The following is a 72,089-nucleotide window of genomic DNA, read 5'->3' on the forward strand; positions in this document are numbered from 1 at the left end:
ATTAGGGTTAATTAGGTTAGAATTGTTCCTGGTCGTTTAAACAACACTTGGCCGTTTGAACCCTGACCCGTTTGAACCCTGTCCGTTTGAACAAGTCTGGTCGTTTGAACACCATTCAAACGGAAGGGTGGTTGTCTATAAATAGTCGTTCAGTTCAAACGGTCAGCAGTAACGTATGTGTGTGTTTGTGAGTCGAGGTGCTGTCGGATTTGTATCAGAATCATTGTAAAGACTCGCAATCAGTAATAGAAAGAGAAATTGGAAGGAACAAGCTGTTTTGACTTAGTTTACTTTGTTTCCGCCTTTGTAAACTGAGATGAACTACTTTTGCTGACGTTTAAGGACATCAGAACGGTCCTACAGAATTGAATCATCTTTTTGAAGCACACAACTTCAGCATGGTTTTCGCGAAGAAAGTCCATGCCTATTATGACGTCAAAACTTCCGAGTTGCATCGGAATAAGGTCAATTGGGAAGATGTGATTGTTGAGTTCGAGAGTACAATCACGGAGTACTGAATTAACGGCAATAGTTCTACCTGTAGCAACTTCGACTTCGAATGACAAGGACAGATAAGAGCGCTTACGACTAAGGAGCTTCTCGAATTTAAATGACACAAAGCAGTTATCGGCTCCAGTATCAAACAAACATGATGCATAAATACCATTCACAAGGAAAGTACCATTAACCACGTTGTTATCCGCCTGAGCCTGGCGGGCATTGATGTTGAAGGTTCAGGCATGCGCTGCTTGCTGCTGTTGCTGAGGCTGCTGTTGTTGCTGTTGCTGCTGGGGCTCTTGCTTAACCACCCTGTTCGGGCATCTGTTGGCAAAGTGGTTAGGGTCACCATATGCAAAGCAAACTCGAGCATTAGCTGCTGGTGCTAGAGTTGCTGGTTGGCCTTGAGGAGCAGGGAGTAGAGCTTGGTTGGCAGTGGCTTGAACTGGGGCTTGACGAGGGCCATAGCGACAGTTCGCAGTGAAATGACCGTACAGATTGCAGTGAGCGCAAAAACGACAAGCTAGACCCACTGGATGATGATACGAACATGTCGGGCAGAGTGGGTGAGGGCCTGTGTATATGCGCTTCGCTGGCGGTGCATTGATCACTGGAGCTGAGCGCTGGTGCTGCTGCTGCTGTTGAGCTGGTACAGATTGTAGGGGAGCAGCAGTGGTTGCGGCAGCATAGCTCTTGTTGCTGGAGCTATTGTTGTTGTTCTTCTTCTTCCTTCTTGAAGACTTGGAGGATTGAGCAGATGAGTCGGTGGGTGTTGCAGTGGCTTGATGCAGTGACTTGGTTGGCTTATCCCAGAAACCATACTTGACTCGCTTATCGTTGATCTCAGCGGCGAGTAGGTAGGTTTCCTCGATTGTTGCTGGCTTGGCGGCGTGAACAAAGTCGGCTACACAGTCGGGCAGGGCTCGTATGTACTTCTTGATGGCTTGATCTGAGGTCTTGACTTGATCAGGACAGATAATGCTAAGTTGCTTTGTCACAACCCGATTTCCACGTGTCACCGGTGGGCCCGGTGGAGGGTATGGTGACGTAGTTGGCATCATCATAGACAAACAACACAATATAATAATGCACAGCGGAAGCAGAAATAGATTCATTTCAACTTTAAATAAAATGTAATATTAAATATCACGAGTAGTTGAAACGGATCCACAGGCGGATCAAATAAAATAAGATAATTGTTCAACAGTTTTATTGTCGTCCGAGCTTGCGAGACTATTGTGGACGCTCTAGGAGACAGCCAGCCTAGTACGTGTAGTACCTGCACTTAACCTTTTGGGAAAATACGTCAGTTTACACTGGTAAATACAAATTAACTGACTCATTTTGAAAATGATTGAAAATTGATTTAAATGCACATGGCATAAAATATTTTTATAACTTGGGATAATTATGCTATATAAACTTGTGAACGAATTACATGTTACTCGTGCGTTCAGTAGCCCGATTCACAGACCGGGTTAAAGATTAATAGACACACCACAATATAGAGTTATACACTGACGGGTGTACGCCTACACCCCGTGCTCTGGTCGTGGCCATCTCGTAAGATAATGCCAAGGATATCCGGGACATGGTCATTAACCCCCCAAAGGCTTTAAGTAAAACAAGACTGTTTAAACGAGCCGATCAAATTATTCAATTGAACACCCAGGGGTGCAAGATTTGTACGCTCGATCAAGCGGTATTCTATATACCGTACCCCAAGCCCGTATAGGGAAAATAAGTTAAAAGTATTTACCTTAGTAAGTATGAATCACAATTGGCAAGTGAAGGTAGCTTTTACTGGGCCTCCTATTCTGGAACAAAGGTTTATAACAACCTATTAGATTCCTAACGGGTCTTTTATTTAAGCCTAAGCTTGACCGGTTAGTTTTAAGGACGATACGGTTCAAGCGCACGATTAAGCGAAGACCGGATAGAATGTGATTTAGACCCGACAAGTTTGAATACTTGTATAATATGGGTATACTAAATACATTCTGGATTTTGAGACAAAAATGATAACGTTTGACCCGTTTCGGTCAATTTATGCAAACTAGTTACATAAACCGAACTGAGCGCTAAAAGAGCGTTACGGGTAGCCAAAAGAGTCATATGCAAGTTCCCTGAGATAATATGCTTTAAATATGATATAATATCAGCAAGTTATGTTCCATTATGCCCCGAATGAATTTAAACTCAATTTATGCCTTATAACGGCATTTTGGTCATTTAAAAGATTATAAAAGAGTTAAATTGGAAATCTGAGTTACAGGTCTGTTTTATACAGTAAATATACTTAATTTGATATGTTATAACAGTAGGGTATGACCCATATACAAAACTTATCATTTAAAATCAAACTATGCACCGTAGGGGTATTTTAGTAATTTCACAAGGGCTAAAAATGTCAAAACTGGAAATCTGAGTTCAACAACTTATACTTACTGTTATTTTATAAAAATATGCTAAATACATCAGTAGGTATTAACCGAATATGTTTAACATGGGTATAGCGCATACTATGCGTTAAAAACGCTTAAAAGGCGATTTTAGAGCCGTTTCCGGGTTTTTAAAAGAAAGCTGAGATTTTTATATTTCCAGAATGCTCAAAATAATTTATTTAACAAATAAAATCAGTAGAAAAAGGTTTGGGGTCAAAAGGATTTATAAAACTCATTTTATGGCTTAAAAGGTCAAAACCGGCATTAACCGAATCAACTTAGCGACCTATGATACGATCAGCCAAAAATTAAATAAAAATCTTCAAAAATCCCAAAATATTATATAACATCAGTGGGTAAAAAGTTTTATATCAAAAATGTGACAACTCGAACTTTAGACTTGCTTTGATGTAACGTTACGTGCTTATGAGAACTGAATTATATGATTTTAAATGAATATTGTTTACGTGTGTTATGTGTGTATGTACGTTATGCGTTGCACGAGCCCAAACTACACAAACCGGCCACACAAAGCCCTTTGGGCCACACCTTGTACGCGGACCATTAGACAACCGAGTGGGCTCGGCCCACTCCCCACTCGCAACACAAAACCGAGTTTAGGGGTTTTGTTTTACCACTTTTACAAATCACAAACACACACACACAAACCCTAGAAGCTTTGCTCTCTCTTTCTCGGCTTGCTTGGAACCCGACGGCGAACAACACTTCTCGGCTCACCTTCTCTTTGTTCCAATCCAATCGGTTAGTGTTTGATAATTAAGTTGCTTGTTAAATGATTGACGGATTGGTTGCATGTTGATGTTTGCTTAGCCGAGGATTCTTGTTAACGTATTGATTGGGATGATAATTGATTTAGTTTTGTTAATCGACTCATGTATGCTAAACATGATCACACTAATTGATGGTTTGGATATAAGCACCGAGTAGATAAGTAATCGGCTGTTAGGCATTGTTTGATCGGGTATAGTTGGTAATCGGGATCCATGTTAGAATGTATGTATTGTTATGAATGTTACTATTGTTCATATGCATGATTACTGATTTAATTGCCGGTTTGATGTTCTTGAATTGTTATGAATATGCATGAAATCTGAATTAACTGTTGATAAATTTCTGTGATTGATCTGATTTCGAAACTGCCTTAGATGTTTGCTAGAATCACGGATAAGTCAATGCAGGAATTATGGAAATCAGTTACATACTCGGTTACGACACATGGTTGCGAGTCGGGACCATAGTTGCGAGTCAGGTTGCGACTCGTAACCAAGCCAGCACAAGTCGAGACCACGGTTGCGAGTCCCGTTGCGACTCGTAACCAGACCATGATGAACCGAGATCACCGTTGCGACTCGCAACCAGCTGTTGCGACTCGTAATCTCCGGTTGCGACTCGAGATCTCCGTTGTGACTCGAGACCATCGTTTACACGCACACTGTTGGGCCTTCACTGCCACGGGCCCAATCTATTGAGCCCAACGATTTGAATTGTGGACTGTTTGCTATTGGACTGCTTATATTATTTGGGCTGAGACCTTTATGAGGGACTTGTATAATTCTGGGCCGGGTGTAGTCTGGGATTAGACATTCAATCACAAGTGATGTTTATGACATGTTGACTGTTTACGTGCATTACATGCTACTATGATTACTTGAACCGAACCTGACTTGTGTGGTAACCCTATTAGGACGTGGTTGACCACTATTAGTTCAAGAACCCTTTTTCCTTTGTGTATCTGCCGAGCAAACCAAGGTGAGTTCACACAGCCAAGGCATGGGATTCCCGGGTTGGGAATTGGGTTGGATATGTTATTGTAAAAGGAGTTACTCGTACTTACGCATATATCAGACTATAGACCATCGTCCTCAGGTTAGTCAGGACACGTTACGTAAAACCTACGTAACCCAGTATATTTTGCCATATGTCTCCCGGGTCGGGAGGACACGTTACGTAAAACCTACGTAACCCAATACCATCTACTGGCTTCCAGGTCGGAAGGCCACGCTGCGTAAAGCCTACGTAGCCCCCACCCGTACCACTGTCCTCGGGGAAGGGCACGTCACGTAAAGCCTACGTGACCCTGTACGTTTTCCTGTTCTCGGTAAAGAAGAACACATGGTCGGAAGTTAGTCTAGTAAGTACCGTTAATGAGAAGCCCTCATTAGCCAGGATAAACATGGGAAGCCCCCACCTTTAGTACACACTAGTATGGGAAGCCCCCACTAGCTATACTTATGCATTACGCTATGAACTTACTTTCTGTGAACTCGCTCAACTAGTTTGTTGATTATTTGCTGCATGCCTTGCAGGACCATAGGTACCATATGGAGCTTGCACAGGGAGGAGCAGGTCGTTGTGGGATGCGGATCATGAACTATTTATGAACTTATTACTCGTATAACTATTTTGAGATTACATACTATGCTTCCGCTATTAAAACGATGTTTGGTTTTGGAACATCAATCATGTCATGATGATTTACATTATTTACTTTTATATTAAATGCTATGTTTGATATGATTGATGGCTTGATCCTGGTCAGTCACGCTCCCAAGCGGTGGTATTCCGCGGGTGGATTTTGGGGGTGTGACAGATTGGTATCAGAGCCATTGGTTATAGAGAACTTGGTTTTAATATGGGAAAACGTTTTTATTAAAACCGGACTATAACCAGAACAGTGCTCTCAACGATCCACAACGACGCTTCGCTCCACGTGCAAGACTCGACATACTAGGTAATAAGATTTATGTTTATTGCCTGTTTGCTAGAACTGCTTAGAACTTTGCTCGCATTACGCTTAGATACACATGCTTTGATTACATGAGAACACCTATATGCCTACACTTTTCTGTCATCGCCATACTCGCGAACCATTCTTACGTATGCTACTTGTTACTATGAAGATCATGTCTGGAAGAATCAACATGACACAAGCCCAGCTAGAGGCTCTCGTTCAAGCTCAAGTTGCTGCGGCAGTTGCAGCAGCTCAAGCAGGTAGTATATCCTGCAGTATAGGCACACACTAGGATCTTTAGATCCTACACTAACTCTCGTATTTAACTCTCGTCCTATTCGTACACAATAGGTCAACACGCGCAGCAGCCTGTCTGCACTTTCAAGAACTTCATGGACTGTCGTCCAAACTCTTTCAGTGGCACAGAGGGGGCAGTGGGACTCCTCCATTGGTTTGAAAAGTTAGAATCGGTATTCGAAATGTGCGAGTGCCCTGAGGCTCGCAAGGTCAAGTTTGCCACCGGTACTTTGGAAGGGATAGCATTGACTTGGTGGAACGCCCAAGTCCAGATCTTAGGGTTGGCAGCTGCTAACGCCACCCCATGGAACGATTTCAAGGAACTCATCAAGCGTGAGTATTGCACGCGGGAAGATATTCACAAGCTGGAAGACGAGCTGTATAACTTGAAAATGGTTGGATCGGAAATCGAGGCGTATACTAAACGGTCTAATGAGCTGGGCGTTCTGTGTCCAACTATGGTGGACCCTCCATACAAGCGCATTGAGTTGTATCTCAAGGGATTGGCGCCAGAAATTCAGAGCCACGTGACGTCGGCTAACCTCGAAAACATCCAGGAAATCCAACGCCTCGCTCACCGTATCACTGATCAGGCAGTGGATCAGAATAAACTGCCCAAGCGTGTTAATGCTACTGCTAACGTCACCACCTCAGTTACTCCTGCTACGTCTGGTGACAGTAAAAGAAAATGGGATGGAGATTCTAGTAAAGGTTCAGCGACTGTTCAGCCACAAGCTCAGCAGCAGAAGGTCGATCACTACCAGAGTCCTAGTCAGCAATCCACTGGTAGTCACAGACAGAGGAGATATCAGGGTAGTCAACCTAGGTGCCACAACTGCAACAGGCATCACCACGGCCCGTGTAACAAGGGTCGCTGTCAACGGTGCCTCAAAATGGGTCACGAGGCCAAAGACTGCAGGAGCCCTCGTCCTGCGAATCAGAATCAGCAGCCTCAGCAACCAGCTCCACAGAACCAGCAGCAGCAGCAGCAGCCACAGCGTGGAAACCGGGGATGTTTCCAGTGTGGGGCTGAAGGTCACTTCAAACGCGATTGCCCTCAGTTGAACCAGAACCGCAACAACAACAACAACAACCAGGGCAATGGGCATAACAACGGGGGAAACAACAACAACGGCAATGAAGCTCGTGGTCGTGCATTCGTACTAGGTCGAGGCGACGCAGTGAACGATCCCAACGTTGTTATGGGTAAGTTTCTCCTCGACAATATTTACGTTACCGTTTTATTTGATTCGGGTGCGGATACAAGCTATATGTCTGTGAAAATGTGTCAACTGCTAAAACGTGCACCAACACTTTTACCCACCAAACATGTAGTAGAGTTAGCTAACGGTAAAAGTCTAGAAGCCACGCACGTAGTTCAGGGTTGTAATCTTATCTTAGCTGGCTAAGCCTTCTCTATTGATCTCATTCCCATAGTTTTGGGTAGTTTCGACGTAGTGGTTGGGATGGATTGGTTGTCCCAACAGCAGGCAGAAATCTTATGCAGCGAAAAGGTTATTCGCATTCCTCGTTCTGGTCAGGAACCTCTAGAAGTTCAAGGCGACAAGAGTGGTGCTGTGGTTGGCATCATCTCTTTCTTGAAGGCTCAGAAATGCTTACGTAAGGGTCACACAGCCATTTTGGCTCTTGTTTCAGATGCTTCAACAAAGGAAAGGAAATTGGAGGATATTCCAATTGTACGCGATTACCCTCAGGTGTTTCCTGAAGACTTACCTGGCTTACCGCCTCATCGTCAGGTTGAATTTCAGATCGAGCTCGCTCCAGGAGCAGCACCCATAGCTCGCGCACCATACCGTCTAGCTCCATCAGAATTGGAGGAATTGTCAAAGCAGCTGCAAGAACTCTTGGAAAAGGGTTTTATTCGTCCAAGCTCTTCGCCTTGGGGAGCTCCAGTGCTTTTCGTGAAGAAGAAAGACGGTACGTTCAGGATGTGTATAGACTACAGGGAACTCAACAAGGTGACGGTGAAGAACCGTTATCCTCTTCCACGCATAGACGACTTATTCGACCAGTTGCAAGGGTCGTGCTACTATTCGAAGATAGACTTAAGGTCTGGGTATCATCAGCTGAGAGTCCGGGATGAGGACGTCTCCAAGACAGTCTTCAGAACTCGTTACGGTCACTACGAGTTTCTTGTCATGCCATTCGGGTTAACGAACGCGCCTGCTGTATTTATGGACCTTATGAACAGGGTATGCAAACCCTATCTCGACAAGTTCGTCATAGTTTTCATCGACGACATTCTGATTTACTCCAAGAGTCAGGAGGAACACGAGCAACATCTTCGCCTTATTTTGGAACTCCTTCGGAAGGAACAATTGTACGCCAAGCTTTCTAAATGCGACTTCTGGCTTCGTGAAGTCCACTTCTTAGGCCATGTAGTGAACAAGGATGGGATCCACGTCGATCCATCCAAGGTAGATTCGATCAGAAACTGGCCTGCACCGCGTACGCCAACGGAAATACGTCAATTCTTGGGTCTGGCAGGTTACTACAGACGGTTTATCAAGGATTTCTCGAAGATTGCTCAGCCGCTTACGCTACTGACACAGAAGGGTGTTACCTATCGCTGGGGAGAGCCCCAGGAGACTGCTTTTCAGCACCTAAAGGATAGACTTTGCAGCGCACCTATCCTCTCTTTGCCAGAGGGCACAGATGACTTCGTGGTTTATTGTGATGCATCCATTCGGGGACTGGGATGTGTGTTAATGCAGCGTGACAAGGTTATTGCTTACGCCTCTCGTCAACTCAAGGTTCATGAACGCAACTACACGACGCACGATTTAGAGCTGGGAGCTGTTGTTTTCGCGCTTAAGATATGGCGACACTACCTGTACGGTACCAGGTGCACGATTTACACCGATCACAGGAGTCTCGAGCATATTCTTAAGCAGAAGGATTTGAATATGCGTCAACGACGATGGGTCGAGTTACTTAACGACTACGAATGCGCTATCAAGTATCATCCAGGCAAAGCCAATGTGGTGGCTGATGCCCTTAGTCGAAAGGACACTTTACCACGGCGCGTGCGAGCGCTACAGCTTACGATTCAGTCTAGCCTTCCTGCTCAGATACGAGCTGCTCAGACAGAAGCACTGAAGCCCGAAAACGTTAAGGCTGAAGCCTTACGCGGCTCACGACAACAAATGGAACAGAAGGCAGACGGCGCCTACTATGTAACGGGCCGGATTTGGGTCCCTCTTTATGGCGGTTTACGCGAACTTGTAATGGATGAAGCTCACAAGTCTCGTTACTCGGTACATCCAGGGTCGGATAAAATGTACCACGATATCAGCACTACTTATTGGTGGCCTAGTATGAAGGCCCACATCGCTATGTACGTTGGAAAGTGCTTGACCTGTGCGAGAGTCAAGGTTGAATATCAGAAACCAGCTGGCCTACTTCAGCAGCCCAAGATACCTCAGTGGAAATGGGAAGAAATTTCCATGGATTTCGTTACAGGCCTACCTAGATCCCAGCGTGGGAACGATACAATATGGGTCATAGTAGATCGACTCACCAAGTCTGCACACTTCCTGCCGATTAAGGAAACGGATAAGTTCTCCACACTCGCAGACGTCTATCTTAAGGAAGTTGTTTCAAGGCACGGGGTGCCCACATCTATCATATCGGATCGCGATGCACGATTCACATCAGAGCTTTGGCAAGCAATGCACAAATCTTTCGGCTCACGGTTAGACATGAGCACAGCTTATCACCCTCAGACGGATGGGCAGTCTGAGCGAACGATTCAAACGCTTGAAGACATGCTTCGGGCATGTGTCATCGATTTCGGCAACGGCTGGGAAAAGCATCTCCCTTTGGTGGAGTTCTCGTATAATAACAGTTACCATACAAGCATTCAAGCCGCTCCATTCGAGGCATTGTACGGGCGTAAATGCCGGTCACCCCTCTGCTGGGCAGAGGTGGGGGATAGTCAGATTACGGGTCCAGAGATTGTAGTGGACGCCACAGAAAAGATAGCACAGATACGACAACGCATGGCGGCAGCACGAAACCGTCAGAAAGCCTACGCGGACAAGCGTAGAAAGCCATTGGAATTTGAGGTCGGGGACCGGGTTTTATTAAAAGTCTCACCCTGGAAGGGTGTGGTTCGTTTTGGCAAACGGGGCAAACTGAATCCGCGATACGTCGGACCATTCGAAATTATAGAAAAGATTGGCAAGGTAGCCTACAAGTTGAAATTACCAGCTGAACTCGGGGCAGTTCACAATGTCTTTCACGTATCGAACCTAAAGAAGTGCCTATCAGATGAAAATCTCATCATTCCTTTTAAGGAACTCACTATCGACGAGCGGTTGCAGTTCGTCGAGGAACCAGTTGAAATCACGGACCGGGATGTGAAGGTCCTCAAACACAAGAGAATCCCTCTTGTCCGAGTTCGTTGGAACTCCAAACGTGGCCCAGAGTACACCTGGGAACGCGAAGACAGGATGACAGAAAAGTACCCCCAGTTATTCGGGAACAAGGCAACCACTACTGAGGCTGAAGCTACTACTTCGGAATTTCGGGACGAAATTCCAGATCAACGGGGGGAGGATGTGACACCCCAGGAAAATCAGTGAACAGTACAGTTTACCTAGCTTCCTCAGTGAGTGCATACCAAATTTCGGGACGAAATTTCCAATTAGTTGGGGATAATGTGACAACTCGAACTTTAGACTTGCTTTGATGTAACGTTACGTGCTTATGAGAACTGAATTATATGATTTTAAATGAATATTGTTTACGTGTGTTATGTGTGTATGTACGTTATGCGTTGCACGAGCCCAAACTACACAAACCGGCCACACAAAGCCCTTTGGGCCACACCTTGTACGCGGACCATTAGACAACCGAGTGGGCTCGGCCCACTCCCCACTCGCAACACAAAACCGAGTTTAGGGGTTTTGTTTTACCACTTTTACAAATCACAAACACACACACACAAACCCTAGAAGCTTTGCTCTCTCTTTCTCGGCTTGCTTGGAACCCGACGGCGAACAACACTTCTCGGCTCACCTTCTCTTTGTTCCAATCCAATCGGTTAGTGTTTGATAATTAAGTTGCTTGTTAAATGATTGACGGATTGGTTGCATGTTGATGTTTGCTTAGCCGAGGATTCTTGTTAACGTATTGATTGGGATGATAATTGATTTAGTTTTGTTAATCGACTCATGTATGCTAAACATGATCACACTAATTGATGGTTTGGATATAAGCACCGAGTAGATAAGTAATCGGCTGTTAGGCATTGTTTGATCGGGTATAGTTGGTAATCGGGATCCATGTTAGAATGTATGTATTGTTATGAATGTTACTATTGTTCATATGCATGATTACTGATTTAATTGCCGGTTTGATGTTCTTGAATTGTTATGAATATGCATGAAATCTGAATTAACTGTTGATAAATTTCTGTGATTGATCTGATTTCGAAACTGCCTTAGATGTTTGCTAGAATCACGGATAAGTCAATGCAGGAATTATGGAAATCAGTTACATACTCGGTTACGACACATGGTTGCGAGTCGGGACCATAGTTGCGAGTCAGGTTGCGACTCGTAACCAAGCCAGCACAAGTCGAGACCACGGTTGCGAGTCCCGTTGCGACTCGTAACCAGACCATGATGAACCGAGATCACCGTTGCGACTCGCAACCAGCTGTTGCGACTCGTAATCTCCGGTTGCGACTCGAGATCTCCGTTGCGACTCGAGACCATCGTTTACACGCACACTGTTGGGCCTTCACTGCCACGGGCCCAATCTATTGAGCCCAACGATTTGAATTGTGGACTGTTTGCTATTGGACTGCTTATATTATTTGGGCTGAGACCTTTATGAGGGACTTGTATAATTCTGGGCCGGGTGTAGTCTGGGATTAGACATTCAATCACAAGTGATGTTTATGACATGTTGACTGTTTACGTGCATTACATGCTACTATGATTACTTGAACCGAACCTGACTTGTGTGGTAACCCTATTAGGACGTGGTTGACCACTATTAGTTCAAGAACCCTTTTTCCTTTGTGTATCTGCCGAGCAAACCAAGGTGAGTTCACACAGCCAAGGCATGGGATTCCCGGGTTGGGAATTGGGTTGGATATGTTATTGTAAAAGGAGTTACTCGTACTTACGCATATATCAGACTATAGACCATCGTCCTCAGGTTAGTCAGGACACGTTACGTAAAGCCTACGTAACCCAGTATATTTTGCCATATGTCTCCCGGGTCGGGAGGACACGTTACGTAAAACCTACGTAACCCAATACCATCTACTGGCTTCCAGGTCGGAAGGCCACGCTGCGTAAAGCCTACGTAGCCCCCACCCGTACCACTGTCCTCGGGGAAGGGCACGTCACGTAAAGCCTACGTGACCCTGTACGTTTTCCTGTTCTCGGTAAAGAAGAACACATGGTCGGAAGTTAGTCTAGTAAGTACCGTTAATGAGAAGCCCTCATTAGCCAGGATAAACATGGGAAGCCCCCACCTTTAGTACACACTAGTATGGGAAGCCCCCACTAGCTATACTTATGCATTACGCTATGAACTTACTTTCTGTGAACTCGCTCAACTAGTTTGTTGATTATTTGCTGCATGCCTTGCAGGACCATAGGTACCATATGGAGCTTGCACAGGGAGGAGCAGGTCGTTGTGGGATGCGGATCATGAACTATTTATGAACTTATTACTCGTATAACTATTTTGAGATTACATACTATGCTTCCGCTATTAAAACGATGTTTGGTTTTGGAACATCAATCATGTCATGATGATTTACATTATTTACTTTTATATTAAATGCTATGTTTGATATGATTGATGGCTTGATCCTGGTCAGTCACGCTCCCAAGCGGTGGTATTCCGCGGGTGGATTTTGGGGGTGTGACAAAAAAGTGGCCTTAAATAGGTTATACGCTAGATGCGCCGTTTATTTAACATAAAGCTATAGTTTTACGATATCGGCCATAACTCAAAATCTGGACCTCCAACTGATCTCAAATTTTCGGTGCAAGTTTATAAATCAGAAATAAAGGTTTCTACTCTTTCACTTTTCCAAAAATCACGTTTTATATTGAAAAGGGCAAAATAGTCAACTTTAAGCATAAATCGGAAACATGCATATGAATCGGTTAAGCATAGACTCAAGTTGTAAAAATTCCAGAGAGTTAAACATAAATATAAATGGTTCAAAATAAGCACTAATGCAGATCTCAAACATGCATGCACGGATCCGAATCAATAGTCAAAGAAAAAGTCGTTTTATAAGACTTTCGGTTCCGATCCGAGTTTATACTAAAGATTGTCGAGTTGATTATGATAAAACATATTCTTACATTCATTATAAAGTTATTTTTGATGATCAAACTGATTGCATGTCATCTACATTACCATTTATGCTATAATTTGCAAAAACACTTCCTGTTGACTTTTTAAGGAAAACTTTGACTCGACAATTAGCATGCTTAGAGTGGGAATCAGAGAATACCCTTTTGAGGGTTTGTTTCCCACATAAATACCAACTTATAGGTACTTTCACTTTGAGAAATGACTGAGCCAAATTCGTTTAATCGAAAAGTCAAACTATATTTACTACGGATTGACTTTTGGCTAATAATCTATGCTAGAACGAATTAGAGGAAGTTATGGATGCTTACAAGAGTCCTAATGAACCTTAGATAGCACTTGGAAGTAGCCTTGTCGATCAGAATGCCCCTGGAGTTGTCTTGTGAGTTTTTGGAAGTTGCTAGTGTTCTTGTTTCTAACACAAGTGCCCCCAAATGAGGAATTGATCTGAATATATGGGTGTTTCAGATGTTGTAAGAAGTCTCCAGGTGTCCTCTCATGCATGGCATTCGATTGGTGCAAATGGGAGGTGCTGAAAGCTGTCAAGCACTCACAAAACAGACCCAAAAACAGAATTCGCGAATTTCTGCATCTGGGCATGTTATACGGACCGTTTGGTCCTGTATACGGTCCGCAAGGACCTGCTCAGCATATGAAGTCTTTCATTAATTGACAGATTTGGCCCCTGTTCTTCGCACGCGAGGTTTTTGCCGTTTATCTTGACTCGTAAACCTTCAAACTTGATTTTTAGGAACCTTGGGACATTTACCAACATGGTAATGTCCTCGGTTAACTTTGCGCTCACCCGAAAAGTCATGAAATTCGACGTTGACGCTTTTAACCCCTCAAGTACGGTTTTGGCCATAACTTTCTCATACGATAACGAAACTTCATGAAATTTTTACCACATATTCTAGTGAGTATATCCTAGCATTACAAAGCTTCGGGGCTGCTAAAAGATCATTTAGAGGTATAAATTCAACATGTTGACACTTTTAGTCCCTATAGTTTGTAATTCCTCACTTTTGTGTATTTCCCGCTTCGTATGATCCATGATCTATCCGTTTAGGGTTATAAACACCATGTAGGGTTATTATAGAGTCTATTTATCCATTGTTGACACTTTGGACCCTTACGTTCCATAGTTTTCACTGTTTGTCAACTTTAGTCCCTCTAAAGTATGTTTTCGCATATGCAAAGCTTATGACACGTGTCAATACATTATTGGACGCAAATTTTCGAGGTGTTACATGCTTGAAGCGAGCAGTGAGAGCAGCGTTGTCTCCATCCTTCTGCTTGATTCCCCAGAACTCGTCCTCCAGCTTTTGGCGTTCATGAGGAGGGCAGAATTCTTCGATCATAATCGCTTTCAACTCCTTCCATGATAGCCCGTAAGCTGCATCATTTCCGTGCTTGTTTCGTTCGGCCGTCCACCAGTCTAGAGCACGGGACTGGAAGACGCCTGTAGCATTGAGAGTGCGGAGATGCTTGGGACATCCGCTCTGGCGCAGAGTGACTTCGACTGAGTCGAACCAGTGAAACATGGCTGTCGGACCATCTTCGCCAGTAAACTCTTTTGGTCCGCATGCTTTGAACTGCTTGAAGCTGAAAGCAGCCTTGCTTGAATCCTTAGGGATTTCGGCTCGGGATTCTTCAGACGACTTGCTAGCGTTTTCATACACCTCACTCACAGCTTTCACCACCGTTTTGGAGATGATGGCAGCGAGACGTCTGTCCCTCTTTTCCTGGCGGGTGAGTGGGGCTCGAGGTCGGGATCCAGACGACGACATGGTCTGCATTAGACATCGTCACGAGTCTCAACACAACGAGATTGAATCTCACCTCACACGTCTAGACTACTAAAGCTTAGAATCACGTCGAATCACATATCACATAGTCACATAATCACATAACCACAGATACACATAAGCACCGAAGCACATAGAACACGTAGGTCACAGAAGCACATAATCACAGAAATAGAGAAGCACATAAGCACATAAGTACTTAGAGCGCAAAACACAGAAACACGTAAATACCTAGGCACTTAATTACTGAGGTAGTCAGAAAACAGAAACCTATCCTTCAAAGTTCGCGTGTCGTACGAAATATTGCATCGAATAACATCGTATGGTATAGCATAACATAGTATAATACCGTCTAGAATTGCGATATCTGGGGATCGATTAGGGATAGAATAACAGTATGAGTTGTGTGTGTCGATTAAGATGATAGCAGAATCGAATATCATCCCGAAATAAAACAGGGAAAGCAAATATAAGCACAAAACAGAGAAAGCACACATAAACACTTAAAATCAACGAGTGTACCTAATGACTCGTCAAATTCGAAACACATAAAATCGAGAGATAGATTGCCTGCGGCTACTAGGCATCGACTACCCAAGGCAACTCGACTATTCATAGTAGACTTGTCATCACTTTCGACTCTAGAGGTCGTGTTTCTGCCTCGATTCTTGGGCATCCCACACGCGTTCCCTAGGCCATACTTGTGAGTTCAGGTCGTTGGAGTCCATCGAAGCCTTGGTGAGACGAATAAAATACAGAACAAACTGCTAAGGTTAGGGTTTCACCCCTTGGCTTAGCAATTTCTTCCTTGTTCTTAGTAAAATCGAGAAGAATTTTCATCAAAATGGGGGTTTCACACCTGTTTTAGTATAATTCTCCTCGTTTATTGGTAAAAATGTCGAGATGAAGGAGTAGAATCCTCATAAGTCAGGAAATTTAGTCGGGAGTTTGCGGTTTTCACACCTATTCCTGACTGAATCGCCTGACGTTAGTTGAAAAATTGAGTGCGGTGATAGTAAAGGATTGCAGAATAAGCACATAAACTTGGTCTGATGGTTCCTAACTATAGTCTAGGTCTCTAAGACAGCGACCCGGACTAGGTCGTGTCTGCCTAATTCCCTATAGTTATGGATCTGATACCAATCTGTCACACCCCAACCGATGGCGGAATCATCGGGGCGCGGCACTGAGCGAAACAGATTGTCCAGAAGTTTCCACAACAACTATTATATGAATTCAGTTTACATGACACGTCCCATACCATGTCCCAGATAAATAACAAGTTATCATAGAAAGCAACTAGGCAAATAAATTCCGTTCCGACAACTCAGATTTAATTATTACAAACCAAATGAATAAAAGTATTGCTTGAAGTCACTAAGACCTTTTCGGACAAGATCTACAGACAGCTAATGCCATAGACCCTGGATCGGATAACTCCAACGGCTCCATGGCAATTGTTTATTTGCTTCTAGAGACCCCTAGGTAGACCACTACCTATAGCTATTCATTGGCCTCTAGAGCTTTATCCTAGCCACGCTTTCCTAGTAGATAAGCATCCTAATTACCTGTCACATACGTTAAAATAAAGTCAATACATAAAATGTAAAGGTGAGCACACAAGTTTGATAGTAGCATATAGAGTTCGAATAGTTTATGCATAACCAGGCACGTACACAGAGGAAAACGATGCATGTTAATTATCGACATGGGACCATCGGTACCAACGACTGCGGGTTGACCGTCCGAGACGGTTTGCAATACATGATTACCACCGTAATCCATGCAAGTATTTGTCCTTAACAACCCCCGTGTGAACGGGTGCTGAGTCCAAACTATAGTACTATGTTGCTAAGGCAGGTAGATAACACTCCATGTGTAAACATAATAAACATCATTCATTTAGTCAAATAGCACATGCATTCGGTTAGCGTTCAAATAGTTTGTGTTTGATTGTGATTTGATAGGTAACGTATGCAACACCCAAAACTGCTAATTACAACATTTACTCCACATTCGATTCACTTTTTAAAACACATTCGATTACTTCGATTCTTGCTGATTACAACACTTACTCCACATAATACAACTAAAACATAAAATCGACTATCTACAGTCAAAGAAAGTCAAAGTTGACTTGGACTTTGACTTTGACATTCGAAAACACGGGGTGTTACACTAAACATGGAACATCAAGATTTTTATAATGTAGGACCGGTTTTGACGCCGTTCGATTGCGTAACGAACGTTCGACGTGCGGAATCCGTGAACGTGCGTGACCGAACACACAATAACGTACTAGAAACGTGATTTTATTGATGAAGATGACGTGTACAAGCAAAAATCACATTGGAGAGATTTTCTCTCTCTAGACTTTATCTCTCTAAACTTGAATCAACAAAATCACCAAATGGAGCAAAAGTCTTCTAACGTATGTCATAACTCTCCTATTTATAGCCCTTAGAATTAATGAGATTTCTCATTAATTACCAAAATGCCACCTTACTAAAACTCTCTAATTGTTACAATATAAGCTAGATTTCTACAGTTTCAGCTACGGTTTGAATTGACGGAGGCGATAGACATTTTGTGCACCAACAATCTCCCCCTTGGATATTGCCGCAGTCAATCCGTAGTGAAACTCGTAGCGACTTGTCTTTCTCTCTCTCTTGAGTCTTCTTTAAGATTTAACATCTTCAGCAAACACAGACTCTCTCTTGCTCGAACAGAATCCCGGTGGATCTGTCTTCAGCTTCCGTTGCACTCTTTCTTCAAGCTCCCCCTTTCGTCAAGCTTTTTGGGATCGACGCCTGGCTTTCCGTAGCAATAAAATCAGAAGCCTGCACATCTCAAACTCTCTATTACAAACCAATAAAGTTGTGATTCAACTTAATGAATCAACTAAACATTTGAGACTCATTTACATTTAAAATTGATCAAAAATTTGAAACATTCCAAATTCTGATTCAAATTAATGTATCATCTTTAACATTTCAAATCATTTAACCAACCTGTCTGTTCATCATGTTTAGCCTTTGAGATTTTGAATGTCAGCTTTTCAACATCAGTTGTCGAAAATCTTTTTGGATTTTTCAAAATAGGAAACATAAATGCAAAGACAGAAATTAAATGCAGAAGTGAAATATGTACAAACATATTTTTGTGAGTTTGGGCAAGAGGATCATATCAGTTTTTGAGACATATCACCAACACCGTTAAGCTTTTAAACATATCAAGTTTTAAACAATTTACCTAGATTGTCAGTATATTGGTCCACTTTAAATTTTCACACAAATTTCAATTGATTCGAGATACGATATTAATGTTTTAGAAACTTGAACTTAAATGTGTATCACTCCACTTGAATATACTCCCGTATCCAGATCCCAATGTTCAGTCTTACAGGTGAGTATACCACAGATGATATCTGTTAAGGGGTAAATTGCGAGGGCCGTGAGAACTCAGGTCGATACTTCCGTATACGCAGAGAGATGACGGCTTCGACTTTTGGTGGGTCCCCTTTAGAGGATCTTTTGTTACAACAGCAGTGACTATCAATTTTATTGTTTTATCAACATGATGAGGGCTGAGCTTATATTTCAAAGCATTTTGCAGAAAGTATTATTCGGGGACTAGGTCAGTATTTCCATACAGCAGAAGTCCCGGAATAATACCCCAGATATCACTGAGTATAAAGACCTAGTATCTCAGAAAGAGGGATCTTTCAAACAAGATTTCGGGGGTTACCCATATATCCAAGAATAGTTACCCACGAATTAAGCAAGTTTGAATTTAGGTTTATATCTCATTTCAATTTACTAAATGTGCAAAAATCTACCGACACATCCGTAGTAAGATTGTTTATCACTTTTAAACATTACATATCTTTAGCATGTTGTGATAGACCACTGATGTACTATCATTTCCTCTTTTATGCAACAAAAACTCGATTTTAAATTTTCAATGTTTTTGACATTTCAAATTTTCTAATTTTTTAAAAATTTTTCTCCCCCTAAAATCAAAATATGTTTCAATTTTGATTTTCTGGGAAAATTTGAAACAAACTGTACAAGGAAAGTGACAAACTGATATCAAATCGCTTCAATTCGCCATCCACTTGACTTAAACAATCGGAACTCCCCCTGACAACAAACTATTTTCCCATTATGATTTCAAAACACTTAAGTTTGTTTTAATCAAAATGGTTTTTCGGAAAATTAGTTTTGTGTGATGTTTCATAAACTCGGGGTTTCATCACCTTGTTCTCTTCATACATATGACAGCTTTTACAATTTTAGTTTTAACTCTCAAACACCATTTGTAGAAAAGCAAGTACAACTTAATGTCCCAGATTTACCACATGTAAGGCGAAAAATCACCAGAGTGAAATTTCTCAAGAAATGTGCGATTCATGTTCCACGCTTACCAACCTGGGAACTCCGGCAAGTCAGGTTTTTCATTTGAATAGTTTCACCCAAGCCTGACTGTCCTTGGGTGATTTTGAATTCTTGTTCAACAATGGTGGAAAGTTTGCATCATCCATTGTTAAACCTGAATTCTCAGATTTTACCTCAACAACTGGCTCTTCTGACTTTACCGTACCAGAATCATTGCCTGAATGTGGCTTGTCTGACTTTATTGAGTCAGATTCATCGCCGACATGTGGCTCCTTTGTTTCCGAAGAAACAGATTCATTGCCACAAAATGTTACCTTCTTCTTGTCCTTTTTTGTCCTCAGATTTGTATCTGATGAATTCGTCTTGCTTGACTTTGCAGTCGAGGGAGTTGATTCATCAGAACTCTTATTCGATCTGTCCGGTGAACCCGGGGACAAAATCTTTTCGAGATACTCTCTCGCCTTCTTCCTCTTCTTTCGCAGTCTGTCTTTCTGCCCTTGAGAAAGCTTCACTTTCGTTTCTTGAACTTTAGGTTTTTGAACCTTCTGTTCCTTGGGCTTGACATTGACTGGTTTCTTTGCCAACTTCTGAGAATTAACCCTCAATCTTTCATTTGATTTCCTTGGGCAATCTCTGGCAATGTGGCATTTGATTTGACAGTTATAGCATCTTCTTGATTCAAACCTTTGTCTCTGGCAGTTAACAGCAATGTGTCCTTGATAGCCGCATCGGTAACACATTCTGTTATCGTACCAATCACCATTTTCACACCAAACGCTCAGATCAAAGCACTGTTTGGCTTGGTGATACTCTTTCCTCCTCTTGATTGTTGGATTTGACTTTTGAGCACTGTGGTCCGACCTGCACCACTTATTACCAACAATTTTTGAGTTTTCCTTTTTTACTTTTTGTAATTTTTGATTGCGATTGGATGATTGATCTGATGAGCTGTTAATTTCTTTTTGTACAATTTTCTCAGTTTTAATTTTTTGTTTCTGTTCCATTTTCTTCTTCAAAGGTTTTTGCTTAGAGCATTCTCCCTTTTCAGTCGATTGCAAAACAGTTTTCTGAAATTTTTCTTTTAATTTCAAAAACAATTTTTGTTTTTCAATTTTTTCTTTTTCATCATCAGATTTCTCATCACAATCTTCAACTTTGACATTGTCAAAGTTTGTGACATTGTCACTTATTGGAACTGAATTGATTGGTTTTGGACAGAGAAAATTCAAACTGTCTGATGCAGTCACAAAACCTTTCAATTTCTTCTCAAGTTCATCAATCTTGTTTCTTGAATTCTCAGCTTCATGTTCAAGCTGAGATATTCTTTCATGATGAGACTTGATTGCCTTTTCATTCTCATTTTTCATGTTTTCAAGAACAGATTTTTCATTTTCCAAAACTTTTGTCTGTTCTTGAAATTTCGTTTCATTTGCTTTCAGGTTCTTGTTCTCAAGCTTTATCCAGAAATCTTCATTTTCTGAAGATTTCTTTTTTGCTTTCATCCTTTTCTTCTAACTCTTTGATTTTCTTTCGAGCACATTCACCTTCTTTTTCAAGTTTAATAATTTTCTGAACATGGGAATTTATCATTTTTTGCTTTTCAATGTTGTTTTTGCTAAACACATCTCTCCCATCTTCAAGAATTTTTATTTGACTTTGAAATTCTTTCTCAGTTTTTAATTTCTCAATTTCAAACCTTTTGATTTTATCTTCAAACATCTTTGCATTTTCTTTCAATTTCTGGTTTTCCAATGTCAAACTGTTCAAGTCACTTAACAGTCTGTCATTTTCAGATTTCAGCTTCGCACAATTTCCCTGCAAAACAAGAATATGTTTATCATCAGTTTGCTTTTCATCTTTCAAAACTAAAATTTTTCCAATATGTTCTTCTCCCACTTGAACACCTATATTCTTGCTCATTTTTAATAACGATTTTCCATTTGAATTTTTCTTCTTCTCAGCATTTCTCTCCATCTGTTCTTCAAGCTTTTCAATGAGTTGACAAATTGTCAATCGAGAAAATTCTCCGGAGTGCTTTAACTTCAAAAGATATTCTCCCCATTCTTCTTGAGGTAAAGCTTTGACAAATTTATTGACCCATCATCTTGATTTTTCTGAATACCCTTCTCAGACATTGAGCGAACAAGATGGCTATACCTCTCAATGATACTCTTTGTATTTTCTCCTAGACAACATGAAAACGAGTCAAACTCTTTCTTTAATACATTTATTCTATTTAGTGTTTCACTATTCATATTAAAGAAATTTATATCCATGATTTGGAAACCCGTTTTTCAAGACAGTCCCGTTAAGAGAAATATTAATTCCAAGCTAGATCACTTTTCAAACATAACACTTTTCAATTGGGCTGATCAATATGTTCAACTAATGGGTCGATGATAATGAAACTTGGGCCTATGATTCAATGTCCAAATATCCAAATATGGTTAGGCCACCCCACTAAACCATTATAAGATTGCCGTTTAAAAATGGACAGACAATATGAATTACCTTTTGATTGATTGGGCCGTAAATCAATTTTATCACATGCCAATACTTGAATTTAGTGGTCAACACCATTTATGCTTGTTTTAATTTTTGATTGGGCCTCAAAATTATAATTGAACCTTGTGATTGGGCCGACAAACAATAAAGAGTTGTTGATTAATAATTGAGCTGTGATATAAGGTGACTGATTTGGCCTTTAAAACACAACAACTATGATTATGATTGGGCCGACTTGTTCTCAAAGGAATGAAAACACAAACACATACAAGCTTATTAATCTCGTGGCTAGCAAACAAATAACATGCAACTTTAATTAATCCTCTTTTGCAAAAGCCGACAACAACTATTACACTCAAACCTGATTTGACCGCCCAAAACACATGATGATGACAAATCTTTAATATTCAATCACATGCACTTTTACTTCGATTTTAATGAACTGTCAAGCAATTATTAGTTCAATGCACATGGGCCGCAAAAATCCACTAAATCAAAAAAACTTGATTGGGCCGATAACTGTTCTTATGGATCAATGAAATGGATAGTCAACAGTTAAATGTTTACAAAATTTTGTGTACTGAACCAAAGTGAGTGGCCAGCCGACAACTTCAAGCTTGCATTAATTCTGATTGGGCCGCTGTTTCTTTTATAATAAAAAGATTAATGAGGCTGACAACTTCACGTGACCGACAACTTTAATTATACATCAATTCAAACTGTTACAAACTCAAACGATCATGCAATTTTCAAACGGTAGTCATGTTTCAAACGGGAAGGTCATATATTTTCAAACGAAAGCACTTGTTTTCAAACGGAATGTATCACTTTCAAACGGACATCGTGTTTCAAACGGTACCCTCAAACATTCACACCCTCAAACGATCAGTTCAAACGGTAGTGTCAGTTTCAAACGGACAGTCGCTGATTCAAACGGAATCGGACCTAAAAACTCGAATTTCTCCTAATCGGCTAGGAGTTTGAATCTGAAATTTGGTAGGGTTGTAAATCAGGTGCTTTCGCACAACATATCAAAAAATCAGACGACTTAGACCGTAGAAACCCGTTCAATTTGACGAAAAACGGTGAAAAACATGATAAATGCGAAAAAAATGAAGAATTTGATGAAATTCGGATCTGAAAACGCTGAATTCTGGTACGAATCAATGTGTTTGATTGTGCAATCGAGCTCCTAGCTCTGATACCACTTGTAGGACCGGTTTTGACGCCGTTCGATTGCGTAACGAACGTTCGACTTGCGGAATCCGTGAACGTGCGTGACCGAACACACAATAACGTACTAGAAACGTGATTTTATTGATGAAGATGACGTGTACAAGCAAAAATCACGTTGGAGAGATTTTCTCTCTCTAGACTTTCTCTCTCTAAACTTGAATCACCAAAATCACCAAATGGAGCAAAAGTCTTCTAACTTATGTCATAACTCTCCTATTTATAGCCCTTGGAATTAATGAGATTTCTCATTAATTACCAAAATGCCACCTTACTAAAACTATCTAATTGTTACAATATAAGCTAGATTTCTACAGTTTCAGCTATGGTTTGAATTGACGGAGGCGATAGACATTTAGTGCACCAACATATAACTTGTTTGCGGGGTGTGGTATGGCTACGCAAAGTCCGGCGAGTATCATGCAGAACGTTAACATGGAGAATGAATTGGGGACTATGCAAAAGCCACCAAAGCTCATGAGTTTAGATGAATATGTGGGTTGGTCCGGTCGTTTCAAAAACTGGGTGCAAGCCAATCACTTCGAGTGTTGGATGAAAATAGAGGCTAAGTATCAACCACCAGTTAATGGAATGTGTCACACCCCGACCGCGTGTAACATGCAACCGCGGCGGAAAACGTCAGGGAGTGTTGTGGACAGAATTAATTGTTATACAACCATGGAAATTAAAGTTACATTTTATTTATTAAACAAGGGTAGTACATTGTCTTAAACAGGAAAACAAAGAGTTTATAACATAGTTAACTAAGTCTATCTTCAGTTTTAGTCTCTAAGGCACAGGTCCGCCCTAGTATCGTGATCAACATCCTATGGAATAGCTCCTGAAAACACATGTGAAAGTAGGTACGTCAGCATAAAAATGCCTGTGAGATACATAGGTTTTGTGAAAATGGGATTCATGACTTGAGTTTAAAGAAATGTTTAATAACAGTCAGTCATGAACCTTGTAATTTGTCTTGCATTGTAAATCATTTGAAAAACGATAACATCAGGTGATATGTATAGATAAGTGCAAGGTTAAACGAGTAACCAAGTAAAATGAGTTGAATATAATAAGTTGTTTTTTAAGACAATGTTTTATGAAAAGTATGTTATTTTTATAAAATGTTATATGTCTAAACTGAAATGATTTAGATAACGCTAAGATATGTAATATTATACAAACATTTATATATAGGAAGTACCAGCTGCGTATCCACCATGTTTGCATCATATTACATACTCCACGTTACTCAAACCATTTACCCAAACCAATCCACCATGCAAATTGTTCATGTATAAACCAAATGTCAAGTGTTATTGTGAAAACCATGTTAAATGTTTATGTGCAATGAAAACCACCAAATGTGTATGTCAATGTCAACGTGTTTATGTTCAATGTAAATCATGTAATGTGTATCCCAAAATGTATCATGTATGGTAAGCGAAATGTATCAACTTAAACCATATGTAAAATGCACAAAACAAGTCATTGAAGTAAAACGTGGTTTAAATCAACGTTATGTTCTGTGGAAAAATGCATGCTCTATTGATATTAACATTTATGCGGTATTGTAAACTATGCATACATCCAAGCCTTGAGACTATGGCGATAAACCCTCAGACAAATTAAAGGTTTATCTAAGTTATGTATATCGAATTCGGTCATTCCTTCCAATCCTATCAAACCCAGGATTTCAGAAACGGGAGTTGTCAATTCCTATGGTACCACTACCTACTAACGAACGGCATGATCAATGTTAATGAATGTATTGTCCCATGTTAAACAAACCAAATGTCATAACAAAATGAAGGCATGTGATGTAAACAATTGTACTAAGTATGCTAAGTAAACATACAAAGCAGAAGTGCTCATGTAAATCAATGTGCCCATATGCTGAGTAAACATATGCAGCAGAAATGTTCATGTAAATCAATGTGTCCATATGCTGAGTAAACATATGCAACAAAAATGTTCATGTAAATCAATGTGTCCATATGCCGAGTAAACATATGCAACAAAAATGTTCATGTAAATCAATGTGTCCATATGCTGAGTAAACATATGCAACAGAAATGTAATGCAAATCAATGTACTAAGTACGCACACAATGGGCATACATAGCATAAAATGTAATGAAATCATGTACTATAATGTACTAATGAGCATAGCAGATATACGATGTGAAAACATGGAAAGCATGAAAGTAACAGATAGGCACATGTGTTTCACCCCAAAACAGTTGGAAAACAGTAAAAGAGGGGTTCTATGTACTCACCTGAGATTGCTTTGGAGTTCTTGTATAATAACCAGATAATGCTAAAGATCACGGGATATCAAACGGCACCTAATAGGTAGCTATGTTAATATACCGGACCAAATCGGAAGGATCGGATAGTATGCGGGTACGTAAACCAAACGAGTATGGAGACTCGTGTAATATGGTTTAACAAAGCCTACATACTAAAATGAAACCTAACCTAAGTGCTTGCGACCCATCACGACCCGTTTAGGTAGCTTATGCTACCTTACGCGTCGTTCGCGTAGAACGCGTCTGGAACGCCTAACATCGTGACCGCAAGGTATAACCTCGGAAGGTTATAGTTATGGTCACCTAATGTGTTTGGTCGGATCCTAATGATCGACCAAATGGGTCGGGTTCGAAAGTATAAGCGATGGTTTAGATCGCTTACCTTACGACCCTATATACGCACTATACTAAAAGTGACGAGCTAAGCAAGTTAGAACATGCTTAACTAAGTTTAGAAAACAGGTTTGGCATCAAAACAAACGGCTTTGATGCTCACGAGTAGTTTGGTTACAAAATACGCAAGAATGCGCATTTTGGCCGAAACTACGACTCGTCACTGAGCCTAGATAACGTGGTAATCAGTAGGTATAGTCACTACGGACTATAACCATCGTGATCACGCTCACGTTATGAAGTTCTAATGAACTTCGCATCGACCATAAACTGGTCAATGCAGAAAGTCAAACAATGTTCGACTTTCGGACTCGAAAAGCGAATAAAAGAACGAAAGAATACTTACGGAGGGTCCCCGAATGCTAATCTAGACCAAAATGGCTCAGGTATGAAACAATGGTTCCAACTTAGAGCCTTAAGATCAGATTGTGTGGGTTTTGAGCAAAATGGGGGGGGGTATTTATAGGAAAACTGGAACCGTTAGGATCGTTTCTTGGATTTCGTGCCACGATCTTGTCCGTCCACTTGTCACAATGTTGTGGTAAGTCAGAGGTTGCCCCTCATTTGCTGGAAGAGGCAAGGGCCATTTGGTCTTTCGAAACTTGAAGAGCCAATCAGCATTTAATGTGGGTTCTGCTGTACTAGGGACTCCTTACGGACCGTATGGCTTATGGCTTACGGTCCGTAAGCCCCTAGTTTGGCAGAATTGCAGTTTTGGTCCCTGCAGCACCAAAACTTGGTATTTGATGCGTTTTTGGCACGTTTAAGCCCCGTTAACCTCATTTCAAAGCTCTAAAATGATGTTAAAGTATAGGGAACTTAAAATGTGCTCAAAAATATGTCGGATGTCGGTTCGTTTGGCCGTACGGTCGCGATGTTCGGTTAATTACGACGGAATGCGCATAAGCGCGAAAGACGATCCAAATTGCGCGACGAATGGATTTTTCTCATGCCAAACACTAAGGCATAATACTAGGATGCTTACATAAATTTTTGGATGTCCGGATGTATTCAGAACGTAAGTTATGCGCGAAAGTGCAAACTTGTGCACTTTTTGACACTTTTAGCCCCTGAATGATCCAAAAGTTTGTTTTAGCATACCAAACCCCTCAAAGCCTATTTCTAAGCTATGTAAAGGATATTTATGGTATGTTTAACTTATGGACATGTTCCGGAATGTTCGTTATAGTTTAAATTGGCATACTTTCGCAGTTTGTCAAGTTTAGTCCCTGTAAGCGAATTAACTTGTTTTTGCTATACCAAAGCCTTCAAAACATATTTCTAAGTTATGTAAAGGTTATTTAAGGTATGTTGAGTATATGTTGATGTTCCGGAGTATTTGTTGCGTTAAACTGGGTACGTTTAAGCACCAGTTAGCGTATAATCCTCCAGAAAACGATGTAGAGTTTGAAATTAAACAAAAGTCAAAATACGAAAAGTGTAAAACACAACCAAACAAACATTGGGATCAAATAACATTGTTTTATTGATAATTGAACTGTTCACAATGATTACAGGCACAAATGTTACAGAATGGGATTGGAAAAGGGCATCGGGAGTTTGACAGAATCTGAACAGATCGACTTCAAGGCTGAAAAGAAGATGGTGAGCATTCTGCAACAGGCCATCAAAGAAGATATTCTCGTTCTATTGCAACGTGAAGACAATGCTCAGTCAATGTGGCAAGCGTTACAGCTGAAATTACAAGGCAGTGTTTCAATGATTAAGAGCAAGAAAGCCTTAATCAAAAAGGAATTTGATATCTTCACTGGGATTAAAGGCGAGACAACAAAGTAGTTAATCGAACGATACTGTCATCTTGTGGTCGAAATGAAACGTTTGGAAATTAAAAAGACAAATGAAGAATGGATTGATAAGTTGTGTGATGCTCTTCCATATGATGAGTGGGGCACGTATCTAATGATGCTGAAGAACAATTCTGATTTTGTGAATCTCAACCTCAGCTCATTCATCGAGAAGATTGAAGCCCACGAGTTGGAATTGCTGAAAATCAAGAAAATGAACTCAGCAAGTGTGCAGCAGGACGTATCGTTGTATTACAAAGGCAACCCTACAGTCTCAACCAATCAAGGTCCAAAAATACATACAGGGTTCAGTGCTGATAACACTTCAAGTGTTTCTTCAAACACTCCGCAATCCGGGAATTTTTCACCATTCGCGAACTTTGAACCAAATGTCAAAGCTCAGGAACAACCTTCACCTCAAAGCTCAATAGGATCAAATCATCAGGCATATGTTTCTGGAGTTCAGTGCAACATTGCGGTAAACATAAAGAATGGGAACGAGATAACTGAAACAGCCGCAAAACAGCACATAGCACTGCTCGCTTCCATTCTTGAGGCTTATGAGGGATTAGTCACAGGGAGGATTGGTAATCCTGACATGACAAAGGAGGATTACGACCAAATCGATCCCGAAGAGCTTGATTTAATTGACATCAAGTGGTGTATGGCAAGTTTGGTGCGTAGGGCTCAGCGTTTCATGGAAATTATAGGCCGGAACAGTCTATTAGGCCCAGATCAAAAGTTAGGGTTTGATAAGTCGAAAGTTACATGCTTTAAATGTAAAGAGCGCGGTCACATCAAACGAGAATGTCCTAATTGTGAAGTCAACAATCATCAAAACCCGTTCACCAACGACTACTACAGGCAAGCGACATATCACCGACCAAATCAACAGCAAACTGTTCAGAGGCCACAGATAGAGAATAAACCAGAAAAGGCACTGATTGTGAATCAAGACGACGAGAAGGTTGTTGCAGGTTTCAGCTGGGATAAGTATATTCCCGGTAGCGATGGTCAAGCAATGATGGCTGAAGTTGTTGAGATTTCTGAGAGTATGTCTGAACCGGAAACAGTTACTGAAGATGTTTCTGAGGTTGTTGAAGAGGTTTCTGCTGATAATGCAGTCGATTTGGAAGAAATAGCTACTGGAGTATATTACTACCAGTCTGAGCAAGAGGTTTTGGGAAGCTTAATGAAATCTGTATTGCCTCCTAACATTTCTGAATCTTTTGCAGGTTACTTTGAAGAACCAAGGACCGGATCCTGCCCAAGGTTAGAAGAGAAGAAAGAAGTCGTTGAAGAGTTGATAGATGTGTCGAAAGAGATGGCTGGAGAAGTTTTGAAAGACATAGCTGACAAAGCACTGATGGGAAAACTCAAAGAGGTAGACTAAGAATCCGAGGAGTCGAAGTCTGTCATTTGTGTGTCTGTCAAACGAGAGGAATCTGGAGTTCAGGAGAGCAAATCTGTCAAACTGTCTGAGTCGAAGTCAAACAATGTCGGTAAAACTGTGTGTGTAGAGCAGGTTGTTGAAAAGGTTGTTTCAATCCCTGAAACACCGTGCAAACAATGTTTAGAACCATGCACGGAGTGTCTTGAAAAAGACACTAAGTATCAGGAGTTGAAACACCACGCTGATATGATTAAGTTCGACCTTCGTCAAGTGAAAGAGGCGTACGATACTCTTAAAAGGTCAATCAAGATGATACAAAAAGAAAGTGTCGAAAATGACAAAGCTACAAAATTGGCTAAAGCAACATTATTTGATAAAAAAAGAAGTCAATTTTCATTTAGACACAATCGCTTCGCTTAAAAAGGAACTTGAATTGGTTAAAATTGAAAACGATCGGATTGATAAGAAGTTAATGAGTTATGTGGCTTCGTCGTACGTTCTTGAACAAATTGTTCCCCAACAGCCACATGCTTCACCTCTCTTTAAGAGCGTTCCACCCCCAATGTGGAGTCATTACACACAGAAATATCCAGATGGGGTGGAAGCAGCTTTAAATCTCAAATTGAGAACGATAGAAGATGAGTTGCCTGAGACCATAGATGTCACATTTTCACCATCCGATACCGACAACGAATCTCAGGTTATCAAAAATGTTGTCGATCAGGTACTGGATGAGGAGAGTGAGAAATCTGAAAAGGCTCAATCTGAGAAGGCAGCCAGTGATTCTGAAGATGAAGGAAATTTCTTAGATCGATATGTACAGAAATCGGAAAAGAGTACCAATGACGATCTAATTATGGTGGTATACACCATGATTGGAACTGACAAACTTTATTCCGACTTCGAGTACCCGCTTCAGAATGTCAAGATCGAAAATGTTGAAAAAGTGTTTAAACTGGTTGAATTGAACATTAACGAAGTTAATAACAATGAATTCTTTTCGAAACCCAAAAAATCGTTTGTTACTTCATGTCCCACAAGTTCGGAAAAGAAAGAAGGGGTTGGTAAAGGTCAAAACAAGAAAAACACCTTTAAAAACAAAGGAATCGAGTTTGAAAAGAAATCGGCTAAGAAGGAGTTTAAGCCGAAAGAGAAGATCAATGAAGTTTTTGTCGCTGGTCCTAGGTTGACGATGAGAAAGATTATATTTTCAGTCAAAAAGCTGTGGACGATTTCAATGCAGCAAAGAAGTTGAAAGAAGAGTCAGTCAAATCTACTTTTGTCGAATATGACAAAAGGGTGTGTTACCGCTGCAATGAGATCGGCCACATGGCGAAACAGTGTCAGAAAGTCATTGAAAAACCTGTTGATGTCAAACCAATTCAAAAACAAACTATTTCAAAACCAAGTGTTCAAAAACAAGTTGTTTCAAAACCAATGGTTCAAAAGTCAAACATTCAAAAACCTCGACCTAAATCTCCGACTGACACAAAGGGCAAAAAGCCGATGGTTTCTCCGATCCGTATTTTGAAACGTGGTGAATCGTTGAAGTCGGAGGATAAGCCGAAATCGACTTTCGAGATTGGCGAATCCTCTAAGACTAGCAAGACTTCAAAGTTTTACCCTAAAACAAAAACTTTTAAAAATCAACTCTTTCTTTTTCTTTTCATTTTCATACTTGTGTGTTTTGAGCTTATTGATAAATTCATTTGAATAAAAATTTGAGAACCTAGAATCCTTTTTCAATTCAATCAAAAATTCATCCCACTCTGAAGGTAATGCGTCTGCAAATTTTGATATTTTTTCAGCATTTGACATTCTTATCTCGTACCTGTTTAAATTGACAAGTAAGCTTTCATACCGTTTTTCCAACTCAAGTAAAATGTGATAAACGGTCTCACTAAAGATGTGATGATAGGCTCAGCTAGACTAGTAGATTTGCGATAACGATACAAACTTAAATGAAAAAGCCTAGTTCTAGTGGGAAACATGGTTGAAAGCATAGTACTTAGTTTTGTCCTTCGTGATTGTGTACCTACTCAGTAATCGCTGAATGCCAAAAAAGCATAAAAACTGGTTAAGTTTGTGAACTTTCACAACTTTGCTGAGAAGTCGCTGTGTTTGTGCATTTCATTTTGCAAAGATTTAAACTTGTTTGATTTCTTTATTTTGTTTAAGCATTGGACATCCTCTGCGTATACGTGAGTATCGACCTGGATGTTATTGCCTAAACGTTCTGATTTATTTTCTTTGGTGTTTCGTTTAAGCTTTGGACCTCCTCTGCGTATACGGAAGTATCGACCTGGTGGTTAAAGCCTAAACAACTTCAACTTGTTTTTTATTTCTTATTTTGTTTAAACATTGGACTTTCTCTGCGTATACGGAAGTATCGACCTGATTGTTAATGTTTAAACATTCTGCTTTGTTTTCGCACATATCACAGTTGATGAAAGTTTAAAGGCATTACTTGAGTTAGTGTATTGCATGATGAGGGGATATGCTGAGATTGTGGGGTCCATAAGAACTTAGTGCATAATTAATATACCTTAACGTATCGGTAAACATTTTGAAAGTTTTTAGTTTGAGTTTAAGAGGACAAATATATCGTCAATCAACGTGAATCGTTTAGAACTTAATATGTTTAAAGCTTAACGGTGCTAGTGATTTGTCTCAAAAACTGATATGATCCTCTTACACAAACTCACAAAAATATGTCTGTATATAGTATATTTCCTAAAATCCAAAAAGATTTTAGTGTGTTTTAGCATAAAATTTTGAAAAATTCAAAAAGATTTTCGACAACTGATGTTGAAAAGCTGATATTCAAAATCTCAAAGGCTAAACAAGATGAACAATTGTTTTGGTTAAGATGATGTAAAGTTGGAAGATAATCCTTAAATGTTTAGATGATTCATTAATTTGAATCACAATATTGTGTGTTATATGTTTGAGAATTTTGAGTGAATTCTTTTAAAGTCAAAATTATTTTGTCTTATGAGAGGTTGAGATGTGTAGGTTTCTGATTCTGTTGCTACGGAAAGCCAGGCGTCGATCCCAAAAGCACGGAAGCTTGACGAAAGGGGGGGCCTGAAGAAAGAGAATACCAAGAGGGAGAGCAACTGAAGCTAAAGACAGATCCACGAGGATTCTGTTCGAAAAAGAGAAAGACAAGACGCTACGAGATTGACTGCGGCAATATCCAAGGGGGAGATTGTTAGTGCATTAATGTCTATCGCCTTCGTCAGTCTGAGCCGTAGCGAGAAACCGAAGAAATCAAGCTTTTATTGGAATATTTAGATAGTAAAGGCAAGGTGGCAATTGTGTAATTAATGAGAAATCTCATTAAAAGCCTTGGCCTATAAATAGAGGAGTTAGTAGTAAAGTTAAAGACTTTTGGATCATTTGGAGATTTAGAGATCTAATCCTAGAGAGAGAAAGTCTAGAGAGAGAAAGTCTCTCCACGTGATTCTTGTTACTTGTACACGTCATATTCATCAATAGAATCACGGTTCTAGTACGTTATTGTATGTGTTCGGTCACGCACGTTCACGGATTCCGCACGTCGAACGTTCGTTACGCAATCGAACGGTGTCAAAACCGGTCCTACACTCGGGTCAAAGTATTGACCCATTTTAATACCTTGCCTTAATAATTTGCTGATTCATAGCCACGTAAATTCCATAAGCCGTTTTACCCTGTGAGCATTAGACTCGACAAGCACTTGTTAGTCGTTATTCGTCAAATGGTGTTAACATTACCATTTGACCTGTTTAGTCTAAACGACCAAACATTTTGCACTTATATTTGAATGGTATTTATTTACCACTTCATTATTTAACCCATTTCGCCCCTTTTTGCCATTAAACATGGTTTTTATCCTTTTATTCGTCCCGACCCGTATCATTTCGTGTCGGAACCCATATTTCGGATATAACCTTGGTCGTGTTTATAATCTATAAAGTAAATACGTATCCTAAAAAAAAGTGTAAGCTTTACTTACCTCGCGTCCGCGCAAACATTCTTTGCATCCATGATCCGTTTGACCCGTTCCTTTCCAAGCTCCCACCTAGCATGTTTAGAGTCAACTATATCATAACATCCATAAGATGGTTAGATTGGTCATTCTATATAATGGCCATCACCCTATGGACCCTTTTTTTTACACACTTATCAATCAAAGCATGCCATATATTCAACAACTAGTTTCACACCATAATTATTTTCATTCACTAACCGTTTGACTCGTTAGTGAAATTACTTATATAACAAGTTAGTAAGTGATTTTAAACACTTTAAGCATATCACATAAAGTGCTATTTGTTCCCAACAATCAATACTTAAAGCCTAAAGCAAGTATATGCAATCCTATGCCTTTTTCTTGGTTAATTAGAACATTATTTATGTGCAACGATTTTATATTTAGCTGCTGTAATTGACCATTTTGACCCGTTTAAATCTGAATTAGATCAACATGTTCAAAGATGGATCCTAGAACACTCTAATACCTTCGCAAGCATATAAGGTACACCTTCTAGCGAATTTTCTATGATTTTATATGATTTTTATAAAATCAGCTCAGCAACTATATTTTCATTTTTCAACAGCTTTCAAGTTCTGAACAGCAGGTTTAATTCGCCTTTTTGGCCTATTTAACAACCACATTTGTTTCTTATGATTGAAAACAGTAAAAATTTACTTCATAAGCTTTCCGAAAAGGTATAGAACACCCAAATCGGATAAACGGTTGATTTTATATGATTTTTTTAAAGATTGGTCAAAATCCATGTAAAAAGCTTCGGAAATCATGTTTAGGGTCCTTTCAAATTCGACCCAAATCATCAAATGCAACCCATTTCCATGGCTAAAACCCTTATTAAACTCTTGGTAATGGTTAGAAACCTATAACACAGTGATTGTAGGCTAAGAGATGTCAAAAGCATCATCTATTTCAAGAAGTCATCATATGAATCCTAATTTTACCATCTTCTCAGCTTCATCTTTGTCAATTTAAGAACTAGAACTAAAATTAACATATATTCAAGTCCTATTTGGTGATTCTCATACACCATCATGTTTAATTTCATACATATCAAAGATTTGTCATAACCCCCACTACTCATGAAATCATCAAATCAAGCTCTACATACGAACTAGTAGACAACACGGTTTCACTTAGTCATTTTAACGGGCACCTTGTGGGCATGATTTTTCTACCTCTTCTATTTAGTTCATGGCTAATCTTTTTAACCAAGTTTCAATCATTAAATCAAACCCTTATGTCTAGCACTCATGAACAATATCAAATCTTGCATCATAACATCAATTTTTTCACAATCTAGCATACAAATTCTTGTGTTCATCACTTTGTTCTAACAAACCCACTACACACATATATGGGTGATTATCAATTTCATAGTTTTTATCACTATATCATCAAACTTTTAACTAGGGTTTGTTCCTAGACATGGTTTCAACATAACAACACTCATACATTCAACATTCAAGCATGAATTTCAATTATAAGTGTTTATCGAAATTTCAAGATAACACCAAATGATGAAATTGAACTTACCTTGTGATCTCCTAAGCTTGGTGATCACGAATTTAGTTAAAGCCCCAAAATCTTGGCTTGATTTCCCTTGATTTTGATCCAATTTGTGAGTTTAGGGTTCACTTGGAAGAACCCCTTTTTGCTCCTGTGAAGATGTCGACCAAACACACCTTTTTGTGTGTGTTTTTTTTTTTTATAAATCTATTTTCAAGATATCCAATTTGGTCCCTCATGTTTGGTTAGTTATTAAGTAGACCACAACCTAACCATTTCTAACACTATTCTCACTTATTAACTAGGTTAAATATTCCTAGTTAATTTAGTGGGTTCGGGGAAATTTACGACTGAGTTTATTTTAGGTCCCGTTAACTCGGGCATTTTATAAACTCTATTTATCCATAGGCCTTTATTTAGCTTTTTGTTAAATATTAGGTTTATTTATTTAAAAATCCTAATTACTCACCGGGTAAATTTTTACCACTAACGGTACTTTACCCGTCTTTTAGTATTAACGGGGTTTGATTACCAAACCCGTTTTCGGGGTGTTACAAGTCTACCCCCCTTAAAGAGGTTTCGTCCTCGAAACCTTTTCTTACATAACTTATCGAGTTTAACTCCATGCATTTGCTCTCGATAATCAATTGAGCATTGCTCATATGTTAACCAATTGTTAGTATTACAAGAAAAGTATGATCATATCTTTTTGGTTACTAATCATCTACGTATCTCATACGACATAATGCGACTTGAAATAACGTAATCTCGTCATTTCTACCAGTTTAATCAACTTAGCAATATCCATCACTCGGCTCTAATGTGATTCTACTTCACATTACACTTCTTGACCGTGATCATGTCATGTTCCGCCAAGTTTTATATCAACTCTCTATTTTCAACATTATCACTTTTCGAATATATAGTCTTGCACCTATCAGTGTCAAAACCTATATCTTTCCTGTTTACTATTTATACGTCTATCATAATTCATTTTTGTAGAAACGTTATTTCTTACCAAAACCGAAGTTTTAATTTAGCGTCTTCTCTTTAGCCTTTGTCAATTATCCAAACCTGGATATTGACAATCCAAAATTTATTCTTTTTCAGTCTTTGTTTTATGCGAGGATTCTCCATTTATTCCCTCGCTTTGTCTAATTAACCCGTAGGTTTTATCACTTAGTCTATGGGCTATTTTATTAAACTTTCACCTCTTTAAGGCGAGGTCCTTATAATATATTTCTTTCTAGTCATGACTCGTGGGTCGTTTTAGTCTCGTAGACCTTTCCATTGTTTATAACCCCAAAGGTTAGGTTGATCCCGTAGATCATTTCTTACTCATTTCATCCTTAAAATACATGTTTGGTGTCAAGGCATTCTGTTTTTTGTAAAAAAATTATTTAGTTTCGCCTTGATATTCTCTTTGACCTTGACCGTAGTCTAAGGCTACATTCGTTTCTTTTCGGACACATTTTCCGACTTTATGAATTCTCACGTTATTTATGCGTCGGTTTATCTTATGCTCACCATTATCCAGTTTACACACATTCGTATTTGATTATGTCCCATTACCGGGCTCATTATTCTTGCTTTTAACGTTACTATTATCCCGCTTGTGTTTACTCATGCCGTCCGGCATGATATTATATTCAACCCGTTCAACTTTAAAATAGTTGAACATAATTTATTCACAATTTCTATTTACATTATCTTGTCGTCTTTTAGTTATGACTCAAAACCCGAGTCTTTTAACTTTCCATCCGAATTCCCGTCTCTCGGTCTACGCATGTGTTTAATTCTTACCCATCAACCGGGTGTTTTACCGGAGTCATTATTATTGCAACCCTCCCGGTATGCATTAAGACCTTGCTTCATTTTTATATTCTGACTTTGTCCTCGAGTTTGATGTTTTACAAAAATGACCCGTTTAGAGACATATTCGCATTTTCCGGGTTCGAGTGTAAGTACACTCCCTCCCAATGCATATCTTGATCATTTTACATGTTTATATTCTTCGGGTTCGAGTGTAAGCACACCCCCTCCCAATACATGTCTACATCATTTTACATGTTTGCATTTTCCGGGTTCGAGTGTAAGTACACTCCCTCCCAATGCATATCTTGATCATTTTACATGTTTATATTCTTCGGGTTCGAGTGTAAGTACACCCCCTCCCAATACATGTCTACATCATTTTACATGTTTGCATTTTCCGGGTTCGAGTGTAAGTACACCCCCTCCCGATACATATCTTGATCATTTTACATGTTTATATTCTTCGGGTTCGAGTGTAAGTACACCCCCTCCCAATACATGTCTACATCATTTTACATGTTTGCATTTTCCGGGTTCGAGTGTAAGTACACCCCCTCCCGATACATATCCTAATCATTTTACGTGTTTATTTGTCCCTTCACTCGGGCTCATTATCCTAATATAATACGCTTCCGTCACCCGGCTGTGCGTTTACATTATTATCACATATTTTGCTCATTTGATTCTTTTGGGTACCTTTTAAGTTAGTCCTATTCACCCCGCCCTTACTACATCAGATGTAAGCATGTCCATCATAAAAAGTTCATGGTACCCCGTGTTCACTACTTACTTGGCCAGAGTAAGCGATCAACACCTGGTATACATGACCCTTTTATAATTTTCACTTTACACCCCATGTAAGTAATACCTCTACTTATTTTTTTTTTTGGAAACAATATCCTGGATAGGTATTCTATTCAGGTTTTTCCAAGTTTCATATCTACATATGCAACTTTCAATATCTATGTATTTGTTGCATATTACCATTCATACTATAACTTAAAACGTGCACCTGATAATGCTTGGTTTAAAAGGCTTTCCTTGCTGTTAACTTATTCGCGTTCGTTACGTGATTTAGGTCCTTAGTGAGCATGCTTTACTTGTCATACTTTGGACCGTTCCACCGTCATATCCGCAATTGGTTAAACTCTTGCTATCTTCAGATGTGAGTGTCCTTCAATTAAAACATTTACAAGAATTAGTAACATCAACTTCAATAATCGCCCGTATTATAATACAAGGCTTTTCTACTACACGCATCAACGCGTGTAATTTCGTTGACTATATCTACTCTATATCGATTTTATTGGCGTAACGTGTATTACACGATAACCATATGTGTTGTTCTCAACACTTTAATGCGCTAAACCATTAACATACATGCACTTACCGGATTTGCGATCAAGCCTCGAACCGAACACCAATCTTTGTCAAGAGCATAAGGTTTAAGTCCAAGCATGGATTTCCCCGCCATACTTGAATCTCTTAAACCAAGGCTCTGATACCAACTTGTAACAACCATAAATTTATTTAGCGATTTACGTAAATAATCACAAATTACTGAGTATTTATATTTAAATATTCATGCTAAAATACGGGTTTATTAAAACTTTTCTGAATTTGTAAGCAAACAACATAGTGTAATTTAATTCATCGTTTTAGAATAACGACGAAACAACATTGCGGAAGCTTCGTTTAACATGTGTTCGGTTCTTGCTTGACGCTTGATCTTCATCCGGGACTCTCGACATTCACCTGTGATCAAAACCAACTTAAAAGTCAGTATTGATAGTTTAAATGACGGTACAAAACAAGATTATGATAATGGAAGGAAAATCCCAACGTTAATCTCTTGATCCAAAGACAAGGATTCCAAACTGGCCTCCACCGTAACTTACGGTGGGCACCGTAAGTTACGGTGTCCCCTGTATTAAAGTTCCCCCACCGTAACTCAGTGGGTAACTACTGTAAAGATTTCAGCCCCACCATAACTTACGGTGGTAACCGTAAGTTACCGTGGCCCCTGTATCAATGTAACACTCGTTGCAAATCTTAATATTTCTTCATGGAAAATACATACATTTTATACAACAAAACATATTTTCTTGGTTTTTACGAAGTTAAGTTAATAAGCGACAAACGTACTAACTAGTTTAAAACATAATAATTAACAATGTTTCAAAAACAACATCAACATCTAGCTTGAATATATAATCGCGGAAGCATTCAAAATATGTGTTCGGTTCTTGCACCACATTGCTTGATCAACATCCATGACCATGAGTCGTACCTAAGGTCAAAACCATTCAAAATATTAGTTTTGACAACATTAGAAAGTATAAAATTAAGTTCCAACATGAAAATATAAAAAAAAAATAATTTTCCTGATTTGGTTCCGCCGCGTGTCACGATGGAAATCGTTGCACCGTTCGCGTGTCGCGACGGTTCCCACGTGTCGTGGGGGCTTAAAAGGATTCCTCCGTGTGGCGCGGGGGAACCCATTTTCCAGCAGGTGCAGGTTTAGAACCTGTATTTTTGCCCAGCTCCGGAAATTCACTGTTTACCAGTTTTAAAAGGTCATAACTTATCACTCGGTGGTCCGTTTTTACTAATTCTTTTTCCTATGAGTCTGTAATAAAATTTCGGACCTAACCATGTAAATTTTACATCACAGAAACCGAGATGTCAATGGCTTGTCCTTGATTTCCTTGTTTCGTTTATCCAACCCATTTCCCAAGATTTTGCATTATACCACCCCCAAAGCTTAGGACTATTTCCATGCTTCTACAATTATCAAGTATGAGCATTTGCTTCCCTCTCGAGGGTCGCTTGTGCTATAGTCATCATGCTTATTTTCACGACTTTAACCATGCTTTCCGGAATCATTCAACAAGTGAATGTTCCGAGTTTTCATCCCTCGATAAGGGCTCATGCTTTTGACCCGTTTTACTTGTCTAATTCACCTTGTCACTTTTGTGACATAGTGAGTTTTTCCTTGTTTACAAATTTTCGATATAACAACATGAACTTAACATAAACGAATTTTAGCGAAACTACAAATTACGTACCTTCAAAGCGCACCCTTTAAGCGTGTATCACCCCCGGCTTGTCCACTTGATGACCCGGATTCTTTACCTAAAGAGTTCCGTTCATATAAAATTTAGAACTCTTTTATACTCAATAACGGACAATATATTTCTGAAATCAAATCTGCGTTTTGTCCGATTACTAACACTTTGACCTTTACTTAGGCGTTTCTACAAACACCTAGTGATCAGATTTCTACATAAAACATTACTAGGTTCTCGGCATGTTATTTACATCTAAATTCACTTCAATTTAGCAAATTTTACACACTTAAACATTCAAATTACTGAATTTCATCATACAATTCAGCTTTTCACTAGATTAGAAATCATAATCCTAGTGCTTGTCTAGTCTTTACAATATCATAAATCACCTACAATGGTGATTATAAATTCTTCAAGTATCATGCAATGATTTTCACAAATAATCATCTAGGGTCTAACCCTAGACATCATATTACTTCAAATTCATTCATGCATCACATATTTAGGCTAAATTTCAGTTTCTCCTATTTAACCTAAGATTCAATATGGAACAAAATACCAAAATTTTACATACCTTTATGATCCTTACTACAAGGGGATCACTAATTTGTGTTCAAAACTTGATTTAGGGCAGATTTGAAGCTCCAATTTAGAGATTTGATGTGAAACTAGGGTTTGAAGACAATCCCTTGGTCGCCCCCTGCCCTTTGTTCGACCAGACCCCCAATTTTGGGGTGTTTGGTTTGTTTTTGTTACTATTAGTAACTTTTGTTTCCATTTTGAAAAGTTTAGACCCTCAACTTTGATTTATCTTTAAGTTTAAGTGTTTTAACCCTATTAAGAGTTATTTCAAGACTTGTAATTAACTAGGTTAAAATTCCTAGTTGGTTGACTCTTGTTTATTTATACTTTTAAATTTTTAATATAAGATTTATATTTTCGGGGTGTTACAAGTCCACCCCCCTTAAGAGGGGTTTCGTCCCCGAAACCGAATCACGTACCAAATAAAGTAGGGTAAAGCCGTTGCATCTCCTCTTCGGATTCCCATGTGGTATCCGCCCCCTTCTTGTGTTCCCATTTGACCCTCACTTGATTGATCTCTTTGTTCCTTAAGGTTTTCACCTTGCGATCTAAAATCGCAATAGGTCTTACCACATAGTTTAATCTGTCATTCACCTCGATATCATCGTAGTGGACATAAGTCGTCTCATCAGCTAGACATTTCCGAAGATGTGACATATGAAAAGTGCTATGAATTCCGCTTAATTCTTCCGGTAGCTCAAGACGGTAAGCTACCTTTCCTACTCGTTCAACAATCGTAAATGGCCCGATAAATCTTGGGCTCAACTTCCCTTTCTTTCTAAACCGGATAACCCCCTTCCATGGGGACACTTTGAGCATGACTTTGTCGCCAACCTGGAATTCAATCGGTCTCCTCCTCTTATCTGCATACGATTTTTGTCTATCTTGTGCCGCTTTCAAGTGTGCCCGCACCACATCAATCTTTTCATTAGTGGCTCGAATTATATATTGGTGAGCGAGTTCACGGGGACCCACTTCACCCCAACATACCGGGGTCCGGCATTTCCTACCATAGAGCATTTCAAATGGTGCCATTCCAATACTAGCATGGTAGCTGTTATTATACGAAAACTCGACTAATGGTAGATAGGCATCCCAACTACCCCCAAAGTCGATTATACATGCCCGAAGCATGTCTTCCAACGTTTGTATTGTTCTTTCACTTTGTCCATCTGTCTGTGGATGGTACGCAGTGCTGATGAATAATTTGGTCCCCATCTGTTCTTGGAAATCTCGCCAGAATTTTGAAGTGAACCGGGCATCTCTATCAGACACGATGGATACCGGTACTCCATGGCGTGCTACGATCTCATTGGTGTATACTTCAGACATCTTTTCGGACGCAAACGTTTCACGTATTGGAATAAAATGAGCACTCTTAGTTAATCGGTCAACAAATACCCATATAGTATCAAATCCGCGGCTCGTCCTTGGTAGTTTGGTTAATAGGTCCGTCGTAATGTGTTCCCATTTCCAAACCGGGATTTCTAATGGTTGAAGTTTGCCGTATGGTTTTTGGTGCTCCGCCTTGACTTGTAGACATGTCAAGCATTTCTCCACGTATTTAGCAACATCTCTTTTCATTCCGGGCCAACAATAGTTTTGTTTTAGGTTGTTATACATCTTAGGGGCTGTTTGGTAGCCTCTTAATAACCATTCAGATGCTACCTCTTAATGTTTTAAAACCTCTAAATGAATAAGAGGTAACCTCAAATCTGAATGGTTAAGAGGTAACCTCTGAATGGTAAATCATCACATGTCACATTCTTCTACCTTCTCATTGGTAAAATTCTTAATGGTTACATTAAGAGGTAGCCTCTTAATGATCATTCAGTGGCTACCAAACAGCCCCTTAGTCGCTCCCGGATGAATGGAATAACGGGACTTGTGAGCTTCATCAAGCAGAAGCTTTTTAACTCCACATGTGTTAGGGACCCAAATTCTATTGAAGCGTGTTTTTAAACCATGGTTACCCTCTTCGAGATCCTTAACTTGGCCAACAATCCTTTCCTTTCTCTGGTTTTCCACCTTTACTGCTTCATTTTGTGCTCCTCGAATTTGTTCAAGTAAACCCGAGGTCACAATAAGCTGCAATGATTGCACTCGTATCGGAGCACAATCCGCCTTTCGGCTCAACGCATCCGCCACCACATTAGCTTTTCCGGGGTGGTAGTGTGTCTCACAGTCATAATCCTTGACCGTTTCCAACCACCGCCTTTGTCTCATGTTTAATTCCTTCTGGTCGAAGAAATATTTCAAACTTTTATGGTCGGTAAAGATTTTACATTTTACTCCATATAAGTAATGCCTCCAGATTTTTAAAGCAAATACCACTGCCGCCAACTCCAAGTCGTGAGTCGGGTATTTCTTTTCATGGATTTTCAATTGCCTCGAGGCGTAGGCGATGACCTTGCCTCGTTGCATTAAAACGCATCCGAGCCCTGAATACGATGCATCCGAATAAACCACCATATCATCAACTCCTTCCGGTAATGTTAGCACCGGAGCGTGAGTTAACTTTTCTTTGAACGTTTGGAAAGCTTTCTCCTGTTCGACACCCCATACAAACTTTTCCTCCTTGCGAGTCAATTTATTCAAAGGTAAAGCAATTTTGGAGAAATCTTGTATGAATCTCCGATAATATCCCGCAAGCCCTAAAAAGCTTCGAATTTTTGAGGGATTCCTTGGAGTGTTCCATTTTGACACAGCTTCTACTTTTGACGGATCCACTAATACTGCATCCGTACTACTGATATGCCCAAGAAACTGCACCTCTCGTAGCCAGAAGGCGCACTTTGTGAATTTTGCATAGAGCTTTTCTCTTCTGAGTGTCTCTAACACTTCTTGCAAATGATGCACATGCTCAGCTTCATTCTTCGAGTATACTAGAATATCATCGATAAATACAATTACCGACTTATCCAGCATGGGTCTGCAAACCCGGTTCATAAGGTCCATGAAAGCCGCAGGTGCATTTGTCAACCCAAAGGGCATTACAAGGAACTCATAATGCCCGTACCGTGTTCGGAAGGCCGTTTTCGGTACGTCCTCTTCCCTGACTCTCAATGGGTAGGGTGGGTGGTACCGCTCAGATTGCGGCCAATCTTCCTAACCGTGCGCGGGCCGGGCTTAGAGCGCGTGAAACTCATCACTACCTCGTAAGGGCGTTGAGACCATAGCATGTTACACGAAAGCGCCGCTTTCTCTGTAGTATTGTCACACAGCTGCCCGCCTAGAAGAGCCACTCGCTCTGTAGTGTTGTCACACAAGATAAGCACGCCGCCCGCCTGCTGGCCGGGCGAATCTAAGTTCTCTTCCGGTCAACTGTCCACCCAGTCAAGTGTAAAAAAAAAACACAGTAGAATCACGGAATGCACACTGCTGGTGTGCTTCCTGCTCGCGAGGAAAGAAAGAAGAGCGACAAGGTTAAGTTCAGATTTGATTGTTTGCAGCTCCCATCTGAGATCAATCTTTGAGAACCAACTTGCCCCTTGTAGTTGGTCAAACAAGTCATCAATTCTTGGAAATGGGTATCGATTCTTCACCGTGAGTTTGTTTAACTCTCGGTAATCGATACACATACGCATACTGCCATCCTTCTTTTTCACAAACAGGACTGGCGCGCCCCACGGGGACACACTTGGTCGGATAAGCCCTTTGTCAAGCAACTCTTGGATTTGAGACATCAGTTCGTGTAGTTCTGACGGCGCGAGTCGATATGGCGCCTTCGCCACGGGTTTGGCGCCCGGAATCAATTCGATCCCGAACTCCACTTCCCGTTCTGGTGGCATTCCCGGTAGTTCTTCCAGGAACACATCCTCATAATCACGTACCACCGGCACGTCCCCAATTTTGAGGGGTTCTTTTTCCGATTCGCTTGCGTATACCATAAAGGCCTTGCATTCATGTTTCATAAATTTATGGGCTCACTACAAGAAAACTGGGTTTTTAGTATGCGCAAAAGCGTCCTGAAATGCTATTTTATAGGACCTTTCATTTAATAGGACCAACGGTAAAAGCGTTTCATGTAAAGGGGTGTAATAAGTCCCGGAACTAAAAAAGCGTCCTAACCTCTCAAATAAGATTATGAAACCAATTTTATGGTCGCGTAATATGTCTTTGAACAACCAAAATAGTGTCCTAATAAAAACATATTAGGACACTTTTACGATGTTCTAACATGTGCTTACATTCTTTTAATCTTTTGATACACTTACAAGCGTCCTTAGAAATTAATTGATATGACCCTTATGATGTGACATTATAGCTAATTTAGTACCAAGAAAAGGGTCCTAATATACCAAATAAGATTATGAAACCAATTTTATGGTCGCATAATATGTCTATATATAACTTAAATAACGTCCTAAAAAGAACATATTAGAACACTTTTACAATGTTCTAATATGTTATTACCTACTTTTAATCTCTTGATACACATACAAGCGTCCTTAAAAATTAATGTATAGGACCTTTACGATGTAACGTTATAGCTACTTTAATATCAAGAAAATGGTCCTAATATCACAAATAAGATAATTATAAAACCAATTTTATAAACAGACCATCAACATATAACATTCTAATAGTTATTGTATAACATCAACTAATGAAAGAAATAAAACTTCATTATATTAAGCATGTTCATAACAAAAACACTAACAATAAATAAGTTATAACATTATCTAACATAAAGTCTTAACATTTAACAAAGAAATTAAAAACAATTAAAGAAATAAGAAGCATAAAATCTTGAGTCATCATGCGTCCTCAATCCTCATGGACTACCTACAAATAAACCATCCATATATAAGCATTAAGTTCCACGATATTAAAATTATTTGTATCACAAGTTTAACAAATACATACCGAGATGAATGGATAGGGCCATGCGATGGATGCACCAATGCATTCTAAATCAGTTCTATTCAAAAATTCATATTGTTGATTAAGTATAATAACATAAAAGATTAATTGCTTGATCTCAGCATCATGTTAAATAATGTGTGCAGATTGAGAATAATAAAATAAAAAATACCTCAAGCACACTGTGAGCTAGGTCACTATTTCCATCCACATAACCAATTGTAGTTTGTGATGAATCCCATTCCGGATCAACTTCATCTGAAACAAGCATGTAAGTTGCATAAGATAAGATTTAACACTAGAAGCGATAAAGTAGAGGTGCAGTTTAATTAGAAAAATCAAATCATATGTTCAAGTTCAATCGAACTAATGCAATTTAACAATAATTTAGCAATTAAAATAATCAAATGATAAATAGAACCTAACACTTCAACCTAATTTAAACGTGCGACTGCTGTGAACCTATGACTATTGTGAAACTAGGACGTCAATTTATACATATACTAACTTGGGTTGTTGCTTACGATTTGGACCTGATCCGCTCATGATTTGGAGATGCCCGTCGTTGTTGTTTGTCGTTCGTCTGATGCCCTTTCCATGTTTCGTCCGCCCTAGGGGCTTCAAATGGGCCAGCTGAATTATAGAAAGGGCATGCTTGAAAACTGATAGGTGCCTGCTGTAATTTTACAGGTTATCTGGGGCTTTTTAAACACATAATTACATATTTCAGTATGAAAAAGATTTTAAAACATGGTCATTATGCAAAATTAAGCATACCTCAGATGGCATAACCACAAAGAATAGGTCCAAGCCATGAAATAAGCCAGTTATTTTTAGCAATAATATTGACAGATACCTGTTGAAACAAAATAAAGAACTTTCAATACACAATGAAAACACTTTTCAAGATGCAAAAAATAAAACGTTGTCCGCTGCTTATGTGAAAAAAGAGAACATAAAAGTAATTAATGACTTCTTGAATTTGATATAGAGTTGTTTAGGGATGGAAGAAACCATATTAGGGACCAATTAACTTGCTTAATAAATTCTTAACATCAGTACAAGAGTACTAAACATTATGAATATACATATTTGATTATAAAGTATAAAAAGCAATCATTTACCATCATCAAGTTTTGAGACAAATTGAACAATACAACATGTTCTTAATTCGTATGTTAAAGACATTATAATACTTTTAATTTTCACCCTTTTGAATCTCCCCTTGCAAACAGGACATTCTTTTGCTCTCTAATCTACATATGATGATTGATATAAACACCACAAACAAAAAAATTGATAAATACAACACCAACAAAAAGGGTGACACTAGTATAAGACCGTGGGGTATGGTGGGGCGAGGGTTTGGGGTATGGGTTGACACGTGGACTTCAAGGGGCACCGCTGGTCAGTCGCATGTTGGGTCGGTATGGCGGGGCGTGGCTTTATAATTTTTTTTTCAATTATTATAAAAATACACACAAAATTAAAAAAAAAAGCCTAGCCACCTATAGCCTAGCCAACCCAGCCAATGACAGCCGGCAACAGAATACCACGCCCGGGCTGAAACCCCCGCCCAAGGGGCCACGCCGAAACCCAAGCCCACCCGGGTGGTGACTTGGGCGTTTGTACCCAACCCCCGCCCCATAACCCATAGTCTAACATTTAAATTGTGGTAGCTTGCAAAGAAAGTTAACAAATATAACATTTGAATACTCTACCTTGTGATAAATTCTGAAAATTGAAAAAAAAACAAGTAAATAAATAAAATTATTACACACAGCATTTCATCAAACATGTTGTGTGCAGATACCAAAAATAAAACTAACACATCTTTTTCATGGATATGTGACAACCATTAGTGCCCAATTTCAACCAACAAATCTGAAAGCTTAATTTGCAAGATAGAAAAACACATAAAAATAAACAAAAATAATAACTTACTGGTCTAGCAAAAAGAGATCAAACAGGAGCACACTGCAGACATATTAAAGATAACAATTATAACAGGATAGTATATTTAAATCAGATGCTTAAAAATGGAACATGTCTTAGAACACGTACTAAATTATACCAATATGATTGCCGTAGATCTTTGGGAATTTTAATTGATGCATAAATAGACGAATCTTTTCAGTGTTTTTGTGCATAACAGTACCCATGCCTCATTCTTGCCACTGCCTTCTTGGGAGAAAGATGAAGGGATCATGATTTGGAAGGATGAGGGGTGGGAAAACTGGGAACAGAAGGAATGCGGATCAGTTTTTATGTTGGGAACTAATTTAGGGTTTGCAGGGATGCGAGAATATAAATTTTAAGGAGGGAAATGAAATTTTAAAGCAAGAGAGGGAATAGAATTCATTTGGGTCAAATATAAAAAATAGGCGAATAAACATGACTAAAAAGGATAATAAGAATTACTAGAACATATAAAGCGTAAAGTAGAAAAGAATAGGGTACAAATCCTGGCATTGGATGTAATTTAGTATTTATTGGTGTAGTTTAGAAGTAGAAGTAATGTAACCTTTGGCATTGGATGTAATTTAGTATTTATTGGTGTAGTTTAGAAGTAGAAATGGGTTGTTAAGTATTGATTTAAATAAATTGTCTTGTAATGAGTAAAATCATGTTATAAAGTGTTAAAGAGTATGACGTGACTCAGTCAAATTATATATGTTTTAATAAGTTGTAACTCATAGTTAATGTCACAATGAGTCCTTTAGAATTATTCTAGATGTTAACATGAATGAGTTGTAGAATAATTATTCGAATGACGAGGAGGAAATAGGAGAGCTAGTTTATATGAAGACACCGATACGATCTGTAAGGTGGCACTCAAGAAGCCGAGGTGGGAAAGAGTAAACATTTAAAAAGCTCTTAAAATTTACACCGGCATACATTAAGTGCCACTAGATACCAAAATCAGTGGCACAAAGGCCAAATGCCACTAAAAGTGTGTGTTAGGCAAATATGGAATACCTAAAGTGCCACTAAAAACTTAAATTAGTGGCACAAAAGCTAAATGCCATTAAAAATGTGTGCCACTATATGGCTTTTTATTTGTAGTGCTAAAACCCTAGGTCAGCTGTTTGGCTGGTTTTGTTTGCGTTTTTTAGTTAGTGCAACGATTGATGCTGTTGGCCGGTAAAAAAAAGGAAATCATTTAGGATTGAAATCGTAAGCGGGATTGGTTATTTTTGGTGAAAATGAAACAAATTCATAGAAGAAAAATCAATTAGGGGGAGTTAAAATTGGAAGCCGGATCAAGCTTGGGGGAAACTTTTGGATGAAAATGTAAGAGCATTAAGATCCATTAAGACCTGCAATACGGTCCATCAAGAAATGTAAGATCAACTAGTGCCATAAAGATCCATTAAGGCCCAATATGGTCTACTCAAATATATATGATCTAATATTGTCCATTGTGATCCATTAGGGCCCAATATGGTCCACTTAGACATGCATAATCTACAATTGTCCATCGTGATCTATTAAGGCCTAACATGGTCCATTATGACATGTGTGATCTCCTATTGCCCATTGTGATCCATTAAGTACCAATTTGGTCCATTAAGACATTTATGATCTACCATTATTCTTTATTATCCATTAAGGCCCAACATGGTCCATTAAGACGTGTGTGATCTACTGTTGTCCATTGTGACCCGTTAAGAGCGAATATGGTCCATTAAAACAAGTATGATCTACTATTGTGCACTATGATCCATTTAGGCCCAACATTGTCCATTAAGACATGTATGATCTAATATTGTCCATTGTGATCCATTAAGGCCCAATATGGTCCATTAAAAGATGTATGATCTACTATTATCCATCGTGCTCCATTAAGGTCTAATATGTTCCATTAAAACATGTATGATCAACTATTGTCCACTTGGATCCATTAAGGGAGATATGGTCCATTAAGACATATACGATCCACTATTTGGCCGTTGTGAATTATTTAGGCCCAATATGGTCCATTAACACATATATGATTTACTACTGTTTATTGTGATCCATTAAGGCCCAATATTGTCCATTAAGACTTGTACGATCTACTATTTGGCTGTTGTGAATTATTTAGGCCCACTATGGTCCATTAACACATATATGATCTACTACTGTTTATCGTGATCCATTAAGGCCCAATATTGTCCATTAAGACTTGTACGATCTACTAAGTTGTATATTTTCTCCATGATATTACAACACTATGGAAAGTTCAAATTATAAGACTACACAGTAGCGGAGCTTGAACGGAAACTCGCTGCGGTCGGACTATAAAAATCTAAATCGGTGGGGCCGGACTGTTAATAATCCAATATTTTACACTAAAAAAACAATTTTTTGGTAAAATTAACCCTACGAACGAAAATCGGTGGAACCGAGGCACACCCGAGCCTCCGTTATCCTCCGCCCCTAAGTACAACACACAAGCCTTCAAAGTCTAAAAATGCTATTGCTTTGTAATACATGAAATGCTAACCTTACTCGAGTGCACATGCAAAACAAACCTGCCTCAACGTGCGGGTAAATTTTCTAGGTTCAACGCAGTCAAAAGCCACGTTCAAGGTTCTATTTCATTCAAAGTTATAGTCACGGCGTTTAAATTCTTAGCTTAAATCAAGCACAACTTCATTTACGGAATAGGTTTTGTATTTGGATGAAAATGTTATATGTTTTCTATTTAAATTAAATGTTAGCATATACCACCGGCTATATGACGCATGAATAATACCTAAGAGTATTGAAGTAACTATATTAAACTCTTTAGAAGCTATTTATATTTATCTATTTAATATTTGTGTAAAACACTTTTAAAGAACGTAAATAAAGAATTAGACTATGGGGCATGAGGCGGGAGTTGGGGCGTGGGTTGGGTATAAACGCCCAAGTCACCACCCAGGGTGGGCTTGGGTTTGGGCGTGGCCCTTTGGGCGGGGATTTCAGCCTGGGCGTTAGGCAGGGCTACCCACATGACATGGCGGAACCTCATTGGCCAAGAGCACTAACCCTTTGTAATTGACTTTTTTTCCACGCCACCCCAGCCACGCCCCACCATACCTCTTCGAAATTGGCTTTTGTCTTGGGTGCCCCATACTCCACGTGTCGCACCATGCCACCAACCCACGCCCCACCATACCCCACGGTCTTAGATAGGATGCATATACTTATCATAATTATTATCCAACCTGAAACATAAAACCATCACCTTGGACATTCATTTTTACATTTATGCTGCAATGTACGGTAACATCAACTTATATCTATCTTTTATACAGTAATGTTAATGTTAATTGTTATTTTTGTTAGTATTAGAATTATATAATCTAAAAAGATAAATGCTAAAAGGTTTTTTTTGGATGTAAAAGATAAAAAAAAGATATATGTTATTTGACCAAATTACCTCTGAGTTAATTATTTTTGGAAAAAGTTATTGATTTGGACGAAAATGACAAAAAATAAATAAATAAATAAATCAAACTTCATAGACGAGAAAAAAAAAACTCTTTGGTAATCAACTCCCGCCGCAACGCGCGGGTAGCGTCACCTCGTTAAAAACGTATATAAACGTAACTAATATGCATACTCTTACATATTATTTAGAAGAAAACACATATGGTTAGAATATATAACATTAATAATAGGATAAATTTTTAATATGTAGTAACCTTTTTTTTTGTTTTATAATATTAACTAATATAATTTTTCAAATGAGAATATTAATTGAAAGGGGAGTTTTGAATGAAATATTTTGGTTGGAAGTTTTAGAATGAAATATTTTTGGGGGGAAGTTATTTTGGGGGTAAATTTAACTTTTAGGATGAATATTTTGGTGGGAAGTTTTATGATGAAATATATTGATGGGAAGTTTTTGGATTAAATACTTTGAGTGAAAATTTAAACTCTAGGATAAATATTTTGATGGGAAGTTTTAGAAAGAAATAATTTTGGAAAATTTTTTAATATGTTGTAAGTTTATAATCACACATTTTTTCATAACATATGATAATATTTCGTCACACGAAAATAAACAAAGTGACAATGATGTGATGAATGTTATGTAAAGGCCCATGATTTTTTTTTTAAATTTTAAATGTAGATATTGTATAACCTTTGATCACACAAAATAATATACATAACCATATGTATTAAATTTTAACCACATTAGTAAATATCAAGTGTCCTAATACGGTGTATTATAATAACACCATAATGATTAAGCGTCCTATAAAGGTTAATGTTATAAGACCCTAACGTCAAGTGTCCTATTAAGTTATGTTATAATAGAACTCTGGCGAATAAGCGTCCTATAAAACTGATGTTTTATGACTCAAATATCAGGTGTCCTATTACAGTGTATTATAATAACACCACAATGATTAAGCGTCCTATAAAGGTTAAATTTATAAGACCCAAGTGTCAAGTGTCTTTTTAAGTTATATTATAATAAAACTCTAGCGAATAAGCCTCCTATAAAACTAATGTTTTATGACTCAAATATCAAGTGTCCTATTACAGTGTATTATAATAACACCACAATGATTAAGTGTCATATAAAGTTTAAAGTTATAAGACCCAAGTGTCAAGTGTCCTATTAAGTTAAGTTCTAATATGACTTCGACTAGAAAGGGTCCTATAAAACTGAACATTTATACAACGTGTCTTACTAAGTTATGTTATAATAGGACCCCATATGATCAAGTGTCCTAATACAATACCACATAATGGGACACTAACAATTAAATGTCTTATAAAGTACTTTATTAGGATCTACATTTTAAGTGTCCTATTAAATTATATGATAATAGGACCCAAAAAAATCATTCATCCTGTTAAATAGGTTTTTAGGACACCGGTTTAGTAGAGTATATTATAAAAGGACCCCAAAATTTCATTAGTCCTAATAAATAGTTTTTTAGGACCCTCTTTAACAAGCGTCCCTCAGAAAAGGTCCTAAAAAGCCATTTTTGTTGTAGTGGCTTCTAGTATTGAGCACAGCACCGGGTTACCTCCTTTTTCGCCGTATATCGTAACTTGCTTTCCGCTAGGAGACATTAGTTTAATTTCCTTTCGGAAACAAACCACCTTCGCATGGTATCGGGATAGCCAATCCATCCCCACGATCACTTGGAATTCTCCCATCGACATCGGAATCAAGTCTATTGTGTATTCTTCGTTATCGATGCTCATTTTACAGTTTTCGCATACATCACAAACATTGAAGCTCTTGTTATTACCTATCTCTACTTCTAAAGGAATAGGTAACTTTGTTAGAACAAATGAAGGATGCCGAATAAATCCATATGAAATAAAGGATTTATTCGCACCCGTATCAAATAACACACGTGCGGGAATCGAGTTTATAGTAAATATACCTGAGACCACGTCAGGTTCGACTTTTGCTTCTGCAGCGGTCAATTGGAAAGATCTTGCTTTTGCTTTCGGGGCTTCACCTTTCGAGTCTTGCCCATCTTTCTTTCCAACCAGTTCCGGGCATTCCGATCTTTTGTGACCCATTCGGTAACAGTTGTAACAAACAGTCACTTTCTCCGGACATGATATAGCCATGTGTCCCGTTTTTCAACATATGGGACAAGGCTTATCTTTGAAGCGACATTCGCCCTTATGATTCTTCCCACAAATTTTGCAACTTGGTGTACTACCTTTTGTATTCGATTTCTTTGCTGTTTCATTCGTTTGTGCTTTCTTGGTAGGGCTTGGGTTTACATCTTGTGCCCTTCGTTCACCCCGTTCTATGCTCTTTTTCAGTTCGATCTCCCTTTCCCGAGCAGCATTGATGATCTCGGTAAGGGTCTCGTACTTTGAAGGGGTTATGAACTCTCTATACTCCGCACTCAACATGTTATGGTAGTAGTAGACCTTTTGTTCTTCATTTGTCACCAAATCATCACAGAACTTCATCTTGTCTATAAACATCCCCGTGATCTTGTCTATGGATTCACCTTTGTGTCTGAGTTGCATGAACTCTTCCTTGATTCGATTTATGACCAATTTGGGACTATGGTGTTTAAAGAACGGCGTCTTAAACTCCTCCCATGTCATGGCCTTAGCCGCTTCGCTTCCAATTTCTTTCTTTTTGTTATCCCACCAGTCTTTCGCTTGACCTCTTAATTGACCCGTACCATAGGCTACGTAGTCATCTTCATCACAATGAGTTCTCTCGAATACCCCTTCGATGTCACTTAGCCATCGTTGGCACACAACTGGATCAACCTCTCCATTATATATGGGTGGTTTACATGCCATGAATTCCTTGTATGAACAAGGCTTTCGTCCTCCGGGTTTTCCTTTGCTAGATTTGTATTATCCTCTAACTTCTTGATTCTCTCCTCTACTATTGATAAAACTGTGTTTTGAATTTTATCAATAAAGCCCGATAAACTGTTTTCGATTGCCTTTCCAACCTCTTCGGCAATCACTTCTCTCATTTGTTCGGTGACTCTTGGCACCGCATCATCTTTACCTCCATCTGCCATCTTTATTACTGAAATGTTTACATACATTGTTAAATATTCCATTTATAACACATGCTTTACTTGTTTTGATTCAATCAAGTTCATAACTTGATTCGATCGTTCTTGTTTCATGCATTTCTTGTGTTTGAGTGGGCTTACACACTTCTTTTCATGCATATTTGTTCATGATTTATTTCTATATTCTTCTAATTTTACTTAAACAATTAACTCTTACTGGATGTTTGATCAAGCTTGAACCGAACACTTATTGACAACCTTGAGCTCTGATTACCAACTTGTAACACTCGTTGCAAATCTTAATATTTCTTCAGGGAAAATACATACATTTTATACAACAAAACATGTTTTCTTGGTTTTTACGAAGTTAAGTTAATAAGTGACAAACGTACTAACTAGTTTAAAACATAATATTTAACAATGTTTCAAAAACAACATCAACATCTAGCTTGAATAGATAATCGCGGAAGCATTCAAAATATGTGTTCCGTTCTTGCACCCCGCTTGATCAACATCCATGACCACGAGTCGTACCTAAGGTCAAAACCATTTTAGTTTTGACAACAATAGAAAGTATAAAATCAAGTTCCAACATGAAAATATAAAAAAAATAATAATTTTCCTGATTTGGTTCCGCTGCGTGTCGCGATGGAAATCGTTGCACCGTTCGCGTGTCGCGACGGTTCCCGCGTGTCGCGGGGGCTTAAAAGGATTCCTCCACGCTCCACGTGGCGCGGGGGAACCCATTTTCCAGCAGGTGCAGGTTTAGAACCTGCATTTTTGCCCAGCTCCGGAAATTCACTATTTTCCAGTTTTAAAAGGTCATAACTTATCAATCGGTGGTCCGTTTTTACTTATTCTTTTTCCTATGAGTCTGTAATAAAATTTCGGACCTAACCATGTAAATTTTACATCACGGAAACCGAGATGTCAACGGCTTGTCCTTGATTTCCTTGTTTCGTTTATTCAACCCATTTCCCAAGATTTTGCATTATACCACCCCCAAAGCTTAGGACTATTTCCATGCTTCTACAATTATCAAGTATGAGCATTTGCTTCCCTCTCGAGGGTCGCTTGTGCTATAGTCATCATGCTTATTTTCACGACTTTAACCATGCTTTCCGGAATCATTCAACAACTGAATCTTCCGAGTTTTCATCCCTCGATAAGGGCTCATGCTTTTGACCCGTTTTACTTGTCTAATTCACCTTGTCACTTTTGTGACATAGTGAGTTTTTCCTTGTTTACAAATTTTCGATATAACAACATGAACTTAACATAAACGAATTTTAGCGAAACTACAAATTACGTACCTTCAAAGCGCACCCTTTAAGCGTGTATCACCCCCAGCTTGTCCACTTGATGACCCGGATTCTTTACCTAAAGAGTTCCGTTCATATCAAATTTAGAACTCTTTTATACTCAATAACGGACAATATATTTCTGAAATCAAATCTGCGTTTTGTCCGATTACTAACACTTTGACCTTTACTTAGGCGTTTCTACAAACACCTAGTGATCAGATTTCTACATAAAACATTACTAGGTTCTCGGCATGTTATTTACATCTAAATTCACTTCAATTTAGCAAATTTTACACACTTAAACATTCAAATTACTGAATTTCATCATACAGTTCAGCTTTTAACTAGATTAGAAATCATAATCCTAGTGCTTGTCTAGTCTTTACAATATCATAAATCACCTACAATGGTGATTATAAATTCTTCAAGTATCATGCAATGATTTTCACAAATAATCATCTAGGGTCTAACCCTAGACATCATATTACTTCAAATTCATTCATGCATCACATATTTAGGCTAAATTTCAGTTTCTCCTATTTAACCTAAGATTCAAGATGGAACAAAATACCAAAATTTTACATACCTTTATGATCCTTACTACAAGGGGATCACTAATTTGTGTTCAAAACTTGATTTAGGGCAGATTTGAAGCTCCAATTTAGAGATTTGATGTGAAACTAGGGTTTGAAGACAATCCCTTGGTCGCCCCCTGCCCTTTGTTTGACCAGACCCCCAATTTTGGGGTGTTTGGTTTGTTTTTGTTACTATTAGTAACTTATGTTTCAATTTTGACAAGTTTAGACCCTCAACTTTGATTTATCTTTAAGTTTAAGTGTTTTAACCCTATTAAGAGTTATTTCAAGACTTGTAATTAACTAGGTTAAAATTCCTAGTTGGTTGACTCTTGTTTATTTATACTTTTAAATTTTTAATATAAAGATTTATATTTTCGGGGTGTTACAATCAGCCATTCCCATTTTACCGTTTTTGACACGAAAACTTTCGTATCTTTCAATCCGCGTATCCGTTTGATCTCCCGTTTGTATTTAAGACCTCGAAACTTGTTTCTAGTTAATCAAAATTCTTAGACCAAGGTATTTAACTCAACATACCTATCTTGGATTCATAAGTTTTGTGAATTACGCGGCGAACACCCAAGTTACGCGCGTAATTCATTTTGACCCGTTAGAGAGGATTTAATCATTTAAGTTTAAGTCCCACTCTCTACTTTCACATGTCATTTTTATACATTAAGGTATTCATATATCTTCCACCAAATTTACGCGTACCTGGCCCGGGTCAAAGTATTGACCCGTTTTAATACCTTGCCTTAATAATTTGCTGATTCATAGCCACGTAAATTCCATAAGCCGTTTTACCCTGTGAGCATTAGACTCGACAAGCATTTGTTAGTCGTTATTCGTCAAATGGTGTTAACATTACCATTTGACATGTTTAGTCTAAACGACCAAACATTTTGCACTTATATTTGAATGGTATTTATTTACCATTTCATTATTTAACCCATTTCGCCCCTTTTTGCCATTAAACATGGTTTTTATCCTTTTATTCGTCCCGACCCGTATCATTTCGCGTCGGAACCCATATTTCGGATATAACCTTGGTCGTGTTTATAATCTATAAAGTAAATACGTATCCTAAAAAAAGTGTAAGCGTTACTTACCTCGCGTCTGCGCAAACATTCTTCGCATCCATGATCCGTTTGACCCGTTCCTTTCCAAGCTCCCACCTAGCTTGTTTAGAGTCAACTATATCATAACATCCATAAGATGGTTAGATTGATCATTCTATATAATGGCCATCACCCTATGGACCCCTTTTTTTACACACTTATCAATCAAAGCATGCCATATATTCAACAACTAGTTTCATACCATAATTATTTTCATTCACTAACCGTTTGACCCGTTAGTGAAATTACTTATATAACAAGTTAGTAAGTGATTTTAAACACTTTAAGCATGTCACATAAAGTGCTATTTGTTCCCAACAATCAATACTTAATGCCTAAAGCAAGTATATGCAATCCTATGCCTTTTTCTTGGTTAATAAGAACATTATTTATGTGCAGCGATTTTATATTTAGCTGCTGTAATTGACCATTTTGACCCATTTAAAATCTGAATTAGATCAACATGTTCAAAGATGGATCGTAGAACACTCCAATACCTTCGCAAGCATATAAGGTACACCTTCTAGCGAATTTTCTATGATTTTATATGATTTTTATAAAATCAGCTCAGCAACTATATTTTCATTTTTCAACAGCTTTCAAGTTCTGAAGAGCAGGTTTAATTCGCCTTTTTGGCCTATTTAACAACCACATTTGTTTCTAGTGATTGAAAACAGTAAAAATTTACTTCATAAGCTTTCCGAAAAGGTATATAACACCCAAATCGGATAAACGGTTGATTTTATATAATTTTTTTTAAGATTGGTCAAAATCCATATAAAAAGCTACAGAAATCATGTTTAGGGTCCTTTCAAATTCGACCCAAATCATCAAATGCAACCCATTTTCATGGCTAAAACCCTTATTAAACTCTTGGTAATGGTTAGAAACCTATAACACAGTGATTGTAGGCTAAGAGATGTCAAAAACATCATCTATTTCAAGAAGTCATCATATGAATCCTAATTTTACCATCTTCTCAGCCTCATCTTTGTCAATTTAAGAACTAGAACTAAAATTAACATATATTCAAGTCCTATTTGGTGATTCTCATACACCATCATGTTTAATTTCATACATATCAAAGATTTGTCATAACCCCCACTACTCATGAAATCATCAAATCAAGCTCTACATACGAACTAGTAGACAACACGGTTTCACTTAGTCATTTTAACGGGCACCTTGTGGGCATGATTTTTATACCTCTTCTATTTAGTTCATGGCTAATCTTTTTAACCAAGTTTCAATCATTAAATCAAACCCTTATGTCTAGCACTCATGAACAATATCAAATCTTGCATCATAACATCAATTTTTTTTCACAATCTAGCATACAAATTCTTGTGTTCATCACTTTGTTCTAAAAAACCCACTACACACATATATGGGTGATTATCAATTTCATAGTTTTTATCACTATATCATCAAACTTTTAACTAGGGTTTGTTCCTAGACATGGTTTCAACATAACAACACTCATACATTCAACATTCAAGCATGAATTTCAATTATGAGTGTTTATCGAAATTTCAAGATAACACCAAATGATGAAATTGAACATACCTTGTGATCTCCTAAGCTTGGTGATCACGAATTTAGTTAAAGCCCCAAAATCTTGGCTTGATTTCCCTTGATTTTGATCCAATTTGTGAGTTTAGGGTTCACTTGGAAGAACCCCTTTTTGCTCATGTGAAGATGTCGACCAAACACACCTTTTTGTGTGTGTGTGTTTTTTTTATAAATCTATTTTCAAGATATCCAATTTGGTCCCTCATGTTTGGTTAGTTATTAAGTAGACCACAACCTAACCATTTCTAACACTATTCTCACTTATTAACTACGTTAAATATTCCTAGTTAATTTAGTGGGTTCGGGGAAATTTACGACTGAGTTTATTTTAGGTCCCGTTAACTCGGGCCTTTTATAAACTCTATTTATCCATAGGCCTTTATTTAGCTTTTTGTTAAATATTAGGTTTATTTATTTAAAAATCCTAATTACTCACCGGGTAAATTTTTACCACTAACGGTACTTTACCCGTCTTTTAGTATTAACGGGGATTAATTACCAAACCTGTTTTCGGGGTGTTACAAAAGGTCCGCTAAAAGGACAGGTGATAGCTGATTTCCTAGTCGAAATGTCGGAGGACAGAGAAACGGAAGGAACAGAGCAAACTCTAAACAAACCTTGGTCGTTATATACGGATGGAGCTTCGAGCGCCGAAGGTGCAGGAGCATGTTTGATTCTCACCGATCCAGATGGGACAGATATGCCGTATGCACTCTCTTTAGAGTTCAAGAGTTCTAATAACGAAGCTGAATATGAGGCACTGTTTGCTGGATTGCGTTTGGCAGCCAAAGTTGGAGCAAAAAACGTCATGGCCCATGTTGATTCATTACTCGTGGCGAATCAGGTGAACAGAGAATATGAAGCAAGGGAAACCAACATGATCAAATATCTGGAACAAGTAAAGCAAGCTATGGCATTGTTCGACTCATGTAAGGTCGAACATATTCCCCGCAGCAAAAACAAGAAGGCCAATGCAGGAAGGGGGTTTGTACCGAAAGACCTTCCTCGGGCCTCTGTTAAAATGCCTTGATCCGGAGCAGGCCAGCTATATCATTAGAGAAATACATTACGGCATTTGCGGGATCCATGCCGGGCCAAAAAAGATCGTAACAAAGGTTAAAAATGCAGGGTATTATTGGCCCGGGATGCATGAGAGTGTAGTTAAAGAACTCTAGCAATGTGACGAATGCCAGAAGCATGCACCAATAAGCCTCCGATCGAAGAACGAGATGATCCCAGTAACCACCGCATGGCCTTTTCAGAAAAGGGGCGTTGATATAGTTGGACCTTTCCCACGATCAAGCGGAAGAGCTCAATATTTGCTGGTAGCAGTAGATTATTTCACCAAGTGGGTGGAAGCTCGGCCATTCATGGTAATCTCCGGCTCTAACGTAACGAGTTTTTTCTGGGAGCAGATCGTGTGTCGTTTTGGTCTTCCGCTCTACATAGTGAGCGACAATGCAAAACAATTTGCGCAGAATCCATTCAAGCGGTGGTGCGAAAGTTTGAAGATTAACCAGGTCTTCTCCTCGGTTGCTCATCCCCAAGGGAACGGACAAGTCGAGCAGATAAACCGACGAATCATCGATGGGATAAAAAGAAGACTTGGATACGAAGGCAAGGGATGGGCAGACGAGCTGCCAAACGTATTATGAGCTCACCGAACCCTGCACAAGACAAGTAACAGAGAAACACCGTTCAATCTCACATACGGCACTGAGGCCGTGATTCCCGCAGAAATCGGACTCCCAAATCAGAGGTATAAAAACTGGGAAGAAAATGAACAGGAGCTCCGATCCAACCTCGACTTGTTGGAAGAACGGCGGAACGTGGCTGCAATTAAAGAAGCATGGTACAAAAAGAAGATCGAGAAATACTACAATGCCCGTGCCAAACTCTATAAGTTTAAAGTTGGAGATTTTGTGCTCCAAAGCAACGATGCAAGCCACGTTGAAGCTCCTGGGAAGCTGACCCCAAAGTGGGAGAGACCGTATCTCATAAAAGAAGCAAGCGACAAAGGTTCCTATGTGCTCGAGAAAATCGACGGAACCCCCGTCCCTAGAACGTGGAATGGGGTTCATCTAAAAAAGTGCTTTATGTAAACGCCAGTCCGATACGGGCCAGAAAGATCGCTATTTTTTATTTTTAAGCATTTCCTTTTTTCCATGTAAGAATCGGGAGGATAATGCCCCGAACCTACTTTCAATTTTCCTGTAAAACCGGGAGGGTCTACCCCGGAGCTATAATTATCGAATTATCAAATAAAGCGATCTGCATCTTTATAGTACATAGCATATCCATGTATAAGTTCGAACAATGTAAAAATGTGCACAAACGGGCCTCGACCCATGCCTTGCACCGCTCGAGAAGGCTTAAATAGTTCTAAAAATAACAAAATCTATTAAGCAAGAAGATTGGATCAGATACGATCCGACTGCTAACAAAACTCCATGAAACCCTTTTTGTTATGATCCAGTCACCTAGATGACCCAACAAAGATTTGGCTAAGTGGCAAAGGTTTAGACGCAAACTAAAGCTAAAAGCCAGACATAAGTACTATCACCAAAGACACGATTTCATAGAAATCAAAGAAGCGTGTTCAGCAAAAATCAAAAACAGAAGTAAAATTGTACGCTTACATGCCATAACGAAAATAAAAATATTGTGCGAATTACAAGAACAAACACAAAGTTTCTTAATCCTCCTTGACAATCGGGAGTTTACTTTTCTGCTTTATAACTAATAGCGGTTTGTTCACCAATTCTGAAACTTTATCAAGGACCGATATGTGAAAGTCGTCAAAAGCTTTTATCGCGGCATCCAGTGCATCCTTGGCCCCCTCATCGTACCCAAGAACCTCCTCAGCAGAACGAGCCGAACCACCAGCAGCCTGAAAACCCTATTTAATTCCCTCATTCACGCCAACCGCATTAACGCTGTTTACCAGGTCCGCAACCACCTTCTCCAATTCAGGGCTTTGATGGACCAACTTCACAACCCAGGCCACTCCGTCCATTAAAAACCATTGCTTGGTGAGAAGAAGCTCCGACGAAAGGCCGTATAGCTTAACCATCTCTTTGTCATATCGGGTTAGTGTATCTTTCATCTCTGAGACAGCACCCAGATGCGATTCCACGGCTCTATCGCGAGCTCTTTCGACTTCAGTTTTATCTAAACAAAGAAAGGACTTACAAAAGGAACCAAGAAAGCAAAACAATAAAGGACAATCAGAGCGTACCGTTAATCAAACGATGATAATCAGCCAGAAGTTGATCGTAGGAAGACTGCATATCCTTCAGCTCCGCTTTACTTCTTTCTTCAACATTAGATAACCTTTTTTCTAACCCCTCAAACTTTAATTTCATGTCTTCCAAGTCATGAACAGCCTTGTCACGAGCCTCATAGGCAGCCGCAGCCGAAGTTTGTGAAGCTTTGCTGACTCCTTTCGCTTCCGAAACTTGCTCCTTCAAATGATCCACCTGAGATCGAAGAGATGAGAGCTCCTGCTTGGATTTTGAGCGAACGTTGTCTTCGTTCTTCAGGGAAGCAATCTCACGCTTAAACCTACGGCAATTCGACTCCGACTCAATCCAACGTTTGTAAGTTTCAACCACCAGAGAATTAGACTGAGCTTGGTTCAGCATTAGAGCATTCCCGAGCTCGGGACCGCTCATCTTTCTGTAATACGCATGCTTAGCAGGAGTCCCAAGATGGAATAAAGCCATTTTTGCAGTTAGAGCGTCCATGACCCTGTCCTTGTTCGCTAACGACCAATCAGGAACGTACTTCTCCAGAGCATGAGCAGAGTCCATGTCCACAAGCTCACCCGAACCTAGCTCCCGACATATAAAAACAGCCTCAGTTTCATACCACAAAGGGGATGAGGAGGCACTATCCCACCATCAATCGGTTGGGGACTTGGCCTTGAAACGGTAGAAGCAACCCCGGTCGTAGGCTTACCCGAAGGAGAAGGTTCAATTTTCTTGGAGGACAAGGGGTCAGGCATATGGATATCCTCGATCACCTTGGTAGTAGGCCCTCCAAAGGATATCGGGTTTGACGGAGGGTGACCGGCTGGTCCCTTGGAGTCTTGCTACCATGAAGATGAGCATCGAGGTTCTCCAGTAAACCTCCGGCGGTGGAAAACCCAGTGACTCGATCGGCTTCATCATCATCCAACACCACTGTTTTAAAGTCTAACTTCTTCTTCTTCTTCAGTTGTTTTGGATTTGGATCGGGCTTGGAAAAAATAGTTCGTCCTCTTTTCAAACTAACTTGAGGACGCACCCCGGCACCATCATCATCACCTTCCTCTTCATCAGCGTTCACTCCTTCATCCTCAACAGAAAGGTGCTCCGAACCATATAGAACAATCTTGGAACCGGAACCTTTCGCTTCGCTCGAGCCCGTCTTTTTTCCTTTATCACCACCAACCACCGCTGCCACCCGAACCGAAGCTAAGTTCACCGTCCGTGCCAAAGGAGCTGAGCCCGAACCCCCTTGGCCAGCCAAACCTCCTTGATCAACCGAGATCATTGGCTCTCTGATTGGATAAAGATTTTCTTGCACAACACTCAGATACGGCGGATCGCCTTTCGATGTCTTCGTGGCTCGAACATTAAGTTCGAAAGAATCAAAGGACTTCAATCTCAGGGCGTCTTTCAAACCCATAGCTGCATAAAACAAACAACAAATAATATCCATAGTCCGGCATGATCGAAGCATACAACATGCAATAAAATAAGCAATAAACAGTACGAGAAACACCGTATCTAGTTAAAAGTATAACTAACCCTCTCCGTTCCACCTAAGGGTAGGATACCATTCCGGTTCAGCCCAAATCGTGCTTATCCATCCCATGACAAGAATGTGTTCCGGATACTTTTGAACATGCCCGGCTTCCTTGATCAGAGCCGCATATAAATTTTTATTAAACGCAAAGTCTTCAGGAAGAGGATCTGGGAGGCGTGACTTTTTCAGTCTCCATGACATCTCGGGCGGAATGCACCGATCATCAATCAGGAAGAAACAGTCTTTCCAATCTTTTAAGCTGGAGGTAATCCACGTGTAACAACAGCCATTTTTCTTCCTAACTTCAAAGGTATACCAGCTACCGGACCGATTCAGATTGTAGAAAGCCCGGAACACATTCAAATCCAGGTCAGAATTCAAACCACGACAAGCCAGCTCAAAATGACATACCATGGCAAGGCCGAAAGGGTTCATTTGAGAGAGATGAACCTCATGAAACATGTAGGATCGGTTTGTGACCCAAACGAGTCGTTCAGAAGAGCTCTTATCAATTCAAAAGGTGGAAACAGATGAATTGACTTGAGAAACAGCTTGTTTCACACTTAATTGTCTTGTATTATTGATTTGATAGGTTTACAGATCAAACGACACATCGGCAGCACTTCGGTACCAGAAAGACGAAAGTTACAAATGATTTCGCTCCAAGCCTATTTATAGTAGTCCTAATTTCGTTTGAACATGTTCCAAGCGAAATTAGATTCATGCGGAATCAAATTTCACACGGAATTACCCATGACACATTTCAAGCGAAATTACACACTTCAAGCGAAATTACCTTTCAAATCTAATTTCTCGAACTACGTGCCCTGATATAACATTCTGAATACAAGACTCGATATAAGACGAAGTCGACAGATGCATGCACCAACAGACTCCCCCTCGAATGTTGACGAGTCTTAAGTGTCGAGTCTTCACAGTCTTCAGTCTTGATCAGTCTTCGAGCTTTTCCATCCTCAATCTCTGTCTCTTCTCTTTATCAACTAATCTCCCCCTCGAATGTTGATCTATCAATCCCTTGCATTTTCAGACTCCTCTTTACTATCAAACTCCCCCTTGAGTTGTGCTGGGATCGTAGACTAGCTTTGACAGGTTCTAGGATCGAAACCTAGCTCTCACTCTGCTCAGGATTCGAAACCTGACAAACCTGCACATCCTCAACCCAAAACATAAGTTTCACAATAGATAAAATATAACAAATTCAGAATCCCCGATAACCATTTGAAGAAATAACCCTCAAGATGATTTAACATTTTTTTTAAACAAACTGATGTATCACATGTATGAAAACATCTTTTTCAAACAGACTTTTCCCTAAACCTGTTCGTTATGTTTAGCATTTAGAATTTTGAAAATCAGCTTTTCATCATCAGTTGTCGAAAATCTTTTTGTATTTTCAAAACTTTATGCTAAAACACACTGAAAATCTTTTTGGATTTTTTATAATGAAATGCAATAAAGAAATATTTACATACACTATTTTTTGTGAGTTTGAGTAAGAGGATCATATCAGTTTATGAGACAAATCACTAACACCGTTAAGCTTTAAACATTTTAAATCCTAAACGACTCACTTAGATTGTCAGTATATTGGTCCACTTAAATTTCTACACAAAATTCAATTGTTCCAAGATACGAGATTAATGTTTTAAGCACTTAAACTTATTCGCGTGTCCCATCTCAGAATATACTCCCGTATCTAGATCCCAATATTCAGTCTTACAGGTGAGTATACCTAGATGATATCTATAAAAGGGTAAATGCGAAGCCATGAGAGCTCAGGTCAGAACTTCCGTTCGTGCAGAGAGATGATGGCTCGACTTTTGGTGGGTTCCCTTTAGAGAATCTTTTTACAACAGCACATGATTAGCATTTTGCAATGTTTCATCATTTTTTATGCTGAGGGTAGTGCTTTTATTTCAAGCAAGCGAAAAGTATTATACGGGGACTAGGCCATTGCTTCCGCAAAATCAGAAGTCCCGGGATAATACCCCAGATATCACTAAGCATAAAGACCTAGTATCTCAGAAAGAGGGATCTTTCAAACAAGATTTTGGGGGTTACCCATATATCCGAGAGATGTTCCCCACAAGATAAGTAAGCATTTGAATTTAGGTTTATATCTCGAAAACAATCTACTGAATGTGCAAAACCTACTGACACATCTGCAGTGAGACCGTTTATCACATTTTAACTTTTCAATTCTTTAGCATGTTGTGATAGTCCACTGATGTACTATCATTTCCTCTTTTCTCAAAACTCAATTTTTGATTTTATCATGTTTTTGGCTTTTTCAAATTTTGTAATGTTTTTGGATTTTCTGATTTCTTAATCCCCCTAAAATTCAAAACCATCTAAAGAAATTTGAAAACAAACTATACAAGAAACGTGAAAACTGTCGTGAATTGCTTCAATTCACCATTCTCTCGGCATACATAATCAGAACTCCCCCTTACAACAAACTATTTTCCCATTATGATTTCAAAACATTAAAGTTTGTTTTAATCAAAATGGTTTTTCTGGAAAATTAGTTTTGTTGATTTTACCATTTGTAGGTTGGGGTTATGATCATCACTTTGTTTTCTTAACCACTTGGAATAATTTTAACAATTTTAGGATTTTATCAACACAATCACTTGTAGAAAATCAAGTACAACTTAATGTCCCTGATTAACCACTAGAAGATCGAAATATCACAGTTACCAACCTGTGAATTTCTCAAGAAAGATGTCGATTCCTACTCCCCAATTACCAACCTGGGAGTTCCGGCAAGTCAGGTTTTTATGGTGAAAATGCTGTCACCCAAGCCTGACCAGCCTTGGGTGATTTTGGCACACATCTATCCCACCATATTTTTGACTTATAAAATTCTTTAACATCCTTAACTTTCCCATCTACCATCTTTCCAAAAATATGTTTAACATTTCCATTAAACACCTTTTCAGCATCAAATTCTTCTGAAATCTCAAACCTTCCTTTTGATTTTAGATTTTCTGCTCGCAATGGTGCAAAGTTTTCATCGTTTAACTCTGGAATGGAATTCCCATTCTTTTTCTCAACAAATGACTCCTCTGATTTTATGGAATCAGATTCATTGTCAGAACTACTTTCAGATTTTACAACCCATCTTTGTTTGTTTTCATCGGCTTTTCTTTTGTAAAATCGTTTCGAAGTTTCACCAACTTCAAAAGTTGAATTTTGAAACATCTTAGATTTCTCAGTTGGTTGTTTCTTTTCATCAATACATTTTTCTTTCAATTTTGAATTAAAAGTAACTCTCTGTTTTGTGGTGTTGGACTGCTGGCAATTCCAAGCGATGTGTCCAATCTTGTGACATTTGAAGCATTTTCTTTTCTCAACTCTCTGTTCGGATCTCATCATCATATTCTTTCTCTTCTCAGCAAAAAACTCTCGATTTGACTATTTCCAAAACGGTTTCTTTTGTTCCTCTTCTGAGCTTGTTCCTAAAACAAATTTTGTTTTTGGTTTATAAGTTTTCTCATTTTTATAGTTTTCTGGGGAAATGAAACCTAAACCATTCTTTTTGTAGTTACCGTTATGGTTTGGTTTCTTTTGAAACCTATAACCAGAATTGTAACCCATTTTCTTGTTCACTCTTTGTTGAATTTTTGAAGTGTACTTTTTAGGTTTTTCAGAAAGATTTCGATCTTTTATTTCAGAAATATTAATTTCTGTCAATTTGAAAACCTATTTAATCTGTTCAGTTTTGACACTTCTTATTGGGAATTCCTCATCAGAATATAATTTGTCCGAATCACTAAAAGTATATGCCACTTTGATTAGTTCATCATTCAAATTAGATTTTGATAATAGGAATCCTTTATTGTAAACCCTCTTGACTGGTGAACTCGGACTCTTTTCTGACGAACTCGGACTTTTAGTTTTAGACTTCGACTTTGACTCTTCATCCATATCCAACACTTGATCGACCACTTTCTTTAACAACTCAGACTCATGATCAGTGTCAGACGCTGTGAATGTGACATCAATGCTATCTGGTAACTCATCAATGGTTTCAGACTTTAACTTAATGTTGAGTGCCTTATTTAAACATTCCTCATTTGGCTTTCTGGGAGAATAACTTTCATAGATCGGGGGAGGACACTTGTTATACTTGACACTTTGTCTCTTACCAGTATCCTCTTTCTTCTCTTTATCTTGAAAAGCTTCAAGACCTGCAACAGTAGGATAAACACGATCAATAAAATAATCACATGCTGTATAACTCAACAACAAACATTTGATTCTTTCACTCTCAATCTTCTCAAGTTCCAAATCCTGCTTCAGCTTAGCACAATCTTCGATATACTCATTGATGACCTTCTGCTTTGTCATTAATGTTGAGCTCATCATTGTCATAGCAGCATCAACTTCTCGATTTGTTTTGTTCAAACCATCAATCGTCCTGTTCAAAACATCATACGACTCCTTCACATACTTCACATCAGACAACAAATTCTCTTTCAACTTTTCAAGTTCAGCGATCTTCTTATCTTTCGCATCGCAATCTTTGCAAGATTCTAAACATTTCTGAGAAGGTTTAATGACCTCAACTAACTTTTCAACCTCAACAATCTTTTCAACTTCAACAATTTTTTCTACTTCGACGACTTTTTCAACTTCAACGAATTTCTCAACTTCAACTATTTTTTCGACCTCAACTATCTTTTCAACTACTTTCTCCACTTCAACGATTTTTTCTACCACTTTCTCAGTCACTGGATCAACATTTGTTTCTTCAACTTCCATCTTTGCCTTGTCATCAGCTATTCTTATTGCTTCCAGCTCTCTCTTTAATCTGGCAATCTTTTTCTGATTCAGCATCTCAACTTTATTTGCAAAAAAACAAATTAAAACTATCAGGATCTATGCCTTTTCTGGCTTAATTAAGATATTCTTCTTCATCATCGGTATCAATATCACTTCCTAAATCTGGAAAAATCGGTATTTTTTTCGGACTGGATTTGATTTCATCTTCTTCCAGAATTCTAGCAACAAGACCTGAACCAGGTGGAATGTATTTATCCCAGCTAAAACCCTCTGTGACCTTTTCATTGTCTTGGTCAATTATACCATAATAAGCTCTTTTCTCTTTTTCTTCAATGGCACGTGCATGTGCAGTTTGTGGTTGTTGAGTAATCTATTGAAAAATTGATTTTTGATAATAATTGTTCTTTCCAGACTGATCTTATCTTCCATCTGCTTCTTTGTTTTTGCACTCACGCTTAAAATGACCTTTTTCTCGACACCTGAAACATGTAACCTTTGATTTGTCAAACCCAATCTGAGATTTAGACAATTCACTAAGGTAATCTCTTCCAGTGATTTGTGTGAATTTTTCTGCTCTTCAAACAGCACTAGCTAAACACCATTTGATGTCCATCAATTCAAGTTCTTCAGCATCAATTTGGTCATAATCCTCTTTGGTAAGCATCGGATTTCCAATTTTGCCACCAATTAAATTTTCATAAGATTCCAACATAGCAACGAGTGAAGCCATATGTTTCTTAGCTATTTCTGGAGACAGATTTTGACCATTTTGGATGTTCAAAGTGACATTGCATTGAAGATTTGTAGCATTCCGTCATTGAGGATTTGGTGTTGTATGATTTGGATCAAAGATTGAATACGAAGATGAAGATCCACCACTCTGTGTCACAGTACTGCCTTTTGTACCAGAAGAAGTATCAGCACTGAAACCAGTTTGAATCTTTGGGTTGGGAGTAACTTCAAATTTGTTTCCTCTCTAGTACAAACTAACACCTTGTTGAGCATTTGGATTCTTCATGATTGCCGTTTTCTGAATATCTAACTCGTGCTCTTCAATCTCCTGAATAAACTGTGCCAGATTCATATTCTCAGATTTTCTCATGTGTTTTATGATCAACAAATAAGTTCCTCATTTCTGCTGTGGTAATGCATCAGCAAGTTTATCAACCCATTCACCGTCGTCCTACTTTATGTCCAATCTTCCCATTTCCAAAACCAGATGACAATATCTATCAATGGTCATCTTTGTAGTTTCATGATCGAAGGTATCACACCCGCTCATCGCGGAAGCGCGAGGTGTGATCTGATCGGTTCTCATTGCATAACAATATAAGTGAACATACTAAATGAATAAAAACAAGCTCTAATGCCATTTTCATAATCGTTTCAAAAGAACGCAACATAAGTTAAATGTATTGGTTACAAACCATCAAATGAAAATAAGTTGTCATTGTTTTATACATCAAAATGTAAGTCTTAAAATGTCAAGGCTTTGACCACTATATCACCGCAAAGAGGCGGTATATAACGGGCAAGCCCTTTAAATGGTGGCATGGAGTCTTGATACTTGCTTTCCTTGACTGAAATGTCCGCATGGTCCACTAATTTCCTGAAATACATGTTAAGTTTGAAAACATCAACAAAAGTTGGCGAGTTCATGCAGTTTAGTTGTATGAGATGTATCTGTAAAATGTGAATTTTATAAAATGTATCTGTAAAATGTGAGTTGTATAAAATGTATCCATAAAATGTGAGTTGTATAAACTGTACCCATAAAATGTGAGTTGTATAAGATGTATCTGTATGTAATGATGTAGTATGTAAAGCGTCAATGAAATCGTTGATCATTAATGTTTCACGAGGACATTAATATGTGTGACGAAATCGGAAGCAATCCAAACCTAGACGATTTCGTGTCGACTACTATCGACTGGGACACAAACGCACTCTTCTGTATGGGTCCACGACCAAGAGTGGGGCTCGCCAAAACCCATTAGATCTAACCCCTTGTACCTAGGTCCAAACTGGATTAATGGTGCTTAGATGTATGACCCTAATCGCACATGATCTAAGGTGTTTCATTCCATGACTTAACATACAATTGAACATGTATTTTCCCCGATAGTTGTAAAGTTGTAAAGCATTTAAAATGAATTGGGGACATGAACTCACAGAATCGCGTCCGTGAATAGAAGTAACTATGATCTCATGTGCGGTCGTCCTGAATAGTGTTGTGACCTACAAATGTTCTTATATTTGTTAGACACTTCGGTCTTTATAAATGACTTGAGTACAAGTCTTGTGTCTTGAATGTGTGTAAGACTTGTATGTCTTTGTTTTTTGTTGAACCGTGTATTAGATGTATGATTTGTTAAGCTGTTATATATATATATATATATATATATATATATATATATATATATATATATATATATATATATATATATCTATATATATATATATATATATGTAATCTGTATCTTGTGAGTTGTATCATCGGGTCTTGTCCTCTTGATTTCATGTCTTGTATGAATAAATTGTATAATTGTATTTTCATTAATTATAGGTCATTGGGCTGAGCCCATGTCTTAATGTTATTGGGCCTAGCCCATGAATTTATGTTATTGGGCCATAATATTATTGGGCCTAAATATTATTGGGACCAAATGTTATTGGGCCTTAGCCCATAAGTTTTGTCATTGGGCTTAGCCCATGTATTCGTGTTATTTGGCTTAATGTTATTGGGCCTTAGCCCATATGTTTTGACATTGGGCTTAGCCCATGTATTCATGTTATTGGTCTTAATGTTATTGGGCCTTAGCCCATATGTTTTGACATTGGGCTTAGCCCATGTATTCATGTTATTGGGCTTAGCCCAAGTATTTTGATAAGCCCATTTTTGAAGATAAGCCCAATTGTAAATATAAGCCCATTTATAAAAATAAGCCCATTTGTAAGTATAAGCCCATTTATAAAAATAAGCCCATTTGTAATACATCTTTCATTTTATAAAAATCTCCATACATGGAGTTTTTAGTTAAATAGAAGACATTTAAGTTTTTATAATTTTCTAAAATTTCGACTTTTGTTAACGGTAATATATATATGTATCCGCGTCGAAAGATCGCCTAAGCGTCGTAGTAACTCCTCGGAATGGCGATATGTTTATAGATTCGCCCGTCGTCCGTTTTGACCATAAGTTGTGTCCAAAGGCTCGGAATGTCCGTAAGTTGTTTTTAAGGCGTATTTACATGTAGTCTTGTAAGACTTTAGTCGAAATGAACATTGTGTTTATTTGTACCATTGTATTCAAGTTCCTAGTTATCATACATATAACTAATACAAACAAATAACACATAGCACATAAGTTGTTAAGTTAACTAAATATATATTTTCTCAGAAATATATATTTATATCAAACTTTGCTTTTATAAAAACTATTCTTTAAAATCTTTTTAATCTAACAAAGATTTTGTCAAAAATAATAGTTTTTATAACTTATGATTTTTAAGAAAAATGGCCATATTTCCTTTTTTTTTGGGTAAAGGGTTACCCCGGTGATTCTATATATTCACAACCAAATAAAATAAGTAGTGTAGTGGGTCTACACTAGTTCAATCATGAGACATGCCCCATGAAAGTAAACAAACAAAACAAAAACACCAAGTCCCAAGAGACACCACTAGACTATAATCTAGAGACCATACAAACACACTCAATCAACTACCATCATCATAAGACTCTGCATCAGCAATCCCCCAATCACCTAGAAGCTTTCGAACTCTGTCCGTCCGCTTCAACTTGACTCCCAGAAGCTTGTATCGAACAGTCGTGATAATCGCCTCATAGACTTGCTCCGGAGGTCTCAACTGGTTTTTGAACAGTCTGGAATTACATTCCTGCCATATGAAATAAGCACTAGCCGCCACCAAGAGCCTGCTTACATAATCAGCCGCTAACTTAGATCGATTTCTGACCATAAACCATTCTACAATATCCTCCCATATTGGGTCAGTCAACATTATCCATGCCCGCTTTTAGACGAACCATAGACCATATCTGCATCGAGAACTTGCATTCAAAAAACAAATGTTTATGTGAATCATGGTTCTCATAACAAAGCAAGCAGCACATCATATTCATGTTTTTCTTCCTCGAGAGATCCCAACTAAGAATAACATCTTGAGTGAGTAACTTCTTCCTCATAATCAGCCATAACAGAAAAGAGTGCCTCGGAATGCATTGAGAAAACCAGACTACCTTACTCCATTCGATCTCCTGCTCTCTATACCGAATAGAATCCCAGATACAAGAAGCCGAAACTTCATTA

General features: G+C 38.7%; 1 protein-coding gene and 3 long non-coding RNA genes across 9 annotated transcripts; 1 reads left to right on the plus strand and 3 right to left on the minus strand.

The window, feature by feature from the left end:
* Positions 1-24,107: 24,107 nt before the first annotated feature.
* On the minus strand, positions 24,108-34,929 carry LOC110922701. 2 transcript variants are annotated; one of them, XR_004861102.1, is made up of 3 exons: positions 34,780-34,929; positions 33,208-33,273; positions 24,108-24,146 (listed from the first exon to the last, which is right to left on the minus strand). It is a non-coding gene; the product is annotated as an uncharacterized LOC110922701 (long non-coding RNA). The 2 variants fall into 2 exon arrangements; XR_002583398.2 differs by lacking the exon at positions 24,108-24,146 and adding an exon at positions 32,818-32,902.
* A 3,222-nt stretch (positions 34,930-38,151) lies between these two features.
* LOC110922602 lies at positions 38,152-58,286 on the minus strand. Its single transcript, XR_002583290.2, has 4 exons — positions 58,154-58,286; positions 56,579-56,663; positions 56,184-56,274; positions 38,152-38,322 (listed from the first exon to the last, which is right to left on the minus strand). It is a non-coding gene; the product is annotated as an uncharacterized LOC110922602 (long non-coding RNA).
* On the minus strand, positions 44,962-47,494 carry LOC110921896. 5 transcript variants are annotated; one of them, XR_002582713.2, is made up of 7 exons: positions 47,161-47,494; positions 47,031-47,063; positions 45,864-45,942; positions 45,595-45,759; positions 45,259-45,344; positions 45,090-45,144; positions 44,962-45,008 (listed from the first exon to the last, which is right to left on the minus strand). It is a non-coding gene; the product is annotated as an uncharacterized LOC110921896 (long non-coding RNA). The 5 variants fall into 5 exon arrangements; XR_002582710.2 differs by having other exon boundaries at positions 45,611-45,762; positions 47,161-47,492; XR_002582711.2 differs by having other exon boundaries at positions 45,620-45,759; positions 47,161-47,490.
* A 441-nt stretch (positions 58,287-58,727) lies between the features above and the next one.
* Positions 58,728-59,189, plus strand: LOC110924957 (14.7 kDa ribonuclease H-like protein). The gene has a single exon (XM_022168930.1). The coding sequence runs from the start codon at positions 58,728-58,730 to the stop codon at positions 59,187-59,189; it is 462 nt and encodes a 153-aa protein (XP_022024622.1).
* Positions 59,190-72,089: the final 12,900 nt, after the last annotated feature.

This window comes from Helianthus annuus, chromosome 6, assembly GCF_002127325.2.
Source record: "Helianthus annuus cultivar XRQ/B chromosome 6, HanXRQr2.0-SUNRISE, whole genome shotgun sequence".
In the NCBI taxonomy this organism is placed as follows: Eukaryota; Viridiplantae; Streptophyta; class Magnoliopsida; order Asterales; family Asteraceae; genus Helianthus; species Helianthus annuus.

Bases quoted from the DNA above. Each gene is read 5' to 3' on its own strand.
- LOC110924957 (XM_022168930.1), top strand. From the start codon at position 58,728: ATGTCGGAGGACAGAGAAACGGAAGGAACAGAGCAAACTCTAAACAAA.